Here is a 60,655-nt window from a genome sequence, read left to right on the forward strand (position 1 = left end):
ATCGAAACAGCGGACGGGTCCTGCCAGAGACCAGCCAAGTACCTCAGGGTTTGCTGCTGTGAAGGGCAAGGGGCTGGGCCCAGGCTCTGGAGCCGAGGGCGCTGGGGCACCTGAGCGCAGCCCTCTCCGCATGAGAAGTTTTTCCACTCTCCGCCCGTGACACAGGAAAACGAGACTTCCCTGTTCCCCTGGCCGCCGTGGACGGAGATGGCAAACGACTTCCAGGACACAGCACGTGACAGCCCGTGCAAGAAACCCCCGCACCGTCCTCCCCGCCATCAGGACCAGGGGTGGACGGTGGGGTTCCAGCGGCCCTGTTCTGGACTGAGCAGAGCCCTGCTACCGCGTGATGGACGTGTGGGTGCCTGGGCAGCGTCCTTGTGGTCTTGCACTCGTGGGAATTTCGAGTGGTGTGTTACTGCAGCACGGCCTGACTCATCCCGTCTGATCCTCCTCCCTTGGGCGCGGCTGAGGCTCAGGGAGCCCAGGCACTCCCGGCAGTTGGCCCGCCTCCAGAGGTGATCAGGGAAGGGGAGGAGGGGGGAAGGCCGTGACTTCAGGTATTCTCCCCACCCCAAAACTGGGACCCTCTGCCTCCCCTAGACCCTGACTGCTGACCGTGAGGGGGAGCTGAAAAAAAGTCCTCCTTCAGGTTGGAGGAAGACACCAAGCTGAAGGAAGTGATCAGAGAGATGAGAGGCCCGGCCCTCTCCACGGCAGGGACGTCTGGCTGCAGGGCTGGAGAAAGAGGGACACACCCATGGGGTCCTGGCTGGGTGCTGGGGTGCCCTACTGGAGGACGGCAGGCACACCCAGTGTCGCTGAGAAGACCTGGCCAAGTAGCTGGCCACCAGGGGGGGTATTCGGGGTGTGCAGGAACTTGTACATAATAGCCGTGGTACCCTAAGTTTGAAAAGGAGAGTTCTTTAGCATTAGTAAAACTGACTCACCATATTGGGAAAATTACCGGATCCTTACCTCATGCCTTACACAACGATAAACTCCAGAGAGATCGGGAGTTCTCAGCGGGGGGTCATTTTGTCCCCCAGATCATGCCTGGCAAAGTCTGGAGACATTTTTGCTGTCACAATTTGTGGGGTGCCACCTGACATCCTGCAAGGCACACAACAGCTGTCCACTGCAAAGAGTGACACAGCCCCAAATGTCCGCAGTGCAAGACTGAGGACACCTGAGACAGGAGTCACTGATGTGTAGAAGAGAAGAATAAAATACTATAGGAAAAAAAAGATCAGAGGTTTGTTTAAGACCTTGGTCTGCTGCAGACTCTGGCACACAGGGTCCGTGTGTTGTGGCTGCGATGAACATATTCACACAGAGTCCTGTGGAGAAAAGGGACCGCACGGCCACTGTCTCAGTGAGAGAGAGGGCCCCAGCCTCCGCCTGGACAGGCTTTTGTTGCTCTTCTGGGCACATTACATCGAGGATGGTCCTCATTTACTAGTCACAGGTTCACTTTAGGTCGTTATCTTTTACAGATAACAAAGGAAAGAATGTTGGCAACTACTTCAAAGAGAAGGATGTTGCAGATCAAGGGGAAAGGTGGTTGAACTAGTTACGCTCCATACTTGGGAGGTTTAGCATAGATTTTAAGAAGTTACTTTAAAGATATGCAGTAAACATTTTCTGCCTCAATCCAGGGTGAGGGAGTTTTAGCAAAAGCAAGTCTCACAGAGGCCTAGGGCACAGTGCAGGCCTGGTTCCCCACGGGAGAACCAATCCGTGGGTTTGGCTCCCATGTGCCACTCGTGCCTGTCAGTTTTCCGACAGGGCTGGGCTGCATTCTCCTTGCCATGTGGATCGGTTCCTTATATCGGTCTGGATATAAAGTTCTTCAACGAGGTCCCCAAATGGATAAATGTGTCTGCACACCCAAACTACGGATCTCTCTCGTACAGTGATGGGTATTGCTTTTCAGACGATCAGACACATGGTAAATGCAAAGGAAATCTTTGCAGCCGCCTGCGGTTTATGACGTTGGCGCCGGCACCCCCACTGACCTTTCAGAACCCTCCCGACAGACACCGCAGGGCCTGCGACACCCACCCCATCTCTTGTGATCATAGGGGACACCTGCAGCGGCTGCGGTCACGGGCTTCGATGCACCGGACAGCCCCACATTTGTAAGGCAAAAGCTAATGGGAAGACAAGGGTTGGGGCGGCTGGAGATAACGGATTTCAAACTCTGCAACAGGAAACGAGAAGGCGCCGTCTTTTCGATGGCTCTTGGGACATTTCCTATAATTACCATCTATTATGCTTCAGAGACAGTCTTAGAACATTCCAGAGAGAGGGAGAAATAGTCCAGACAACAATCTCTCATTATAAGAATCTGAAACAGCCCTGGCTGATGTAGCTCAGTGGATTGAGTGCTGGCCTGTGAACCGAAGGGTCGCCAGTTCAATTCCCAGTCAGGGCACATGCCTGGGTCAGGGGCCAGGTCCCCAGTGGGGGGTGCGTGAGAGACAAGCACACACTGATGTTTCTCTCCCCCTCTTTCTCTTTTTCTCCCTTACTCTCTAAAAATAAATAAATAAAACCTAAAAAAAATCTAAAACAATAAAAAATAAAAGCAGGAAATGTAGCATCCACCAATGCGAGCAACAAATGGTCGGAAGCTTTCAAGAGTTTAAGATGGAACTTTATTGGCCAAAGTTTTACCTGCGCAGGGGCGAACTCTCGGGGTGTCCGGAGACACGGTGCCAAGAGGCTGCAAATGAGAGTCTCGCCTGGTGCTTACAGCCTAGGGTTTTTATTGGGGTGAGCAAGCAAGCAAATACAGAAGCAGACGTAGCTGTTAGCAATTGGCTATCTCGAGAGAACACACATGGCTATGCTCTCTGCTTGCAACAATGGATACTTTTCTGCAAAGACAAGGTCATGCACAAGGTGGTTATCTTGTTCAGCACTCTTTGTACTTTCTATCTTCCTTGCTGAGTCAGTCTGCCTCGGGTTCCTCTTGGCTACTTTTATCTAATTCCGGGCCTAACAGAAACAAAAAGACATTAATGTCTATAATTATAAAGTTTTAATACAGGTATATTTATACATCTCTTAAAATAATTCATGTCTGAGAAAAAATCAAAACCAAAACTGCAGAACTTCTAGCAAAGTAAAATAAAGAATCACACCCTGACTGGTGTGGTTCAGTTGCTTGGGTGTCGACCCACAAAGTGGAAGGTTGTAGGTTCGATTCCCAGTCGGGGCACGTGCCTGGGGTGTGGGCTTGGCCCCTGGCTGGGGCGTGTACAAGAGGCAAGCGATCAGTGTTTTTCTCTCACCTTGGTGTTTTGCTCTCTCTCCCTCCCTTCCCCTCTCTCTAAAAGTAAGTTGAGAAATAAATAAAAATAGCAAAGAAGCGCCACACATCGGAAGCACCGGTCTGCTGGTTGTCGTTGCTCCTGTTACCTGACAGGACAGAGTCTGTCCCCCACTTATGCCCCCAAATCGTCTTGGCCATTCTTGGCCCTTTGTTTTTCTAGCCGTGTTTTTGTGTTAGTTTTCCCAGCTTCACGAAACGCCCTGATGGGGTTTGGATTGGAATCCGCAGTGAGTGTACAGATTACTTTGGAGAGACTCGACACCGCTGTGGTACTCAGGAACCCCGCCCGGTGACGCTCCCCGCCAGCAGCCGAGGTGCTGGCTGGAGATGGGGTGGCGGTGCGTGGACGAGGAAGAAAGCCATAAATACTGGCTGTGGCTTCCGACCCGCTGCAGCCAGAGTCCTCTCCGCCGGGGCTTGTGGCTTTGGGCTTCGCGTATGGGGAGGAAACCGTCTTTCTCAGGTTCGAAGTGGCCCCGGGAGGCGGGGCCTGTGACGGATGACAAACGACCTGACCTGTTTGTAATCATAATAAGCACTGAACAGGTTCTTCTCTTTCCTTTTTGCCGATTTTCTCTTTGCAGAAATGCCAAACCCCGAACTCTGGGGGAACGGAGAAGAGGAGTCTCCCACCCCCAGCCCAGGAGGTGTGAGCCTTCCGCGTCTGCCGTCCCTCATGGCCGTCGAGAGCTGCCATTAGGGGCAAGAACAGGCTGAAGTGTGGGTGGAGGTGGGAGAGGGTAGTAGGGGGATAAATGGTGACGGGGTAATGCGGCGCAGGTGCTCTCAGGGAGACCTGGCCAGGGCCGTCGTGGGGGTGCTTCCCCAAAGGCGCACCCCTGGTCTCGTGTGGGCCCCCCCAGCCATGACAGACTGACTTCACTTTCTCAAGTTTAAATTAGCAGGCGGAAGAAAGGGCGGTCTCCAGCAGAATACAACCTGCGTCCTCCCTGTCCTCAAACGCTTCAAAATCAGAGAAGAAAGGACTGTTCACAGTGGAATCTCAGACACACAGAAATGAAAAGGGGGCAGTTCTGTGCGGACTTCAAGTAAGCCTCCCTCTGAAGGGCAGTTTAGGGAGAAACCACAGCCTGGGGGAGAGGCAGGGACGCGGCAGGCTGAACACACAGGGCTTGGGGCCGGGCCACCGTCTGCGCCCAGCTCTGCAGAGCGGCGCCAGCAGCGCCGAGAGGCCAGGCCCCCACCAGCAGCATGAAGCCGCGGGCCAGAAATGCCCTCCCTGCCGTGGCACCGATGGCGCCAACCCAGAAAACCGGAGTGCAGACTTCGGGAGGAAAGGAAGGCCCGAGGGGATCAGCATACCCTTCTCTGGATTCATTTTCAGCAAGAGGACAGACATATTAAAGAGCATTTTCTGGAAAAAAAAAAAAGAAAAAGAAAAAAAAAAGAAATGTGATTTTGACTGTTAGAAACCTACGGAAAACCACTAAAGATAGAAATGAAATGGATCACTCCCAAACCAATTGTGGGGGAGAAGGCAACAGCACAAAGAAAACTCAACAAGTTCAAAAGAAGACCGGCTCGCACAGGAAGAAAGAAGCGAAGAGAAGGAGGGCTACAGGGTAATGTGCTGCGGCAGGCGGCAGTCCCCACGGCAACGCAGGAAATGACAAGGGCTCGCACTCTTTCCCGAAGACAGACGCTGGCTGGATTAAAGCAAAGCCCAATGAAATTTCGTTGGAGATTGTCTTTAATATGTATTCTTTTTAAAAAGATTTTATTCATTTCTATTTACAGGGGAAGGGAAGGAGAGAGGGAGAGAAATATCACTGTATGGTTGCCTCTGGTACGTCCCCCACTGGAACCTGGCCTGCAACCCAGGTATGTGCCCTGACTGGGAATCGAAACTTGATCCTTTGGTTTGCAGGCCTGCGCTCAATCCACTGAGCTACACCAGCCAGGGCTAAGATGTATTCTTAAAACAAGAGGAAGATTGAACATAAAAGACAGAAAAACTACCAGATACAAATAAAAAGAAAGCTTGTGTACTGACCGTGACATCAGAGAAACTGAACCTCAAGGCAAGATGGTTAAAAGAGCACAGAAATACTTCAAATGAGAAAAAAAACCCACCAGTGAAACATTCTTTAAAACATCCATGTTCACCTGGCTGGTGTAGTTCACTGGATTGAGCTCGGGCCTGCGAACCACACGATCGCAGTTTGATTCCCAGTCAGGGCACATGCCTGGATTGCAGGCCAGTTCCCAGCAGGGGATACATGAGAGGCAATCATACATTGATGTTTCTCTCCTTCTCTTTCTCCCTTCCTCTCTAAAAATAAATAAATAGAATCTTTAAAAAAACCCATCAGTGTTCAACGTTAGCTCGAGGAAATAAATAACCATAAAGGAAGTGGAAACAGGGATCAGATCGCCCCTGAGCAGAGGCCCCAGCTCCCGGTGGCCTTGCCCGAGTTCTAGCCGTGCACCGGAAAATGATCGTTTTTTCCCTACAGCAAACTGCTGTGATGTATGGAAAAGGTGGGAAGTGGCCCCCCTCATTCTAACCAAACTGGACGAGATCTCCTGGAGACAATAAAACCATAGGCTGCCCTCACTGTGAGCACTGATGTAAAATCAGTTCAGCAGTACAGTGAGTGACCAAAAGGTCTATTCCAGGAGCAACGAAAAAAGCGAACAGCAAGCATGCAGTACTTCCTTTGCTCCAGGCCATGTACCCCGGGCTGCTTAGAGACTCAAGTGTAGCAACGATGCCCCGAGGCGCAGAGCGGCCGAGGAACTTGCTTGCTGCCGCAGAGCTAGTAAGCGGAAGAGTTCAGTTCTTAGTCCCAACTGGCTTCAGTCTGTTCTAGCTGCCTAATCATTCTGCTGCCTCTTTAGGTCAACCACAGTGCAACAGAGCCTCAGAAAGTTCAATGTACCCAATAAGGAAGAAGAATAACAATGTGATCTTCTTAGATACACAAGCAGCATTCAGTGAAACTGAGCACTCCTTCATGGTAAAAGTATGACTTGGAAGAGTTTCCCCAGTAACCAAAAAGCCTCAGCCAAGCTTGTGTTGAGAGGTTGCAGGACAATAGCCACACATCTGTCTGGTTTTGAGATGAGGATTGAGCCAGAGTCCTTCAGGAGATTTCCCTTCATGCCTGATGGGAGGCGGGGCCCATTTTTGAAATGCCTCTGGGCAACCAGCCAAGCCGCACCCAGATCCGGTTGGCAATTCCAACACACCGCTCAGAACCCCTGCTACACACAGCGCGTGGGGGCAGAGGTTCGGACCCAGGACGCAGCAGGTGTCCTGGCGGACACCTCTGATTGAGCAGGGATGTTGGGTAAAAAAGACGGGGGTAGGACCAGTCTCCAGCGTCATCTACACAGGTGGTAATGTTACAGGAAAATGAAGCAACCAGACACTGAGGGATTCTGGAGTACGAGGTTTATTAATGTGCACGGGCCCAGAGGAGCCAAACCCCAAATTCTGAGCCCCGAACAAAGGGTTCTTGGGGTTTATATAGTCTACGGGGTCTTCCTGTCTACGTAGCAAAGCAGGATACAGAAGCGGAATGCGCAAGTTAGTTCTACTTGTAAGGCTCCCTATACCTACGTGGCAGAAGCAGAGTACAAAGGTTAAATGCGGAAATTAGTTCTAACTGCAGTGGTGCTAGTCCTAGCCCTTGTGAATATCTGCCGTTTGCTTTCCCCAATGGCCCTATGGCTCTTCCTAGGGTGCTTGGGGTTTGGGTAAACAAAGGTTCCTCAAAGCTTCCCATATCAGTAAGGTGTCACTGCTTGGGATTCCCCCTCCTTCCGCACCCACTTCAAGGGCGCTTTTCTCCAGGCACTCTCTTTGTTTTCACGGTCAGGGCCGCTAATTAGGGGGAGACAGACACCCATTCGTAGAAATTCCACTTCTGAGCAGCCAATGAAAAATGGCCCAAGGAAATCTGAAGGTAAACGAAATGAAAAGGAGAAACAAAGATTCTAGCAAGTGGAGTTGGGGGCTCTGATATTAAGGTTTTACACACTTCTGTGAGGTCACAGTCCACACAAGGGCGCACACTACTGCCACCGCTACTCAGCTATATCCTGAAGCTCTCAGCGCCATACGGGAAGAAAAAGAAACGAGACGCCCGATATTAGACAGGGAGATACTCTGCTCTCGTTACTTCTCAACAATGTGAGCGTCAGCATGGAAACGAAAAAGCTTCAGTGGACACACTTTTGTACCAGGCGAGACCAATTCAGTGGAGGCAAACTGATAGCTCTAGATCACAAAACATAGAAAGGCAAAACATCACATAAAGTTCCTATATTTTAAAATGTGCAGCTCTCTGGCTGGTATAGCTCAGTGGATTGAGCACAGGCTGTGAAACAAAGGATCAATTCCCAGTCAGGGCACATGCCTGGGTTGTGCGCCAGGTTCCCAGTAGGGGGCGCACGAGAGGCAACCACACATCGATGTTTTTCTCTCTCTCTCCTTCCCTTCCCCCTCCCTAAAAATAAAATTTTTTTAAATATGCAGATTTTCTTTGAGAAAGAAAACACCTTAAATGTTTAGTGAAGGACCTAAAAGAGCTGAAAAACTGAGTGGGGCCCCCTTCCTGCGTGGGGGGACTCAATCCCTTGTGGGGTGGATGGTCTCTAGGTTCATCGACAGGCCAGTGTGGACGGAGCTCAGCATCCCTGCAAGTTGGCTGTGGCAGGCACCGCCCATGCAGGGCCCGAACAGACGCCCCTTTGGGCCGTGTTACTTGCATTTCCCGTTTGAGGGAATGAAAGATTCGGGCCACGATACCACATAATTAGTGAGTGCTAGAAGCAGGACTTTGACTCCAGGCTCTTAACCTTGAAGCTCTGGTATTACCTGTAAGTAATCTATTTATATCACATGAACTAATCTCAAAAAACATGGCACTGGATTTAAAAAAAAGCAAAGTGAAGAGTTGTGTTAGAGCGAGATACCAGTACCACAAATAAAAAGCACCGAACATGCATAGTTTCCTAAGGGTAAGTAAGCATATGTACAAGAAAAGGTGTTTTTGAAAGAGAATTGGACAATGATCTCGAATTCAACAGCATCTGACCCTGGGGCAGAGGAACGTGTTTTTTTGGTTGAAGTCTAAATGTTTAAGGAACATTCCTGTGCTCCTGTGAAACGTTTTTGAAATCCTCTGGAAGACAGAGTGCAAACAAATCAGCAAAAATAATCACGGGGTGTAGGAGACCATTCTGCGTGGTGTGGACCCAGCTCCCAGTGGAAAGCGAGGTCTGATGCACAGGACCCACGTCCACAGATAGGTTCTCCAGCGGGGAATCAGGCCTGCATTGTACCTAGACAGCTGTGAGACTTGCTTTGGCCAAAACTCCCTCACCCTGAATTGGGGCAGTAAACATTTACTGTAAAGTAACTTCCTAAAATCCATGCTAAACCTTCCAAGGACGAGTATAACCGGTTCAACTACTTTTCCCTTTTCATTTGCAAAGATCCCTCTTCTGTGATGTGATTAGCAGCATCCGCTCTTTTGTTTTCTGCAAAAGGTAACCACCTAAAGCAAACCTGCGCATAGCAAAAGAGGACCGTCATGTACTGTGCCAAGAAACCCAATAAAGGCCTCCCACCCTACGAAGGCCGGTCACAGCTGGGGCTGCGGCTTTTTCTCCCCTTGAGAAAAGCCATGTCGTCCCTTTTCCTCTACAGGACCTGGCAGTCTGTGTGAATTTCTCGTGCCTCATCCACAATGGGGTGGACCCCACGAGCCGGGGTCCGCATCAACGGGAGGAAGCCAGGGTGGTGAAAACATGTCCCTGCTTCGTTTCGTCTTTTCTGTATTTCCTAAATGGTCCACAAAGGGAAAACTTCAATGTTTTTTATTTTCCAAATATAAAATTAGATTGTAATATTGAGTTAGCATGTGCCTCGAGAAGCTCCCGGCTAGGGGTCAGAAGAGAAATCGGGTGGGGCTGTAGCCGCACGGGGCCTGGGGCAGTAGTTGCTCTGGACTGTTGTGTGGAGGAAAGGTGGCTGGGGACGGCTCCTAAGGAAGAGGAGGAAGGGGTGAAGGTGGATCTCTGTGCCTGTGTACGCAGAGATTCCAAAGTGGAGCCAGGGAGGTGGGCACAGGACCTTGAATGCCAGGCCAAGGGGCTAGGGCTTTGTCCTGAGGACTCTGAGGAACCAGGAAGTGTCTCAGGGCAGAAATGAAATGGATCTGAGGTTTACAACAGTTTCAGGGTGCAAAGAAAGGATCGGAGAGATCAAGCTGGGAGGCTGGGTGATATCAATGAGGCTTTGCAAAGTTCCGGGGGAAATCTGAGGGGCCGGGGCCATGGCCATGGCGCAGAGCCTGAAGGCGCAAGAACAGGGAGTGCTCAGAAGACAGAGCCGGCAGGATGCAGTGGATCTGCGGACCTCCCCGATTCCGGCTTGGAGGCTGGTGGGGAAGGCAGATGGGGACAGTGGTGTAGGATGGGGCAGGTGCAGAGGGAGTGGTAAGAGCCAGGGCCTGCAGCACCTCGGAAAAGGGTTTCCTGGGAGGTGTCACTTGGTGGAGCCTGCTGAGCAGGTGCTCTAGGTGGGTGGGGATAGAGTGGGGGACGTAGGGTCAGGAGACCTCAAGCCAAGTTCTGGCAGCTGTGCTGTCCTGAATAGGCCACTCAACGTTGCTGATACTCTATCCTCTTTTGAAAACAGAGGCTCATCATTCCTACACCCAGGCTGCAGGAGGATTAAGGAGATAACACATGGCAAGTGCTTGGAACAGAGCCTGGCATTGGGCGAACAGATGCTGCCCCTCACTCTCCCTTTCCCATCACCCCATGTCCAGCCATCTCCCATCCCCAGGCTGCCTTCTCCCCATGGCCTTGTGTTCCCCTGACCCAGTTAGAGACGGATGATGGAGCCATCCTCTGGCTCCATCCGGACCCCCTTCTCCCTCCCCAGAGGGACGGTTTCACCCACTCAGGTCTGAGCCCCGGCTTAGCTGTGTAATCCCCAGATCTGTCTGGGCGAGCTCTCTCCCCAGCCAGAAGTGGGGGCTGCAGCTGGGAGCCAGGACTGCTGGTCTGAGGGCCTGGGACTGCCCTATCTATCTGGAAGAACTCAGACAAGGTACCAGTGTTTGGGTGCCTCTTTTGGAAATACCGCTGACATCTCACAATAACTGTCACATGTGTGCCAACTGTTTTGTGGTTTTGTGGTGTGGGGGGCATTCTGGGAAGGAAGAAAGGCCTGGGTTTGAGTCCGGCTCTAACACTGGGCAGCTCCCAGTGGGTGCCCACGGACAAGGCTGAAGCTGCCACAGGCCTCAATTCTTTTCATGTATAAAATGGAAATAACACCATCCAGGGCTGCTGTGGAGAGTATACGAAAAAATAAGAGCAAATTTTGTTCATAGCACGTTTCCCGAGAGATGAGAAAGGATGATCACAGGAGTGGAGAACAGAGAAGCTCGGAAGAGACCAGAAAGCACACACTTATGTCGGGACCAGGGCAGGTCTCAGAGCCAAAGGGTTTCAGGGGACTGAAGAACACAAGGGTTAATCGGGCTTCCAAGACTTCACCAAAAGGCACGGGACAGAGGACCCCCTCAGGTCAGGGGAGTACCACGTGGCAGCCACACAAAGGCCCTAAAGCCCCAAGAGGAAGGGGTCCTTGGGGGAGGGGTGTGACATTACCTGGGCCAGATGACTCTGCAGAGAAGAGCGAAGTCCTTAACCGCCAGGCCAGGGCCCCACTGGGAAAGGTAGCAGGAGCCGCTGCGGGATAGTGAGCAGGAGTCGCAAGTGCCCGACTTCCCGGACGCAGGCTGAAAAGGGGACGGTTGGTAGGACCTTAGCAGAGTCACCGCTGCTCATCTCCATCCTCACTCCACCAAGGACTCGAGACACACCTCTGGGAGCGCTTCCGCGGTCCACCCCTGCCCACCTCTGGAGCTGCCCCGGCTCTCTGCTGCTAAGGAGCACATCCTTTCCTGAGCACAGGGGGGCGGGGAGGGGAGAATCACGGTCTAGGAGGGCTTGGACTGGGACAGAACAACGACAATGTAGTCACGAGGTGGGCTGTAGCCGGCCAGATTTCTCCTCCTCCCCACGTCCACTTGTGCATACAGCCGTGCACACTAAATCTTGAACCTGTAGAAAGTGGCAAACACCAGAACCCGGCAGGAGGCGACACGCGAGGTTTGTTACTTGAGGTTTGAAAGTCTGGGTCTGGAAGCGAACTCGAGGAAGCCAAGCGGACGAATAAGGGAGTGGGCAAGTGACCGCCCCAAAAAGTAAGCGCTCGCTAGCCGGGTGGCGAGAGGAAGGCGGGTCTCAGGCCGATTGGGACTACATCTCCCAGCATCCCCAACGCCAGAGAGACCACTTCCGGTTTCTTCGCCCAACCCTGAGGAGGCGGGGCTGAGGGCTGGGTCGGAGAGATGCACAGATGCTTGGGCGCGCCGCCGACGCTGGGGCGCGTGACGTGCTTCCTGTGCGCCGCCTAGCGTCCTAGTCGCGCCGGTCCCTCGGACTCCAGAACCGTGAAGGTGACAGCGGGAGGTGACTGGGCTGGCCCCCGCGATGCTGGCGGCACGGCGGCTGCTGGGCGGGTCGCTCCCCGCGCGGGTGTCCGTGCGTTTCAGCGGCGACACGGTGAGGCCCGGGCTGGCTTCGGCTGGGGATGCTCGCGGGCGGGTCTCGCTGCCGCTTCTGCGCGCGCTGTCCCTTGGGGCTGTAGTGCCTCCTGGAGAATCCTCCTCGTCTCCCCATCCCGGCAGGAAGGTTGCCCCTCTGGCATGGGTGTAGAAGGGGAATGGGTCCCAACAGAAGGCTGACTGCCCTCACTGGCTACCAGAGGGAAGTTCAGCAGGTGGCGAAGCTGCCGCGTCTCATTCCTTCCTTGCCACAACCTTGTAGGGAGTGTATGTGTCATTGCTCCATTTTGCAGATGCAGAAAACAGTTTTGGGGCGGGATGTGCACCGCCCGATTCCCCGTTCAGCGCTCTGCCTCTGTAGTGGTTTTTAGTGAGTGTGGAAGCCAGTTGCCCTTAGCCCTCAGCTGGGGTGCTCACGTCTGGGTTACATACAATTCCAGACCCCACCTCTCCTCATCAGTCTTATCCAAGTGGATCTCCCTCCATCACCCAGCCCTAGTGAGGCGTTTCTTTTCCATCAGTAAACGCATTTTGCCTCCAGCAGAGTTAGCAATATAACTAAGTTTGGGCCCGGTAGGCCAGCCAGACAAGGAAATGGACACACCGGCACACTGGCCTCAGTGAGGTAGTGTGGTGCTGTGGTCCAGGTGTGGGCTTTGGCGACAGATAGACCTGAGTTCAAACTCCATTTGCTGCTTTCGGCTCTATGCCCTTACATAAGTTCATTTTGCTCTGATCCTGGAAAACCATTCCCATCCCAGGGTTTTGAGAATGAATTGGGGTTTTGGATGTAAAATGCATAGCCTACTGCCTGCTGAACAGGAAGTGCTTACTAAGTGGTGGTGGTAGCTATGAAGTTGCGAAGGGTTCTAAGGCTTAGGCCCTACCCTCTCCCCAGTCCCGCCCCCTCTGATAAGCAGGACCCAAGAATCTGTAGCTTCCGTCCTGGCCCCTTATGACCCCAGAGCTCTGCTGGACCTTCCGACCCTCTTTGTCCCCAGGCAGCTCCCAAGAAAACCTCATTTGGCTCGCTGAAGGATGAAGACCGGATCTTCACCAACCTGTATGGCCGCCATGACTGGAGGTGAGATGATACCCTTAGCCTGGTGGGTTGCAGGGCGGGGCCTCCCCTTCACTGCCGTCCCTGCTCTGTCCAGGCTGAAAGGTGCCCAGAGTCGAGGTGACTGGTACAAGACAAAGGAGATCCTGCTGAAGGGGCCTGACTGGATCCTGGGTGAGGTCAAGACGTCAGGCTTGAGGGGCCGTGGAGGTGCTGGCTTCCCCACCGGCCTCAAGTGGAGCTTCATGAATAAGCCCTCAGACGGCAGGTGCGTTTAGGGGGCCAGGTTTGGGGTTGCAGGCAAAGCCTTGCGGGGGGCTGTGGCTTACCCAGGGCTTTGGGTAGTTTCCTGGAGAGAATAAAGTGGGAAAATGTTACCAGAGCTTAAGCAGGTGGGACTCCATTTTCTCTTGTGCTCCTCAGAGGCGACTGGAGGAGCAGGAGGGTCAGCACAGGCTTCTGACCCAGGCAGACCTAACCGATCGGTAACTAGCTCTGCCTCCTAGTCACTTGGCTTTGGGCAGTCTCTTGGCCTTTTTGAACCTCAGCATTCTTCTCTGTAAATGGATGTTCTACTGTATAGGGATTGAAGAGATACCATTTGTATACTTTTTGGCCTGCTTATTAGTTTACACATAAAAAGCAAATGATAACTGTCTGGAAGGCCCTCTGTGACCAAGAACAGAATTTGGGCTCTTGGGAAAGCACAAGGAGAGACATTTGGGCTGAGCGGGACAAAGACCTTTCCTGTGGCTCTAGCCACCAAGGGCAGAATAGGTAGTGAGCTCCCTGTCACTGGTGGTGAGCAGGCAGAGCCCCCGGGGACATGGTGGGCGGGCAGGGAGGGAAGGCTGTCTGAGGGGACATCACTGAGGCTTCCCTGGGTAGTGTGGGGGTAGGAGACCGTCCCCAGGGTCCCTGTAGCCTGACCGACCTGTTGGCCCCCACAGGCCCAAGTATCTGGTGGTGAATGCCGATGAGGGGGAGCCGGGCACCTGCAAGGACCGGGAGATCATGCGCCACGACCCCCACAAGCTCGTGGAAGGCTGCCTCGTGGGGGGCCGGGCCATGGGCGCCCGTGCAGCCTACATCTACATCCGTGGGGAGTTCTACAACGAGGCCTCCAATCTGCAGGTGGGCCGGGGGACGGCGTCCGCGAAGAGGACATGATCAGTGCATCCTCACACACCTGCTTACCTGGCATAGCTGCTCTTAGAGTTTAGCGCCTGATCTGTGTGGGACAAACTGGGAGACTAGCAGTCACCCCTGCATACGTTATGAATGGGACCTGGCCCCCATAGCCTCCTCCTCTGGGCCCTTCCAGGATGCTCCAGAGCCTCCATTTGGGAGGCCTTCTGGGCTCCATGAGTCCCAGGGTGCGGGTGGGCTGGGGAAACTCATACGAGGCCATGTTTCCTGCAGAAGGGTCACGGGGTCATTTCAGTCATTCTTAGCTTAGTGATGCCTGTTGTGACCGGTCCAGGGCCAAGTCACACCTTTCTGTTCAGCTCCTACACAATGACGAGGGACACAGGAATGGCACTGTGAATGGTGCCTGGTACACACTAGCATCGTGTACGAGAATTATTATTATTACATATTTTTAAATAAACCTCCAGGGCCTTCTCCTCTGTTGCAGAGGTGGTACTTATTATGAAGATGGGAAACTGCACACACAAAATAGAAAAACCTCCCACAGATCCACTACCTAGAGATACTGTGTGCTAAATTTTCATTATCCTAAAATCTGTCTTTAAAAATAGATATAGTTGGAGAATCTGTAAGTGTCACCGTTACATTAGCATGCGCTCACAGTAGATGTCCTCACCTCTCCCAGAGCATCCTCCACTCATGTCCAGAGGGGGCTTTTGCCCTGGATTTGGTGAAGGGCTCCCAGGGCTTACGCCCCCTACTCCCACCCCATTCACGCACAGCATTGCCAGGCTCTTAGGGACACTGCCCTCACACCTGTCCCACAGGTGGCCATCCGAGAGGCCTACGAGGCTGGTCTGATCGGCAAGAACGCTTGCGGCTCTGGCTACGATTTCGACGTGTTCGTGGTGCGCGGGGCAGGGGCCTACATCTGCGGGGAGGAGACGGCGCTCATCGAGTCCATCGAGGGCAAGCAGGGCAAGCCCCGCCTGAAGCCACCCTTCCCCGCAGACGTGGGTAAGCCCCTGGGCCTCGTCCTGTGTCCTGTGCAGTCTGGACCCTGGCTTTAAGTCCCTGCTAGTCTTTCTTAGGGAATTTCGGAGCTCCCTCTGCCCTGAGGGGGGGGCCAGACCCAGAGAGTAGGGCGGTAACAATATGGAGGCCCCGCCCGTGCCGCCTGCCTCATCTTGCTTCAGCCCCCATGTGAGAGGCCCAAATCCCCTCCAACCTGCTGGGAGCAGAGAGCCGGTGGTGCAGGAGCTGGTGGAGCTGGGCTCCAGTGGGAATGACAAGGGTGGAGGGGTAGGGGGCGCTCTGCCACGGGAGCAGGACCCTGGGACAGACCCGCTGCCGGGAAACCTGTCCCGATTTGCCCTCACTCCTGGCAGCCACCGGTCTCTTGTCCCATTTCCCCACAGGAGTGTTTGGCTGCCCCACAACTGTGGCCAATGTGGAGACAGTGGCTGTGTCGCCCACCATCTGCCGCCGTGGGGGTGCCTGGTTTGCCAGCTTTGGCCGTGAGCGCAACTCAGGCACCAAACTGTTCAACATCTCTGGCCACGTCAACCACCCATGCACTGTGGAGGAGGAGATGTCTGTGCCGCTGAAGGAGCTGATCGAAAAGCACGCCGGTGAGGCCTGGGGCCACCGGGGAGCGCGGGGGGCGGGGCATCCATGAAGAGAGCCGGGGCTGGAGGGTGTCAGGCTGGGGAGAGCGGGGAGGGGTGGACAGGTCCTGGGCTTAGGACTAGGCAGCTGTGCTGGCCCGGGACCTGACCATCGATTTTTTGGGGACCTGACTGTGACCCTAGGGGGTGTCACTGGTGGCTGGGACAACCTCCTTGCTGTCATCCCTGGTGGCTCATCCACTCCACTGATCCCCAAGTCCGTGTGTGAAACGGTGTTGATGGACTTCGACGCACTGGTGCAGGCGCAGACGGGCCTGGGCACGGCCGCGGTGATCGTCATGGACCGCTCGGTAAGGACGGCCGTGGCCCCCACCCGGCCCCCACCCGTGCCAGCCTGCTTAGCACCCCTCCTGGGCTTCTCTGAGAATTCTTGCCAGCTCCTGGGTCCCAGACCCCACAGCCTGAGCTGCAGGTGGGAGAGGAGGGGAGCAGGACTGCTCGGGGGCAGGAGGCCCCAGGGGGACGGGGGAGCGGCCAGAACGTTTTTGGAACGGGAAAGGGCTGCTTCTAGGGGCTAAGGCTCAGGCTTTGGATGCCCACTCACTGTCCCTTGTCGCTCCAGACAGACATTGTGAAAGCCATCGCCCGCCTCATTGAGTTCTACAAGCACGAGAGCTGTGGCCAGTGCACCCCCTGCCGCGAGGGTGAGCACCCGGGGGGGCAGGGGCTTTCTCGGTGGCTCACCCTGCACCTGGGTGGGCTCTGGGCCCTGAATAAACAGGTGCTGCCTCCCAGCCTGCCGGCTTCTCTGAGTCCCTCGCTGCTGTGGCCGCAGGTGTGGACTGGATGAACAAGGTGATGGCCCGCTTTGTGCGGGGGGACGCCCGGCCAGCCGAGATCGACTCCCTGTGGGAGATCAGCAAGCAGATAGAGGGCCACACCATCTGTGCCCTGGGCGACGGGGCGGCCTGGCCCGTGCAGGTACTCACTGCCCCACTGTGGCTCCGGGGATGGGTTGCTGAAAACCCAGGGTGGCGGAGGATTTATAGACCTCAGTTCACACAGTGCCCTCACCCCCTTCCAGGGTCTAATCCGCCACTTCCGGCCGGAGCTCGAGGACCGGATGCAGCGGTTTGCCCAGCAGCACCAAGCCAGGCAAGCCGCCTCCTGAGCCTGCTGCCCTGGGCTGGCCTCCGTCCAGAAGATGGATGGACAATAAAGCGGGTGCTGCCCACTGTCGTTACGGCTTCTCTGTGGCCTCGCTTTTCCCCCTGCCACCCGAGGCCCGTTACTCATGGAGCCTTGTTTCCCAGGTCAGGGAGGCTAGGGGAGGACAGGTCAGCTCAGGGCCATGTCGTGAACCCAGACCCCGGCCTCCTGTGGGCAATGACTCTGTCTGAAACCACCCTGAACGCCCAGCCCTCCCCACACCTCAGGAAGCAGGGGGGCGGGGGAGGGTGTTCTGGGGGTGGGGGTGAGGACAGCAGGGCTGGTCTGCCCTGTGAGGCGACAGGCAGGGGAAGAACGCGCGTTGCCTAGTCTGGTTCGGAGCAGAGGTTTATTCTTGCTTCCTTGTTTGGTGGGGGACAGATTTGAAAGGCGGAAGACGGGAAACAATTTAACTAGGTGCTGGGCATGGTGAGTGAGGCATCCCCAGGTCCTCCCAACTCGGGGGAGACATCGGTCAGTTTGGGGGAGAAGCGGTGAGCAGGGCCAGGTGCCCCCGCTAGTCGCTGAGCTGGAGGGGCGCCCCGTCCAGCGGGTGCCACAGCTCCAGCCGGCGGTCGCTGCGGCCCAGACACTCCCTCCAGTGCCGCTGGCACTCCCCGCTGGCCTGGCCACTCAGCTGCACCCCACCTGGGTTGGCAGCAGGGGTCAGCAGCTGTGTGGGCACCCACTGGGTGGCCACCCAGCGTCCCTGCTGTCCCACTCACCGATGAAATCGTCAGCTGTGCCCAGGTCGTAGTCCCACACGGACACCAGCAGTGTCTTCTGGGCCAGCTCCTGCCTCGGGCCTTCGTAGAGGAACTCCTGCAGGGACGCAGGGATGGGGAGGAAGGCAGGGCTCGGGCCCTTCACAGCTTCACAAACCCGTTGGAGCTGGGGAGGGACTTGGGTCAGCTGGGACCTGTGTTTTCTGGCCCAAGCAGGTGCTGCCGCCCGCCCCACTGCCCAGAGCAGCCGGAACTGCCTGGGCCCAGCCCTGGCCTACCTCGTTGAACTCGGGGTTCAGGGTCTTCTTCCGAACGCTGGTCTTGTATTTAGATTTCTTTCCCACATTAGGGTGCAGAAAACTGATTGGGGATGATGGGGTCGGGTTAGGTGCGGCTCTGGAGAGGTGAGGTGAGCCCCAGAGGGGCTCTGAGGAACCCGCGCGCCCACCCTGTCTCACACTCACAGGCGGACGAAGGGGTCCGAGTAGCCATTGGCGTCCATGGGGGCGAGGTGGGCGCAGCGCAGCACCCCCACCAGCAGGCCGCCCCTCTGCGAGCTGTAGCACAGCGACAGCAGGATGCGCCCGCGTTCCTCCCCAGCCGCAGCCTCCGCCGCCTCCTGCAGGGTGGCCGGGGTCAGCCCCGTGGGGCCCAAAGCCCACCCACCCTCCAGCATCAGCCAGGATGTTAGAACTCAGACCGGCTGCAGAGGAATCGGGGACCAGTGATCTAAACCCATGATCGGTCTCCAGAAACAGTCACTGACGGGCGGCCTGAGAGGGGAGGGGCTTGCTCAGGCCACGTGACTGGTCAGTTCCATGCTCGTTCATCGTGGGACGCGCCAGGGGCTTCCCAGGTGGCCTCCCCCTAAGTGTTCACTGCTACCCTCCGGCAGGTTGGGCCCCGTGTCACGGAAGCCGCCCTGAGAGGACATACAGGCCTTTTCTGCTACAAACCACCCCCCCTCGCCCTGACGGCTGTGGTTCGCTGGGTCCAACGTGCTCCTGCCAACCCTGAGGTTGCCAGTTCGGTTCCCGGTCAGGCCCCCAGTAGGGGGCGTGTGAGAAGGAACCACACACACATTGATGTTTCCCTCCCCCTCTCTCTAAAAATAAACCTTAAATAAGTAAGTAGATAAAAACCCCACCCTCTTCACCTCTGGCCATGCCGGGGACCTGACGATGAGTGTCTTTTGCCTCCCTTGGCCCCGTCGCATCCAGAGGCACTCAGGGAGGCTGGGAGGGAGAACGGGTTTCCCCCACGCTTAACGGAGGGCAGAGAGCCCAACCACCTCGCTAACACCCAGTTCTCAGCATGGGGGTGTCCCGTGAGCACCCGCCGTGCACCGAGGCACGGCACTGTGTGGGGTCTGGGACTGGTTGCCGGTGCCGCTGGGTGCCCGCCCCCCACCGTGGGACTTGCCTGGCCTGGCAGAGTCGGCAGCTGGAGTAACTTGGGGCTCCACTAGGTGGCAGGTCCGCAGCACCTGGCCCTTCGATCTGAGGGGGACCCGACTGTCCTGCCTCAACCTTGCAGTATCCCAGCCCCTCCCAGGCCAAAGAGGCCCTGGGCTTTCTGGCCTCTGGTGGGCCCTGCACTCACCGTCACTGCCTCCCGACAAGGGCCCACGGGCCTCAGCAGAGGCACCCACACTGTCCCAGGGGTCAACCTGGCAGTCAGCGAACCCCACCCTGTCCGTTTGCTCCTGCCTTCCCAGCTCCTCCGGCCACAGACAAATCCCACCCATTTCAGCCGCTGTGCCCTGAGGGCTTTGCTGTCCCCCCCACCCCACCCCCGCCCTCCTCTGGCCCAGCTGCTCCCCGGGGCTCCCAGCATCCCCAGAGCACATGAGGGAGATGGCCCAGGTCCCTCCAAGCCCACCTCGGCCCCTGCCTGACCCACTCCAGCCTGGGTACCCCAGGCCTGTCCCCGCCACGTCCCTGCTCTGTCCCACTGTCCTGCGTACCTCATACAGAGACATGCCACGGGATGTGTCCAGGCTCTTGGGCCTCTTGTTCTGAAAGAGCAGGGAGCCTGGTCACCATGGCTGGACATTGCCCCAGTCCCCTCCCGGACCCTCCCCTCTCCAGCTCTGCCGTCACAAGGTTGCTGGCCCCTGGAGCCCCACTCGGGTGCCAGCCCACTCACCAGCCTCCGCTTCTCCAGACACACGTCGAAGCTCCTGGCTCGGTTGGGCAGCAGCCGCCTCAGAGGCACCCGCAGCTCCCCCAGGGGAGGCCCTCGCCGCCGGCGCCGCAACCTCGGGTCCTCGCACACACACAGCCTGGGGGTCCCCCGAGTCAGACCTGGACGGGCAAGCCCCCATCCACCCCACTCCCTCATGGCCCAGGCCCGATCCGTACCTCAGGGTCTTGCGCTCCGCATCCCGGCGGGTGAAGCCGTGATAAGTGAGTGTCTCTTCCCAGACAGGTCCCCTTGTGCCCCGAACAGTACGTGTCCGAAGCTGGCTTGCCTGAGGGCCAGGCAGGGTAGGTCGGGGTGTCCTCAGGCTCCAGGGCCCTGCCCCCCCCCACCTCCCCGATAGACTCCTCAGCTGTACATCCAGCAATGAGGAGCTCTGGCGTGAAGCCCAGGCCTCGAGGGGAAGAATCAGGGTGGACAGAGGGGGGCAGCATGGGTCTGGGGCTTGCCCTCACCTTGTCGGCCCCTGGCAGCAGATTGGCTTTGACGTAGGTGTCCACGGAGCCGGAGGCTGGTGGCCTGAGGCCCTGGGCAGAGACAATGGATGTGGGCCAGGCCTGTGGCCCAGGCCCAGGGACCCCAGCCCCACCCTTACCTTGGCACGGTGAGCCGTGCAGTGCAGGGCACTGTTGTCCGCGTCAAAGAGAAGTGTGAACTCCAGGGTGCCCAGGGCAGCTGCGGGCCGGCGGCACGCAAGGTCAGTTCCTACCTGGACGCCCGCTCCTTGGCCCCATGCCTCCTGCCCTGCCCCTCACAGGTCAGATGGCTGGGATGCCTCGGGTCCCACCCTGGGTGGGCTGGGCCCAGGCTGCCCCTCACCCCCTGCCCCACTCACTGCTGTCGTCTGAGTCTCCCTCTGGCTCCGGGTTGGGCTGCAGCTGGGGTGCAGAGCGGATGGCAGGGGCCACCGCAGGGTGCGGGTCTGGGGTGCACAGGGCGGGCTCGGCGAAGGGGTAGAAGTGTGGGAAGTAGTCCGAGATGAGGCGGATGGGCCGGATGGGCCCCGGGTTCACGTCGATGGCCATGTGCTCCTGCATGCTCACCCGCTGTGGCCGCCTCCTGCTCACTGCTGCAGTGCCCGCCATGGGGGCTCAGACATGGGGTGGGGGCTCAGACGAGCCCCCTTGGACTGGATAGGAGGGGCCCACTCCGGGCCAACCAGACACGGTAAAGAGGCATCACTGAAGGTGCTGAGGGGGGTCCTGGGTGGCAGCCGGGAGCTGGGGACAGAGGGCAGAGTTGGGCAGGTGGAAGCGGGGGGCTCCAGCCTGGTGGGGGACCCTGTGTGCTGGGGTACTCACCTCTCTGAGGGCTCCTCCACCTAGCCGGTTCACTGCCCGTGCTGGGCGTGCGCCTGACCAAGCTAACTCATCTCTGTGACCCAGGGCCCCCCATGGAGGGGGGGCAGGGGCGGAGCTAAGCACCACCTTCAGGGCCCAGGAGAGGGCACCTCCCTGCTCTCAACACCAAGGGTCCCTTGCTCAGTGTGGGAGCGGGCGCCTCAGCCTCCCTCCACCCCCCATTCTCCTGCTGCCGGTTATTTTTACCACGGTCATGGGACCTGTTCCGAGGTGAGGAGGCTGGATGCCCAGAGGTGACACAAGGGGTGTGAGGGGCCAGGGGAGGGGCGTGTGGGGACGAAGAGGCAGCTGAGAGGGGAGGTGTGTGGAGGGGGAGGGTGGGGAGCACTTTGGGAGGCGTGGAGGGGGGCTGCCAGGGAAGGAGGGGGCTGCCTCGGGAAGAGGGCGTCTGCAGCCTGGTCCCCTTGCAGTTCAAGCTTTTTTTTTTCTTTTATCTTTTTTAAAATTTTTATTTTGTTGATTATGCCATTACAGTTGTTCTATTCCCCCCCTTCATTCCCCTCCACCCTGCACACCCCTCCCCCACCATTCCCCCCCTTTAGTTCATGAACACATGTCTCAAGTTCTTTAGATTCTATATTTCCCCTACTATTCTTGCCCTCCCCCCTATCTATTTTCTACCTACCGTCTATGCTACTTATTTTCTGTACCTTCTCCCCCCTTCTCCTCCTCCCACTCCCCTGTTGCTAACCCTCCATGTGATCTTCATTTTTATGGTTCGCTCCTGATCTAGCTGTCCTCTTAGTTTGCTTTTGTTTTAGGTGTGGTTGTTAATTACTGTGAGTTTGCTGTCCTTTCACTGTTCATATTTTTTATCTTCTTTTTCTTAGATAAGTCCCTTTAACATTTCATATAATAAGGGCTTGGTGATGATGAACTCCTTGAATTTGATCTTATCTGAGAAGCACTTTATCTGCCCTTTCATTCTAAATGAAAGCTTTGCTGGATAGAGTAATCTTGGTTGTAGGTCTTTGGATTTCATGACTTGGAATACCTCTTTCCAGCCCCTTCTTGCCTGTAAGGTCTCTTTTGAGAAATCAGCTGACAGTCTGATGGGAACTCCTTTGTAGGTGCTGTCCCCTTATCTCTTGCTGCTTCTAGGATTCTCTCCTTCATTTTAATCTTGGGTAATGTAATTATGATGTGCCTTGGTGTGTTCCTTCTTGGGTCCAACTTATTTGGGACTCTCTGAGCTTCCTGGATTTCCTGGAAGTCTATTTCCTTTGCCAGATTGTGTTGAAACCAGAAAAATAGGGAATAAAATAGGGACTGCCTTAAAGAGACTTGGCCTGGAGGAACAAGGAACTTAGAGCAGAAACCACAAGGAAGTTAAGAAAACATAGGGAGTGGAGAAGGCAGAACTACAAAACCAATGGGGCTGAACAAGTAGAGGACCACCTGTTCAAGTGTCTAGGTTAAATTTTTTCCATTACTCAAAACCCAGAAAGCTTAGGTCATGCTCGCGCCACCCGAGTAGCCAGTAGCTAACAGCCACATTTGCTTCTATACAATGCTTGCTTGCTCGCATCTATAAAAAGACTTAGCTGTAAGCGCTTAGGGCGGCTCTCGTTTGCAGCTCTTAGGAGCACCGTGTCTCCGGACACTCTGAGGGTCCACCCCTGCGCAAGTTAAAACTTTGGCCAATAAAATAACATTTCTGAATCCTGAAAGTTTCTGACAATTTGTCTTTCGTGTTGTTGATGGATGCAACAATTGGGGAAGTTCTCCTTTATTATTTGTTCAAATAAGTTTTCCACTGGTGGCTGTTCCTTTCCCCCTCTGGTACCCCTATAATTCGGATGTTGGAGCGTTTAAAGATGTCCTGGAGGTTCCTAAGTCTCTTCTCATATTTTTGAATTCTTGTTTCTTCATTCTTTTCTGTTTGGTCATTCTTTTCTTCCTTCTGGTCCACTTCCTTGATTTGAGTCCCAGTTTCCTTTCCATTACTATTGGTTTCTGGTGTATTTCCATTCATTTAAATTAGTTTAGCCTTCATATGTTCCTCTAATTTGTGACTAAAATCAACCAGTTCTGTGAGCATCCTGATCACCAGTGTTTTGAACTGTGCACCTGAAAGTTTTGTTATTTCTTCGTCACTTAGAGTTATGGGCTCTGGGGCTTTGAGATCTTCTTGAGCCATTTTTGGTCTGTTCGGGCCCGTTAAGTATGAGCAGAGCCTTAGGTGTTCACCAGGGCAGGGCCGCCCAGGTCGCTGGGTTGTGACGCTGTATGTGGGGGCGGGGTCAGAGCCGGGAAATGGCGGCCCCCTCTGCTGCCTCCCGCTGCTGGGGCCTGCTTGGTCCTGTCTCACTGCCCACTCCCTCGCCAGTCTGTCTGCGCGGGAATGCGTGACCAGTCAACCCACCGCCCTGCGCCCTCGCTGGGTCACTCACTGGGTCGCTCACTGGGTCTGCCCCTTGCAACCTCACGCCTGGGATCCATGCGCCTGAGTCCGTCTGACCGAGTTTTCCTGTGCAACCCCGCTCCGCCAGCTGCTGACTTTGCCCCTCTTACCGGTCAGGCTGAAAATTCGTTGTTATCAGACTTCTGAAAAGTTCAATTTTCTGTGTTCTGGCTGTGTTTTCTATTGCTAATATTTTGTTGTCTCTAAACTTGGTTGTGTGAGAAAGCACAGTGTCTCCACCTATGCCTCCATCTTGGCGGAAGTCCTCGCAGTTCAAGCTTTTTAAACATGGATCCGGGCACGTCAACACCTCTCTCCCCTTTTACAGACTCGCACTAAACTCCTAACTGTTGAGATCTGGGAAATTGAGAACATAGCCTGACCAGAGCAAAACAGGAACAAGGAACAGCATGCAAACAAAGGCTGAGCAGACATCCTGCAGTGTGTGAGTGCCCTACTTAGAGCAAGATAGGCAGGTTGTAATCTGTTTAGTTTTTGCCACGTCCACTGCCGCGTCCACTGTTGGATCCCTCTCTCCGTGACAAGGTCCTGAGAGGGGGTGTAAGACTTCAAGGAAGCAGTTTCCAACCTGGTGGACGTGGCATGGAAGGCCCTGCAATACCTATTGTGATTGTGCTTGCTTTGGGGATCATGAGCCTTTTGCTTTAATCATTATGAATACCCTGGCAGTGATTCAGATAGTGTGCCTAGACCTTTCCCGGCTCAATGAACAGAATAATAATATCATACTAGAATGTCAGGGAATATAGGCACAAGGAAACAACCAGAACAATCTGAAAATTCAAGCTTAATCAATAACAGATCACTGGAAAAACACCCAAGATAAGATAGAATACTCTAGGAAATCAGGAGATAATCTCACTACTTTCTTAGAGGGAATCAAAGTACAAAACATGTCTATAAAAGAACTCCTAGAGAAATTTAAAAGAAGTACCCTTAAAAGCCCCCTGCAACATAGGAATAGCCCCTCCTTTACCTTGAATAAGAATATATATCAGCTAGACAGGCAAAGAAATAACAAAAGCTAGTTAGTTATTACAAACTAAACAGTCACTAGGGAGTCAGAATTTATAGTACACAGAAAAACATTTTAAGCAAAAAAAAAAAAGGTAGATAGCTAAGTTAGACATCACAAGGGCCTTATAATAAATCTGTTTTCTCTACTCAATTTAGCGTATCCTTTTGCCCTATACCAAATTCTGAGAAACTTTAATATACAATAAGATATTTCTAATTGTCTGATTAATGGCTCTCCTAGTTAAAATAATCTTTGACTAAATCCATGGGAACTTTTGTACTTTTACTGATTACCTTTGTATTAATTTTTTCTGCTTAAATGATCATGTTATACTGCAAATATTAATCACTACCTGAAATGAAAATATAAAAACCTGCTTGTACTTGCAATAAACGGAACAGAGCTTCACTGTCCTTTAAGGCGTGTTGTCGTCTGTTACCCAGCGCCGACGCCTACCCTCACCTGTGGGACCCCTTGACCCGCTGCGGCTGGACCGCGGCAAGTTTTGAATTTTGAAACCCCACCCTGTTCCCGAGCATGGTCTCTGTCAGCAAACAGCTAACTGCCACGTCTGCTTCTGTTCAACGCTTGCTTGCTCGTCCCTATATAAGGACTTAGCTGTAAGCGTTCGGCGCGGCTCTCATCTGCAGCCCTTTTGGGCACCGTGTCTCAGGACACTCCGAGAGTTCGCCCCTGCGCAGGTTAAGCTTGGCCAATAAAATAAGATCAAAACCCTGAAAGGTCTTCGAAAGTTATTCTCGCATCTGGTGGATATAACACTAACCCTCCCCGAGGCGTGCACCCTCAGCAACTCATGGGGCCCCTCATCTCCACAGTACTCTTTGCAGCTTCCTTGAACACCCCAGGCTTTGTGCACGTACTGCTCCTTCAACCCTGACCCCCCTGCCCTACCCTTTGACCTGGCTTCCTCCTGCTCACCTTAGGTTTCAAAGTCACCCTCTGAAGGAGACCTTGGCTTTTACCTGCTCAGCCTTCCCTCTTCCCAGTGGTCCTTTGGAGGCCGCCCCTTCCCTATTCTCAGTCCAGGAAGTTCACCCTCCTCCCCAGGCTCTTGCACCACTCCCTGCCAACCCATGGCTTCCAAACCCAGCAGGCCACGTGACAGGCTCAGGGGAGGGCTGACCCAAGGCAGGCCAGCACAGAGCAGTTCTGGGTTAGGCTGGCTGAGTCAGAGCTCTGCTTTCTGTTGATGGCACAGTGGTGCCCTCCTAGAGCTGTTGCCCTTGCCTCATCCCTCATCCCTGTGGAGTGGAGGCTGCTCCTGGGAGTGAGGCCAACACAGTGGAAAGCACAGCCAGAGAAAGGGAGCCCCTGGATCTAGCCATACCTGAAACCAGTGTAGCTCTGGAGTTCATGATCACCTCTCCTCTTTGGGCAAAGTCAGCTAATAGGTGGAGTTTTCTATTGCTTGTCCTGGCTAACGCTGCCTAATCCACACATCAAGGTCCAATCATCAACCTCTTCAACTCCTTCACAGCACCCTGATCTATATAATTAGTGTATAATTCCACTAATATTTATATGTGATTGACTAATGTGCAACCACATGATTATCTGTGTTGTGGACCACTCTGCCTGGTTTCAGGAACTGTAAACCATCTCCCACATCTAAGACTGTGAGCAGCCTCTGGAATGTGAGCCACTGAGGAGACAAGGCTTGTCTCTGGCAGCAGATGCTGCCCCCGCGTCCATTGTCTGTGTTGATGATGGCTAAGTCTCCTCACAGCGAGGAGCAACCTAAGATCACTTGGGAGCCATCATGGAAGGACTCAGGGAGGGGGCTGCAATAAAGAGCAGCAATGGACCCTTGCCCCCCGGCTATGTGACATAGCCCGAGTCTCCATGTTCTCTGGGAGAAGCGCTTCCTGGCTCTAATCCACTTAAGCCTGAATACCTGATGGGGAGGGGTGCAGCTCCTTGCCTTGCCAGAGTGGATGTGTGTGTGTGTGTGTGGGGGGGATCTGGCATCACAAAGATTTCCTGAAAAACCTGTGGAATCTGCTCTGCTAAAAGTTCTTTCATTCATATGTTAAGGGTCCGAGCAGGAAACCCTAAAGTTTCTGCAAAACCCCCTTCCTGACAGACTCTGACTCAGACTAAGCCCTCAGATTTCTTTGAAATGTTATCTACTGTTTGATCCTTGCTGCCCTGTATTTCTGTGTATTACAACCCAATAAAAGCCCCTGGAGGAAGGGGCTCGAGGCCCTTCCGCTTTGAGGGATCGGCCACCTTTCCTCCCCAAGCAGATCATGTCTTGGTAGTTACTTTCATCCGTGGTGGATGGGGGGACTTGTGGGCAAAGTCACCCCCACACATCTGTGTGACCTGGTCTTAAGTCTCCTGTAGACTGAGTCTCCAACACCCCAGGGACCGGGACGACTGCCTGGACAGCAGCTGGTGCATGGCAGGTGTTCAGGAGTAGTGTGCAGGGCTCCCCTATGGATTCCTGCAGCCTGGCACGTGGAGGAGGGGACGGCGCAGTGGCTTAGAGCCTGAGCTCTAGTCAGAGAGGGCCTGGTTCGAACCCCAGCGTGGGGTGGCCTTGGGCAAGGTGTCTATCCTCTCTGAGCCCCAGTCTCACCTGCCAGCAACAGTGCTGGCTCCACCTCACAGGGCTGCGGTGAGGGTGCAGCAAGACAAATGATGCCCAGTACCCAGCACATGGTAAGTGCCAACTGCTGTGGGTGACAGTGTGCTCTGGCAGAGGCGCCCCAGCCAGGAGACCGGCTGTCCCGTGGGATCCACCCAAAGTCAGGGTGCTCATGCAGCAGACACTGTTGCCACAAAGTTGGTAACACTCTTTATTCAGTCCTGGGGTGGAGCTGGCCCCACAGGGAGGAGGCGGGGGCCGCTCAGGGCCGCGTCTTTAGCCCCTGGGCTGGCGTCCAGGAGAAATATAGGTGGGACTGGTAGGCACCAGGTGCCAGCAGCTGCAGGGTGAACGCGGTGATGACTGCTGTCATCCCCCAGACACGGTGTGGCCCGTGGAGGAAGACAGGCATTGTGTAGCTGAAGTGGCCACCCCGGCAGAAATGGGTGTAGCCTTGGTTCTGCACCTGCAGCAGGTGGGCCAGGGGCAGTGCAAACACCTCGTCCACCTGTGAGCACGAGGCAGCAGGAGGGTGAGCAGAGCACTGGCTGCTGCACCGGGACAACCAGTCCCCAGGATCCCGGCCCTGACTCACCTCCTCGGGGTTGGGCTTGAGGCTCTGGGGTTCCACGGGGCCCACGCCGGCGAGCACCGGCACCACGGTGTTCTTTGCCTGGGGTTGCAAGGCAGGTGGTCAGGGGAGGCATGGCCTTGGCAGGGCTGTGGGACTGGGGAGGAGAGGCTGGGGAAGGCCCCACCCTTGCCATGCAAGGCCAGGTCCCCGTGGACCCTGACCCAAGGCTCCCTCCCGCCATGTGACTCGGGTTCTCGACTCAGGCCTCTGGGCCTTGGCAGACTGTTCCCTCCACTTGGAACAACCTAGCCTTACTTTTCCTACCCTCAAATCTGCCACTTGTCATTCAGTTCCTTCCTACCCTGTGAGGCCACCCCTCATCCACCAAACCCAGCAGATCTGGCTCACTCCAGAGGCACTCCCAACCCAGGACCTGAGTCTCAGCGCCCCCCCCCCCAAAAGAGGATAGAAATACCACTGGCCCCTCCCGGTCAGGTTGAGTGGGGATGGAAGATGACCACCGGGCAGGTGTCTGCTGCTCTGCTGCTTTCCACATCTGCTAACGTCTATGACCACACTCTTTTCCGCTGGGGTCCCAGCTCCTAGCCCAGGGCAGACAGAGTGGGTGAATGCTGTACGGCTGGTCGTGGCCTCAGGCCTGGTGGACTCACCTGGTCATATACGGGCTGCAGGATGCCCCACACGTGGTCCTCAGGCACAGCCAGGCCCAGCTCCTCGTGGGTCTCCCTCAGGGCTGTGTGCACCACATCCTGGTCAGTGGGGTCACACTTGCCACCTGGGAAACTAAACGGGCACAGGCATCCTGGTCCTTGGGCTATTGGGACCATGGAGGGGTGGGGATGGAAGCTGTGGCAGAGGGCCAGTGGCCCAACTAAGCTTCTGCCCCTAGTTTGCAGTGAGTCCTCCAGCAAGCCACAGACCTCTCCAGGCTCTCAGTTTACCTCCTTGAGCAAGGGGGTAAGGGAGAGAGGCTCTGGAACTCAGAGACGCAAATTCTGTCTATGGTGGCCCCAGTGGCACTGACATTGACCCTAGGGTGTCCCCAATCCCCGTCAAGGGCAGGGCCAGGGCAGAAAGCAGGAAAGCCTCATCCAGAGCGCTTCCAAGGCTCTGGGACCCGAATTTCCCTATAGCCGGCCCGAGGACGCCCTTCGAGGGAGCCCTCCCAGTCTCCGGGAAGAGGGACGCGGGTCGCTGATTCCGCCTCGGCCTGCAGACCCATTCTACAGAGGCGGAAACCGAGGCTCTGAGAGGCTAAGTGCCTTGCCCACGGTCTCGTCGGTCTCCGGGGTTAGGCGGCCTTCTTCTAGAAGAAAGAGGACTTTCCCAGCAGTGTACCTGACGTCCCCCTTGTGCCTCCCGACCAAGCGGCTGGACCGCAACGTGTAGAGCAGCGCCGGGACCCCGCGCACGGAGCACAGTGGCACGAGCACTGCGGCTGCCGCGGGCCGCGCGCGGAGCTGGGCCGTAGCCCTGGTCAGCAGCTGCCGACAGCGCTGCTCGCCCTCCGCGGACAGGCAGTCAGGCAGCATGTCCGGCCGGGCACTGCCGCGACCTAACGGCGCAGGGCTGACGAAGGAAAGGGGCGGGGGAGCGATCCAAGGGCCTGGAACCCGGTCGGGGCCGGGGGAGGAGTCGGCCCCGAACGCCCCGTCCCGCCCCTTCTCTGGGGCTCCGAAGGCCCCCGGTCGGACGGTGCCTTATGGGGAGGAACCTGCACAAGGGGGCGGGATCTCGGTGAAGGGGAGGAGCCCACGACGGGAAAGCGATGGGCCGGACCTAGGGGCGTGGCCACGCAGCAAGCAGCGGGAGGGACCGGAAGGAGCGTAGAAAGATGCCCCTGGTAGCCCGCGAAGAGTGGACCTAGGCCAAGGCGGAAGTTAGGGCCGGTCGTGTGTCCTCCACCCTTCCTGGAGCAGCTCGGGTCGGGGTAACTCGCTGTTGAGGCCCCGCTGGGCTCCCGCCCTGGCACCGTTGTGTGTCCGTTCTTCTCCAAGGACCTCCCAGGAAGTGCTCCAACACGGGCGAGCTCGCCGTTTAGGGGTTTCAAGGGGCGCCCCTAGGAGGCCGAGCGCGTCAGGGGCAGCTGGGTTGTGTCCTCCTGGTTCCGCAAGGTGGCGCGCGCTGCGCTCTCCCGCTCCCAGGGACCCACTCCAGTCTGGCTTTTGCCCAACATTGTCTCGCCCTCCTCCTGTCGCCTCTCCCCAGCACTTTCTACTCCTTTAAGTCTTGGTTTAAATGCCACTCTCTAGAAGCTGTCCTGTCTCGAGTTTTGATCAGACTCTCAAATTTCTCCCCTCAACCAACCGTGGCCCGTGTGGTCATTTCCTATCGTAGTTTTGTAACCCTGGCCCCTCGAGGACCACACGACTCCCACCTCACGCACTGCACCTAAACGTAGAATGGCAGGTACCACCATACTTTGCTTTGACTTTGAGCAAGCACCTCTCTGAGCTGCAGTGTGGATCCACATCTGGGCACACACCCCCAGCCTCCCACCCCGGCCTCCACCACTCAGCTGGTGTCGGTACCCTTGCTGTCACTCTGTGCTCCCAGGGATGCCAATGGCACTGGGAGAATTTGGGGATGTCTGCAGCCCAGAGTCTGGGGTCAGGGCGTTCCTGAGGCCCTCCACCCGGATCCCTGAAGGCGGAAGTGCTCTAACCACCCATGCCAAACAGTTTAATGTTGGGGGTAAGGCAAAGGGAAAGCAGGGTTTGGAAGGGTCACTCGCAAGGCAGAAGGGGATAGGCTGGGGTGTAGGAGGTGTGGTTCCAAGCCTGGCACCATCTCAGCCTTGCTGTGATTCTGGCCAGGTAACCTCCCTCTCTGGGCTTCTATCTTCACTGCTCTCCTTGGGAAGGGACAGCATCTCTGCAGAGGTGAGGCTGGAGGGGGCACGGTCCAGGGTAAGAGGACTCTGTCCACTGGGCACCCACCGTCACTGAGGGTCCTGGCAAGATCCCAGGCACACAGCAGTGGGGGACAGGAGGTCCAGCCCAGCTTGGAGGGGCAGGCCCCCCTGATCCCTGTCAGCCTGGATATTGGGGAGGGGGTATGGTGTTGGTCGGGCCCTTGGGATTCCAAAGGGACTTGAGGCTCCAGGGTACAGGTCCTGACAGGTGAGGGTCCGATAGGTGGCGGGGGCCAGCAGCGCCTCCGGGGTGGCCAGCAGCTGATGGTGGAGCCGGGCAGGGGCGCTGGAGGTGGAAGCTGGAGCTTTGTTGGGGTCAGAGGGAGGAAATGGTCTGAGTGGACCCCAGAGCTCCCCTTGCACCCACACCTGCCCTGTCCCCTTCTCTGCCCCTCCCATCCCAAGTTACCCACCTCTCAACCTTTGCTCTTGCTGTTCCCTCTGCCTGGAATTTCCCACTTTCTCCCTCTATCCAAACCCTTCCCAGTCCTCCAGGGCCCAGCTTGGGAAGCACCTCCTCCAGGAGGCCCACCTGACACTCTCCACCCCTGCTCTCAGCACCTCATTCCAGCCCTGTTCTCTCTGGCCTGGGCCTCCGATGGTCTCAGAAATCTCTGCTTCCTCCTCTCTGTCCACACAAGTGCCCAGTGGGCTTGCTGAGCATGCTGGAGCCCTGTGGCTCTGTCCCCTTGCTGCTCACCCACCAGGTAGGCTCTGGTCCCACTGAGTGGGTCTGGGGACAAACCTTTCTCCTGCTCTGTGGCACCCTTCAGCAGACAGGAGCTGAAGCCACTGCGACTCCGGGCTGTGGCACCAAGCAGAGGCCTTGGAGGTGCCGTCCTGAAAGTGGGGCGAGCAGGAGTTGGGGCAGGGGGTCAAGGTGAAGAACCAAGCCCAAAGGTCTGGTTCAGAGTCAGCCAATGAGACCCCAGGACCAGTCAACGGGTGCGACCCTCGAACAAGAGTCAGGAGCCAAGGCCTTAGGAGGTGCCTGGGGATGGGGGTGAGGGGCTGGGTCGGGGCAGTGGGCCATGACCGGCAGGGCAGACAGTACCAGGAGTCTGCGTCACTCTCTCGAAAGCCCTTGGCAAAAGGGTTGCTGGCAATTTTCAGCTGGGTGATCTGCAGAGGGAAAAGTGAAGTTATGGGTCAGCCCTGATCTGGGCGGAGAGTGTGGGGCCCCAGACTCAGCCATCTGCACCCCCCTGAACCCTCTAGTCAGGAGGTGCTGGGACCCAGAACCACTGTGGGTGTGAAGGGAAGGGAATGGCTGGGCACGTGCTCACTGTGTCCCAGGGAAGGAGAGAAGGGCTGGGGTGCACATGCACATGGGAGCTAAGAGCCTTGAGCCTCAGTTTCCAGCCCTGTGAAATGGGCTGGCAGGTGCCCACAAGCTGCAGCCCAACCCACCCGGTGGTTCTGATACGCCGTCACGGCTGTGAACTGGGTCTCCGTGAAGATGAATGATTTGAAGTTCTCCTGGGCATAGCGCTCGCTGTCCTTGCGCGGGTCCACAAAGACCACGTGGAAACGGGGCTGGTAGCGGTGCATGGAGCTGAGGATGATCTGCGGGGGATGCGGGAGGGGCTGTGCCCGGGCGGCGGACAGCGGCATGCGCTCACCGGGGCTAAAGCCCTCCTCCTGGGCAGAGTGGGTGCCCTGGGCCCGCTGCTCCCCTTTCTTGGGCTGGTGAATTGGCTCTGCATCAAGGCCCCTTGGGTTTGAGCATCCTTGCTGCTTCGCCTGTCCTCACACCCACTTCCCGACTGCCAGCTCTGCCTTCAGAGCTCTCCCATATCTGACTACCTCTCCAACCCCATCGCCTCTCCCTGAAGTGGCCTCCATCGTCTGTCCCCTGGGCTTCCTCAGCTGCCTCCTGGCTGGTCTCTCTGCCGCCACTGGCCCCTCTGTCCATTCTCCACAGAGCACCCCCAGTGAGCCACAGCATGTCACCCCTCCCTCAACACCGCCCTGGGGCCCCCACCCCACACAGAGTGAAAGCCAGAACCTGTCTGCAGGCACTGGCTCTGCACCTGAGCCCGTCTGCCCCGGGACCTCTCCCCGCCCCCTTCCCCTCCTCACTCCAATGCAGCTACGTGGGAGCCTCCTCGTAGTTCCCCTACTCTCCCAACATTTCCCTAGCCTCAGGGCCTTTGCACCTGCTGTTCCCCCCCCCCTCAACAGCTCTCCTTCTAGGTGCACAGTCTCCCTCCACTGTCCCTAATATCTCCTCTGCAGCTGCCTGGGCCCCTGGCAGCTACAGCCACCTCTGTCCCAACCCCCTCCCTGGCTCCTTTTTCCCTTGGCACTTATCACCACCTGAGACACTGCATCCAGTGCCTTCCGGAGTTTTTTCGGTCCTGTGGTTTGGCACCTAAACTGGGCCTGCTTCGTGGTGGGTGGTCTGTAGACATTGTCCGTGAGAATGACAGTGTTTGCTGGAACATTCCCACTCCCCTAACCCCCTTCCTCTGCTGTCCAGCCCCCAGCTGGGTCAGCTCGGCTCCCCAGCTTTCACCACCAGCAGTGGGTGGGGATGCTGGCGGCAAGGCCATTGGCACCAAAGCTCTGCCCTGGCTCCCAGCTCTGTCACAACCAGGCCCCAGCATCCCCTGACCAGACCGGCCCCTCCCCCTGTGCCCGAGGCTCACGTGGCCGTTGTCATCCAGCAGGTTGTTGGTCAGCTTGAGCTTGTCGAAGGACACGATCTGGCGCATCCACTGCGCCCCCTTGGCCGGCGAGTCAGGGTGGAAGTGCACACGGCCCGGCGTGGCCGGGTCCGCCTTGCCTGCCACCAGCCAGGCTGAGCTGTGGAAGGCGTACCTGGGGGGGCAGAGTGGCAGCGGGGGTCCTGGTCTGCTGCCCCTGCCGCCCCTGCTGGCCCTGCCTGGAGCCAAGACTGAAGGGTGAAGGGGCCGTTAGTGTCCCCACCTCGCACACGAGGAACCCGAGGCTCCTCCTGCCGCTCTGGCAGCCCCTCTGCCTGACCAGGCTGCCTCAGGGCCCACTTCAGGCTGTTGGCTGCTTCGGGCTGGGCTCCCTCTACCACCAGGCTCCCCACTGTTGCCCGGTATAGGCCTCCCAGAGGGAGGTGGCTCCGACTGTCCCCTGCCTCCCGGGGGTGCCTCTAGGGGTCGGCTTTCTCATTTCAGCACCTGAGGTTGGAGCTACTTCCCCTGGCGGCCCCAGACCTGTATCTCTTGTCGTCCAGGGGCACAAAGTCCATGAGCAGGGCGTAGTCCGCCAGCGAGTCCATGCCCAGGATCTTCACCTGGAAGGTGGGGAACATCCTCCTGCGGACGGAGGCATCGGCATCCGGAATTTGGCCCCGACCGAGCCCCCGCCCCCGCCACGCACACACCCCCCCACCTGCTGCTCACACCTGCCTGCCTTGGTGACAATCATCTCCGTGCCCAGCTGGTTGAACTCCTCCCACAGAGCCTTCATCTCCAGCTGGACCGTCACACTGGACACATGCGGGTTCTTGGGGCCCTGCCCGGCAGGTTCGCCCACGGCTTGGGTCCCTGCAGAGCCAGGGGTGGGGCCCAATGGGAACGAAGAAACCAGCCTGGACTCCCAGCTGGAGCTAGTCATGGGTAGGGTGCAGGTCTCCGAGGGTACCAGTACCCCAAGGCCGGCCGAGAGGAAGGCTGGGGAGAGAGGACAGAACCGTGGGCCCCTGCTCGCCTCCCGACCCCCACTCCACCCCACCAGCCCTCGTCCTTCAGGCTGCACCCGGGCGCCTTCCTCCCGGAAGTGCTCCCTGAACGCCAGGCCCGTGTTCCCACAGCTAACGTGACTCGGCGTCACCTCCTGCAGTAAATGCTCACTCGAAGCACCTGGGGGCCGGAGACCAGGCCTGTCTGGCTCCCCAGGGAATCCATAAGCGCCACCCCCACCAGGTGGCGCTGGGGCCTTGCGCCTCCCTGAGCCTGAGTTCCTACATCCATCACGAAGGCTGGTGGGAGGAATCAGGAGGACGTGCCCAGGGCCTGGCGCATGGTAGGCCTTGCACACAGTAGGCCTTGCACAAATGACCCGTATTATAGACACAGACATGTGGGATTGTGGTGGTTGAGTGGGGGTCTTTCTCAGCTCTGTGGAGACCCCACTGCCTGGTCCTGCTTAAGGAGAGTTGAGCTGAGAGGAGACCCCCCAGATTTCCATGAATTTCTCTTGTCCTGCTGTGACCTGGAAAACTGGCCCAAGTTCTGCCTCCCAGAGCCAGCTTTCTGCTCAGCTGCCTCAGTTTTTCTCGGGACCCTGCCTTCTGATCTGTAATCTTGAAATAAGCCTTGGCCAAGAGCTTTGCTACCCTCCACCCTTCTTGTTAAAGAAAAGGGAGAAAGTCCCGCCCGGACCAGCGCGGCTCAGTTGGTTGGGCGTGCCCCCCCGCCCCCCCGCCCCCCGCAAAGTGAAGGGTCACGGGTTTGGTCCCCCGCCCCAACCCCTGCTGCTGGGGCACATCCGGAGGCAACCGATGGATGTTTGTTGCTCACATCCATGTTTCTCTCCCTCTCTTTCTCTCTCTCTAGAAATAAATAAGTAGAATCCTTTTTTAAAATTAAACTTAGAATTATCGTATGACCCAACAGCTTTACTTCTAAGAAGAGACCCAAAAGAATTGGGAGCAGCGACCTGAACAGACACCTGCACGTCCACCCGCGGTCGTGGTGGCCACGGGCAGAGGGGGGAGCAGCCCACGTGGCCCCCCATGGACAACTGGATAAACAAAATGCGGTCCACCTGGACACATTATTCCTTCTCGTTCAGCCTCAAAAAGGACATTCTGACGTGGCTGGGCCCAGAGGACAGTGTCCTGGGGGGTAAGCCCGTGGGAGCAGGGAGCTGGGGGCGGGGGTGGCCGTTGAATAGGAACAGAGTTTCGGTTTTGCAGGAACGTACTGGAGGCGGCACCTGCACAATGGTGTGAATGTGCTTAATGATGCTGAGTGAGGCACTTAAAAATGGTTACAGTGGGAATTCTTGTTATGTGTATTTTACACAACTAAAATTTTTTTAATTGGAAAAAATTCCAGAAAAACGCGATTAATTTCAGGCAGCCCCAGGAGGAGCTGAAGGCCTGGGCAGAGGCAGAGCGTCGGTGTGGGATGGACAGATGGACAGATGGACAGGCAGGTGAGTGGAGGGCGCGTCTGGTGGGCCTGGCCGGAGCCTGCACTAAGCAGGAACCGGGGACAGTGTGGGGCCCAGGGCCGCACTGCAGAAGGGGCCCCTCGCTAAAGCCGCTGGCATTTCTGGGCTCTGGGGGGTGGGAAGGGACCCTCTGAGAGAGATGGGGTGCATCAGGTCTGTTCCCCTCCCTGGGGCCAGAAGGATGGACAGGCAGATGTCCTCCTGCGTTGGGGACCTGGCCATCGGGTGGGCAGCTGCAGGCACAACATCCAGCCCCCGGTGTCCATGGTTGTGAGTCCCAAGGGGAGAAGCTCCTGGCATTGCTGCACATGGGGGCTTCACCCGCTGGTCACCGTCACTGGCTCCCAAGTCTGTGACGAGCCCCCTGCCGGTTCCAGTCAACATGCCACCCCTCGGCACCCACAGGAACTCTGGGAAGGAGCTGTCCGCTGCCCAGTTTTTCTAAAAGCCAGCGCCCCTCGGGGCCAGGAGATGACAATCTCCACAAGCCTGGGGTCAGGTCTGGAGGGAATGTGAGAGGCTTCTTGCCCACCCCTCACCCTGATCCTCAGGGGCGAGGTCCAGAGAAGGGAGGGGACAGGCCCCGGGCCGCTCACGTCTGATAAGGTTTTCACCTCCCAGGACAGGCGCTGTCCCCTGCCTGTCAGCACCCCATCGTTGCGCCTGGGTGGCTGTGATCCCACTGCCCCGCCCTGACAGCCTGGGGGCCCCCGCCTCACCCGTGGCCCGGGGCCTGGGTGCAGCGAGGCTTCCTCGCTCCCCACACCCAGCTCCTGCTCTGTCCCATTCTCCCCGGAGCCCGAGCCCACCCAGGGGCCGCCCTGGCTGCCAGCACCGTACCTGACATGGGGACAGCCTGGGTGTTCAGCTCCTGGAGCAGCCCTGCTCAGCCTGGGCCCCACCTGCCGTGGGAGGGGGCGCAGGGCGTGGGTGGCGGTCAGCCGCTCCTGGTCCCTCCGTGTGCTCCGCAGCACAGCTGCCTCCCAGGGGCTCACTCCGCCCCAGTCTCTGGGTAGGACTGTCCTCCTTCCCCGACGGCTCAGGTCTGGGTTGTCCTCCTGGGCTCCTGCAGGAGGGACCCTGGCTCTGGGCTGTACAGGGTCCCCTCTCCAAGCCACCTTCACACTGCACTGTCTGAGGCCACTGCCAGGCTCGTCCTGCTCCTGCTGGGCGGGAGGGGGGCAGGTGGGAAGGCCATGACGTCGCAAAGCCTCCCTCTGCCCCTCCCGGTCCCCCTCGGCTCCCTCCCTTCCCCAGCTAGCAGTCCCCCAGCCATTCCTGATCAATGGGCCTGGCCAAGGGTGGGGGCCCCTTTGAGGACAGGCTGGGTGGTCTGCAGGAGCCCAGGCCTGGTGACTGGAGGGGCTGGGGGCCAGTGGGGCCTCAGGGAGGCTGGGGTGGCCACAGCAGTAGCAGCGGCATGAGGGCAGAAGGGCAGAGGTGGCTCTCACGGGGACCCAGCCCCTGGCCTGGGGCTGCGGGTGCAGAACCCCAGGGGCAGCGGCGGTGGCACAGTGGGTGGAGTCAAAGCCCCCAGATGGCCTGGTCCAAGGAGCTGTGCTGCGCCGGCAGGTCCCTGACAGTCCCTGTGCCTCGGTTTCCCCAACTGAACTAAGTGCATAATCTCTTCTGCCTGGGACGGGCTGGCCCAGCCTGGACGGCAGTAAGCTGGCCCCCTTCTGGTTGAGAAAGCTGCCACAGCTCCCTGAAGAGGAGGTCAGAGGCCGCTGGGGTGGGTGTCTGCTCTGTCCCCCAGTTTGCCTATTCTTTCCAGCCAGACCAGGCAATGTCTCCAGGCTGCCCCCTGCTGGCCCTGTGCTGGGCATTCAGGGCACCTGCAGACCCCTGTTCAGGAAGGCAGGGGGCGTGGGGTCCCCCAAAGCTGGTTTCTCTCATTTGAGAGTTGTTTGGCCATTTGATCCCTTCCGCATGGCCCGGAGAGGGTCAGCTGCCTGGACCTGAGCTGGCCCACTCTGCAGGGAGCCTCCCAGGCTGGCCCCCACAGGAGGCCAGAGCACCTCAGGCTGGGTTGGGTGTGCTTGACCCAGGTCCCAGCTCGACCCCGACGGCCCCCACCTCCACCAGAGTCTGGCACTGGGTATGTGGGTTTGGCAGAGGGGGCCGACCTCAGAGGGGTGCAGAGGGGCCAGCGGTGGGAGTGGATTCCCCTCCCAGAGCCTCACGCCTCCCTCAGCTCAGGCACGCCTATTGCCACAGCGCCTGCCCGTGGAGCCGGGGCTGTGGGCTGTCCCGCTGGGAGAAGGTGGGCCGGCCCGGGCACCCACCATGACCAGCCCTGTGGGGAAGGCTGCACCAGCTCTGGGGTTTGCTGCTGGGCAAGACTGGGGGGGGAGGTTCTCTGTGCTTGTGATGGAGGGTCCCAGCGGCACCCAGGGACCACCCAGTGAGGTATGGACGGGCCACCCTGTCCCAGGATCTGCAGTGGGCGGGTGAGTGGGGGGTGGGAGAGATGATGAAGGGGCCTGATAGCGCCCTCTCAGCCCAGACCTGCCAGGTGGGCCCGCCTGGGGTTCTGTTGGCTCTTGTGTGTGTGTGTGTGTGCGCGATGGAACACCCCCACACGTGCACATGACCACACTGACATGTCAACCCACATGCACACATGTGCCAAACTGCCACCACTCATGTTTGCATGTGCACAGGCTCCATGTGCACAGACACACATGCTCACACACACCCCACGCACACAGCAGGCACACAGACATGCCTCCCTGCCCGGCCCCTCCCGGCTGGCCAGCCCTTCCTGCCGGAGGCACCTGCTGGCCCCCTGCCCCCTCATCCATCTTTCCTGCCAGCCTGTCCCTGGTGTCCCTGTATCTTTCACACCTTTTCATCTCGATGCTCAATAGCAGGAGGCGGCGTGGCAGCTGTGGCCACAGGGAGATGGATGATGGGCCAGGCGGGCTCTGGGGGTCGTGGCTGTCAGCCAGGGACTCCGCCCTGCCGGGCTCGGGTGGCGTGGGGCTGCCCTCGGGCCCCACCCACCCTGCCCACTTCTGCCCTGCTGGGGTCACCTTGCACAGGCTGGACCGAGGGACCCCAGAAGTAGACCCTGGGCCCACTCCTCCCCCAACCGCAACATGGGAAGAACCCCTGCCTCCCTGGTAGGAGCTCCCCCACCCCAAGCCAATGCACCTCCCGCTGTGTCCCTGCACTGGACCTGCTGTCCTGGGTGGAGGGAGCTCTGTCGAGCTGCACCCCTTCCCTGGTGCTGACTCCCCCTGAGCTCCCACGGGCGCGGGGCTCATCGCGCACCCAGAGATGCACATCGGCCTGTGCGCCCAACCACACATAGGCCGCCCCCAGAGGGGGCCGAGGCTCTCGGAAGCACGTGTGCGAGCGCACACCCGGCACCTGGGACAGGCACAGGCAGGGGCACCCACACACGTGCACACAGCGGGCACACACTTCTGCTGTCCCGTCTACTCACAGGCACCAGGAGTGTGGGAGATGGGGCCCTCTCCGGTCATTCATTGTCCCTGGAAGCTGCACCGCTGGCCTGAGGACAGTCTTTCTCAAAGTTTCCCCGCAGCACAGGGTCTTCCCTGGACAAGCCTGGGCACAGAGGCAGCCACCCGGCGCCAGGACACAGGATGTCCAGACTCGCCCCAGAGGCCGTGGCTGCAGAGACAGGCCACACGGGACAGAGGACACCAACCACAGATCCCTGGACATCTTCCACTTTGTAGAATGGGAAACTCAGGCACGGAGGTGGGGGGCTTGGCACGAATCAGGGCATATAGCCAGTGGCAAAGGGGACCCCTGAGCTGGGGGTTGGGCCTCAGGACCCACTGTTCAGAGGGGAGGTGGGCATGGCCTGGGTTAGGGGGCTGGGGCGGGGCCATTGCAGGCAGGGCAGGCGCAGAGAGCGTGAGCTTCTCAGTCCGGAGGGAGGCCATGCCCTTCTCGTGGTAGGCAGCCTCGCTGGTGAACACGGGGTACACGGTGGACTCCCCCTCACAGAGCTGGTCCTCGCCACTGAGCATCTGGAAGATGGGAGCACCGGGCTGCTGCGGCTCGTAGTCTCAGTCCTGGGAGGGGAGCCCAAGGCCTTGGGGGCTGAGGCCGACCTCTGCTCCAGCCCCAGAGGGGAACCCCAGCGGGGGCCGCCCAAGAGATGCCCCTCACTTAGGGCCTCGCCCAATCACTCCTTCACTTCTTCAGTCAACGTGAGAGGGTGTCCACTGAGACGTCGCCTGGCCCTGTGTCTGGAAACCGAGACTCCAGTCCCCTTAGAAAGACATTCGTCATTGGGAAGCAAAGCCTAGTAGTGACGGGCACAGACCGTGAAGGAAGGCTGGGCTCCTACTAGCTGTGTGGCCTGGAGCAGGTCACTCACCCTCTCCATGCCTCAGCTTCCCCATCTGTAAAACGGGGGTTATACTCTCTCCCTCTATCATCCTGAGGTTGAAATTAAATGGCTAATGGTGCTTAAAACAGCACCTGGCAGTTAGTGAATACAATAGAAAAGTTTACTAAATAAGTGTTTAAATTGTGAAAGAAATAACTCAAAATGACTGCAAGGCAGACGGGCGGGAGCGTAAGGCCCTCGGGCCCAAACCCAGAGAAGATGGAGCCCCCCCAGTACTGCTACGAGATAGCACCTCCAAGTACAACACGGTGCTGCAGTCACAGCGAGAGGCCCAAGTTCTGGTTTTTCCTACAGTTGCTACTTCGGTCCTTCAGGGCAGTTCTGAAATGTCACGCTGTTCCTGCCATTCACCCCCTTTCTGTGACCACGTCCACTGTGCCCTCAGCACGTGCCAGGCCCGTTGGCCCAAGGGAGGTGGAGGTCCGCGAGACCAACACCCTCCGTGTCCATGCAGAGGGTCAGAATGACTCGGTAACCTCTGACATCGGGGGGTGGCCCACAAAGACTCATCATGGAAGGGGGTGCTTCTGGCTGGTCACTGGGCTCAGCTGCTGAGCTTTGAGGTGGGGTGAGGAGGGGCTGAGCCAACAGAACAGGTGGCCCCGCTGAAGCTCCTCTCACCTCTGAAGGCCAGATTCCAGGCTTGGGAAAGTTACTAATGAGGCTAAAGCGCCCAACTTGGGCACTGCTGCTAAGGATGGGATGGGGTGGGGTGAGGTGGGGGGCTTGTTTCACAGCGGCCCCATGTGGCAGCAAGCAGAAAGGCAGCTGATTTGCTGCCCATTCTTTCCTACCTCCTTCCTGCCACGATCAGGAGCAGGAGTACCCAGTTTCTGGAACATTCAGGAAGCGGAGGTCTGGAGGGGGAGGTGTCGGACTTCCCGCTAACGTGCATAGGGGTGCTCTAGGAGTTGCTCGGAGTATGGAGGGCTCTGTTTCTGCACCTCCAAGCAGGGCTGTGCCTGCTCCACCCTCCCCCCTGCCCACCCTCTGTCTCCTGCAGCCAGGAAGAGTGTGTCCGGACTGTCGAGACGCCCTCGGGTGCCCTCCGCAGGTGCTGTGAGCATCATGGTGGCCCAGGGTAGGGTTCCAGGTCGCAGTGCAGGGTCCCTACAGAGACAGTGTGGGTGGGCACGGGCGCCCAGGCTGCTGCACCCCTGCTCCTGATTCCGAGGTGCTGGTGTGACTCCATGGGCGGCACGGTGGTCCCTGCCTCTGTGCCTTTTTCCAACACCCCCCAAGGCTGTGGCCTAGGAGTCCACACCCCATCACACACACACACACACACACACACACACACACACACACACCCCTGCAGCTGAGGGTGCACAGTGCCGGCCAGGTCCCTGGCCTCAGTGCGTGGGACACCCACACTGACCACGTTTCTGTGCACCTCCATCTCAAAGGCAGGGAAGGCTGTGCCCAGGCAGGACGCTGGTGCGTGAGCCCTTCCCTCCCATGAGGCCCAGGGTGGAGTGGGCCGCGGGGTCCACATGGGGCTGGTTCCCAGCCGGCCCAAGAGCCTGGCTCCTTGGTCCCTGGGGTGGGCCCTCTCCTCTTTGGTTCTTAGTTTCCAGGCAAATCCTTGGGGGGTCTCACCCTGGTTGAACTGCTCAATGAAGTCAGTTCACCCTGGTGAAAAGGTCAGCCCGTAGCAGCACCCCCTGAGGCTGGGGACCAAGCTCCAGGCCTGGGGACCAGGAGGGAAGGGGTCAGGCAGGTACTCCAGAGAGGAGGGGCTCCAGACCCCAGGCCCCTGACACTGCCCATCATCTGGCCCTGCCCTCCCCGGCCTCTGATGACTTCTCCTGAAGCTGAGGTCTGGCCGGGCCCACCCATTCCGTTCTTGGCCACAGAGTGGACGCTGTAACTCTTCTCCAGGCAACTGGTACAGGAAGACCTGGCAGGACAGCTTCGGGCTCTGCAGCTGCGAGCAGAGGGCTGGGTCAGGGCCTAGGCCTGCCTTTGGCGGGTGGGGAGGAGGACTGGGGGGAGGGATGGGAGCATGGAAGAAGCACAGAACACCACGTGGGGAGGGGTGGGCAGGTCCAGATGGCCTGGAGCACCTGCAGGTGGCAGGTTCCCAGGACTGGAGCCCAGGACACACCCCCCACCAGTCCCCAGCAGAGGTGCCAGCCCCACTGCCCCTCGCCTGCACGAGCACAGGGCATCCTGCAGGTGGCGGCACAGGTGCATGGCAAAGACACTGTGGGCGGCTCCCAGGACGAGGCAGGTGCCCATGTTGGCCGTGGTGTTGTGCAGGTCGAGGATGAAATCAAAGGCCTGGCCTGAGGCCTTGGACCCCAGCAAATGATTCAGCTTTCGGGCTCTTGTCACCTCCTACGGGTCATCTGGGTGAGGCCTGGCACTGCAGGTCAGGGATGAGGGAGGGTCTCAGTCCATCCTCAGAGGTTTACTGGGGGGAATGGAGGGGGCCTCACGGGCTGACAGGGTGAAGCCCGGGACCCTGTGGGAGAGACAGAGCAGCCTCAGGGCCCGTCCCTCACAGCTCTGCAGCACGCCTGCCACACTGGGCGCTCTTGTTGGCTCCCCACCGCCCCCGGAAAGTTCAAACCTTGGCCTGGCCCTGCCTGCCTCATCAGCTCTCACTTCGGCCACACTTCCAAGCACCATGCTGGTCTCACTTCCAGAGCTGCGCACCTGCCAGCCCTTCCCTGGAAACTCCTTGTCACCTCTCTTTGCCTGGTTAACTTCTACTCACCCTTTGGGGCTTGGCTGAGTTACCACCTCCTCCAGGAAGCCTTCCCTGAGTACCCTTGGTCAGGGTTGTGTAGCCCCCACCCTGCATTTAGCGTTGTGGTTGCTGGGTTCCTCCTCTGTCTCCCCTAGTAAGCTGAGACCAACGCCTCAGTTCAACTTCCCGTTCTCTTACCCAAGCTGGCCAGAGCCTGGCTCAGAGATGAGACTCAGCAATACCCGTTAAAGGAAGGCGTGAAACAGTGGTTGGGGCACCAGACGAGTAAATGCTGCTTGTGGGGATGATCTAAAGCAAGGTGCTGGGAGTCCAGAGGAGGCCCTGACCTAGTTTGAGATCAGGAAGGGCTTCCTGGAGGAGGTGACATCAGTGCGGATTTCTTTACATTGAAAAAGGAAGGATGGGCAGTGAAAGCACAGGGATATGCCCTGCTAGTGGCTGGAGGGGGAGTCTGAGGTGAGGACCTCAGTGCCAGTCCAAGGGGCTGGGCCAGCCTGGTGGGCAGGGGTCCCGCAGCGGCAAGGACACTCACGTGAGGAAGGTGCTGGTGAAGGTGCGGTTGAGGTGACAGCCCACATAGCGGCGGCAGGCTGCCGTGGCTGCTGGGCTAGCCAGCACCGGCATGGCAGAGAAGCTGGGCCTCTGCAGCTGCCCCGGGGCCTGCAGCCAGGACCGGGCCAGGTAGATGCCCAACATCTTTTGCTGTGGGTGCCCCTGGCCACTGCCATGCGGCGCAGGGGCTCCTGAGGCACAGACAGTGAGCGCACCCTGGGCTGCGGTGTGGGGCCTGGTTGGCACCCACGTGGGGCCCAGTGCTCTGGGCTGGGATGGCAGCAGTGAGCTCCTTGAGGCCTAATGGGTCTGAGCTGGCAGGTCCGCTGCCTGTCAAAAGATGTGGCTGCGTGGTCACTCAGCTGAGTCCACTGCACCTCCAGCGGTGCAGCTCCAGGGGTGTCCTTCCTGGTGCCTGCAGCCCTTCCCCACCAATACCCCTCCTGGGAGGGGAAGCACCGCCCCCCCCCCCACTTTCTCCCGGGCCAATTTCCTGCTCCCTTGGCGAGGAGTGGCTTTCCCCTGAGTTGAGAAGAGGGGCCCAGACATTGGGGGCGATGGATTCCCGGGGCACACTCCCGACGGCAAGAGGATTGTGCTCCCTCGTCATAAACGGGGAACCCCGGGTGCTGCGTGGGGGCAGGGAGCGTCACCTGCATCAGCCGTGAAGTGTCAGGGTGCCTGGCGACTCCTGCTCCTTCTGCCCCTCCCACGTGCTCCTCTGAGCCCAAGCAGACTGCGGAAACAGGCGCTTCCCTGCTGGTGGGCGTCCCAGCTTCCTGGGCCTAGACTGGCAGGTGTGTATGCACCTGGGGAACCCAGGTGGGAAGCATTCGTGAATGGCTGGCGGAGAGCAGGGGTGGGTGGTGCAGGCTGAGTTCCAGCCAGAGGTCAGGAGCTCAGGATGTCCCCACCCCGTGCAAACCACGTTGCCCTGGTCGCTGCCACTGCCCACTGACTCAGGTCCTGCAGCCCTCTGTCCTCTGGGGCAGCCCCGCCCCCCAGAGCCAGGGTGGGGTCCCAGCTGCGAGCTGCACAAAGTCGTGGAAATTTACGTTCAGGGAGTCTTTGAGACCTGGGATGAAGTGAGCCCCGCCTCCCGAGAGAGCCCCAGAGGGCTGCCAAGTTAGGCCTGTTTACTTCACTAGTGTCCAGTCCAGGGCGGGCAGGCCTGGACTGCTGCCCTCGTTCGAGCCGCTGGCTGAGCCCAGGGCCACCACCAGACCCAACCACTGCAAGTTCCTCACTGAGCCTGTGCCTCGGCGGCCACCCGGATGAGGAAAGCCCAGCTCCCTCGGCCATCTCAGCCACCTGCTTCTGCCCTTGCAGCCCCCAGAGCGACAGGTGTAACTCGACAAGAGTCGGTTGCTGTGAGGGCTCAACGAGAGCACGAGCGTCTGGCCCGAGTCCCCACTCGGGGTGGGGGAGGCGCAGCGGATTTCAGGCTCTTCTATGAGCTGAGCCAGCGTTGGGCACAGGGGTCCTGGCTGCAGGGGGCTCATGGCTGCACACTTCCCACAGCCTCCTGGGGCCCTGTCACAGCCTCGAGGATGGTCCCCAGGTCGCTGAGGAGCAAGGCAGAGCTGGGCAGCCAACCAGCCAGCCCGGTCACCCGGTGCCTGCTGAGCCAGGCATCCCAGGCCTCCCTCACCTCCGGACTCAGTCCGCCCAGGCTGCCCCGCCCTGGCCGGAACCAGGCCCACCAGCCGGGGGATCCAGTGGCCGGGGCTCCAGGCCGTTTCTCTTTGCCGCCGCTGGGTCACACTCAGCTCGTGCTGGGGCCTGGGTCTGCCTCCGCCCTCCTGTCTGCCACCCTGAATCTCGGGATCGTGGCTCCCACCAGGGCAGTGGGGGTGATGACGTGCGGAACTGGGTCACCACGGGTCAAGACACCCTGGTAGCTCGTGGGGTGGCAGACGGGGCCCCTTCCTGGGGTCTGGTGGGCAGCTGATTGGTTCACGATCAAACCTGGACTCCAGGAGGTGGAAGGACCGGCCCGAGGCCGGTGGAGGGGTCAGCGGGCGAGCCTGTGTCTGCCTCTCTCCTAGTCCCTGCTCCCTGCGCACTCTGGGCAGGGGCCTCGGGGGCCTTCGTGGAGTCAGGAACCATGGGAGGAAGGAGGCCACCCAGCTCTGCTGAGGTTCTGCTGACTCGGGGCTGGGCTTCCGGTGGGGGTGGGGGAGGGGAAGGAAGGGCCTGCTTGGCAGACCTATTTGGGGGGTTCCTGGGGGCAGGGTGCTTCCTGTGAGGGGGTGCTGGGCCCCCAACTCTGAGGGGGTCCTGGAAAGTTTCCCTCCCTTGATGGGGGTTTACATTCCGCATTTCAGGAGGTGTTTGTAGAATGGAAGGGAGTCTAGGAGCTGGCGCAGAGCTCCCAGAAACAGCAGCCCCCAAACCAGACCAAGGGCACGTGTGTGCACGTGTGTGTGTGAGCCTGAGGACTGTGTGTTCACCTCTGTGTCCCGGACACCTGTCACAGCAGCGAGGAGGTGTCCCGCTGAGCCCCACCGCTGAGCCCCAGGCAGTGGAGGGGTCACTGGGCCCCCTGGGCTATGACGCCTGTCCCTGGAGGCTGCGTGACTTGGGGAGAGTCAGCTGTCCGGGCCTAGGCCCTGTCCTGGCCCTGGGGCAGCCTCCACGGTGTGAGGAGGGAGGGCGAGAGGGGCAGCCGGAGCCCGGAACCGGGTGCACACGCAGCCGACCCTGGCATGACTGAGGGCAGAGGCATCGCAACGGGTCCAACGTCTTCGCTGCAGTTGGGAAAACTGAGGCCCAGAGAGGGGTCAGAACCTGAGGCAACCCACACATTTGTAAGGCTTGACCCAGGAGAGTCACACAACCTGGGAGCCAGTCCTAAGGACCCCTGCCCCGTGGCTTTGGAGCCCCCACCTGACCGCCCACCACCCTCAGCCAGCTCTAACCCCACTCTGGCCTCTGTGCACCCCCATCCTGCTGTCCTATCACGGGTCCTCATCACAGCCGGTGCCTTCATCCCAGCGCCCCCCCCCCCACACCGCCTTGCCCACTCCTCCAGCTGGTGTCCAGGGGAGGGAGGGCTGGGGGTGGGTGGGAGGAGGGCTCACCCATATCCTAGTTTTCTTTTCTTTTCTTTTTTTAATCCTCACTTGAGGATATTTTCTTTTCCTCATCGCTTCAGAGAGCAAGGGAGAAAGAGATACACCACGTGAGAAGCACGAACCATCGTCTCCCGGGTGCACCGGGACTGGGGATTGGGGCGGACTGGGGGTTGTGTGCATCCAGGTCAGGGGTCGCACGCACCCGAGTCCAGACCAGGGATCAACCCAGGCAAGTGCCCTGACAGAGAACTGAACCCACAACCCTTCGGTTCCAGGACGATGGTCCAACCAGCAGAGCCACCTGGCCGGGGCTGTAGTTTCTCTTACTGGCCCATTCTGGATTATGGTCAGTGACCACAGTGGAGTCAGCACCGATGGCTGAAGCCGACCCCTGAGCCCTAAGAAACCCTGGGATGGCCCCCAAGCCTCGGGCAGGAGAACCCCGTGACTGCCGGTCAAGGAGAGGCCCCTCCTGCACATCTCGAGGCTGTGGCGGGCCCCGGGAGGCTGTAGGAGGTGTGCGGTGGTGCCCCCCCTGCAGCCAGGGCCTCTGTGCCTGATGCTGGCTCAGTGGTCCCCACCGCCTCCCGGAGTGGGGACCCAGGCCAGACACACGTACTCGGGTTGCGCCCTCACAGTGACTGTAAGAGGCAGGTGGGAACCCCATTCTACAAGCTCAAAAAACAGAGGCTCAGAGAAGTAATGGGACTTGCCCAAAGCCACCCAGTCCCAAGTAGCAGTGCAGCACTCTGCACCCACGCTGTCCTCCTGGTGGTGGAGCTGTGGCAAGGAAGCGTGGGGTGCTGTGTGAGCCAGGGCCACGGAGGCCAGTCTGGAATTTGAGCTGGATTCCTGGGAGGGGCGGTGCAGGGAGCGGGAAGAGGCGGGAATGAGGGAGAAGTGGGAGGAGAGGGCAGCTCAGCAAAAGCCTGGAGGGGCTGGAGGCTCTCGAACCCGCGTGCTGGGGCGTGAAAACCAGGACAGGCTTCGTACTGGGACCGGGGCGCACTGTCTCCAGGACTGAGCTGGTCCGCCGGGACTGAAACAAAAGGGCCAGAACTGGCGAGGAGACAGTGAAGGAGGCACTCGTCACATTTGCAGCCTCTCTTGAACAGCCTCCTCTGCAGCCCGGACGCAGTCACAAGACCCTGCTCTGCCAGTCAGGGGCCACCGGGAGTCTGGCACTCTGGGACTGCCCTGCCCACCCCACCTCCAGGGGCCTCTCCCAGGGCCGCATTTCCTTTGCAGACTGTGCCCCATGTGCGCCACAGCAACCGGTGGATGCTGAGAGCAGAGGGAACCATGTCAGGTGTGGTGAGGGCAGCGAAACTGCCAGAGTCTTCCGTGAGCAGTATCTTCTATTCTTTGTTCACTGAACCCACTGCCCAGACTGTGGCCCGGACACCCTGATTCTTCTCAGCCCCTCTGGCACTCTCTCTTTCCAGCCCAGTGGTCATTTTGAGGAAGAACTTCCAGGGCCAGAATGGGATCTCTTAGACCCAGGTCCAGTGATCACTTAGCTTCTACCTGGGCCACCTGCCCACGCATCAGTTCATTCATCCACCTAACCAACTGTCCATCACCTCATTCATCCATTCACTTGTCCTTCCACCCATCCATCCTTCCACCCATCCATCCATCCATCCATCCATCCACCCATCCACCCATCCATCCATCCATCCATCCATCCATCCATCCATCCACCATCCATCCTTCCACCCACCCATCCATCCACCCATCCATCCATCCATCCATCCATCCATCTATCCATCCATCCATCCGCCCATCTATCCTTCCATTCATCCTTCCTTCCATCCATCCATCCATCCATCCATCCTCCCATACATCCATCTCCCTTCCTTAATCATTCTTTTCTTCACTCATCAACGAGCTCATTAGGCACCTCTTTTGAGCCCACCCTGTACCCTTTTGGAGACGACTATCCCCAACAACTCCCGGGGGAGCAGGAGGGTCATACTCCCTCTTATTCCCCCAACTTCAGGCCACTAACCCAGGCTCTGAGGGGTGAGAAGCCCACCAAAGCAAGACTAGAGGGATTGGGCTCCCAGGTTGAGGACTGCGGGGAGAGAGAACTAGGCTGCCGCAACTGACCAGGTAGCTTCTGTTTATTGATCCCACCCCACATTTCTCAAGAAAGCCCACCATCCCTCAGCTCTGCCCTGCCTTCCTCAGTTCAGCCCCATCTTGTCTCTAGCCCTCAGTTTCCCCACATGCCAGACGAAGGGGCCAGATTTAGACTCTGCCTGCTCTGATATTCTAGGAGGTGACAGCAGAGGTGACAGCTGTGACCCCCTGTGGGCACTGCCCCTCCCTGTGCCTATAGCAGACATCACTAATCAACTGTTGCACTCCTTCCTGTTGATTGCATGCACAGCATCAGACATAGTTCTTGGCAATTACATATTTCAGGCATGACCAGATCTGGGCTTAAGATCAAATTACTTCAGGTCAGACAAACCCAGCTCCCCAAATAGGTGTGAGTGAAGCTGTTAGAAATAGCTCCGTATTTTGGGAGCCTAATTATGGATCTGATACAAGGGAGTCCTTTCTAACCGCAGGACTCAGCCTTGGGAGAGGGGTGACTTCTCTGTCCCTAATGCAGAGGGGACTCTGGCCCTGAGAGAGGTAGCCCAGCAGCCCAGAGGTCTGTCCAGCAGGGACACTGTTCAGAAAAATCCCTGAGCGGGAACTTCGCATTCCTAGGCAGGGTCAGTGCCTCCCAGGGACCACTGAGCACATGGGCAGCAGTCAGACAGAGGGTTTTGGGGGTAGGGCCCTCACTGAAGGGTGCAGCTATGGTCGCTCAAGGTCCATGTCATCAGCTTCTTCTTCCGGTCGCTATAGGGGGGGTAGATGATCTGCTTCAGCTTGTCCAGGCCTGGGTAAGAGAGCAGGCAGGCGCGGTGGTGGGAGAAGGTGTCGAAGGAGAACTTGCCGTGGTACCTGCCCATCCCGCTGTTGCCTGTGTGAGCACGGGAGTGCTGGTCTGAGGCTGGGCAGCACCCCCGGCCTCAGCAGCAGTCCTTTGCCCACCACTGACCGGGGCCACAGGGAAAGCCAGGCCATTCATTCTAAGAGCCCTTTTTGCAGATGGGAAAACTGAGGCCTTGAGAGGCCTGGGATCTGGACCAAGGTTGAACAGTGGGTGAAGGCAAAAATGGGCCTTCCTGGGTCTGAAGGACCAATGCAGGCTTCTCAGGGGTGGGGGCTAGAGGGTGGAGGAGGGCGGGACTCACCGACTCCCCCCAGAGGCAAGGACAACAGAGTCATGTAGAGGAAGCCCTCATTGCCCGCGAAGTTGCCACTGCTGGTCTGGTCCAGCACCTGGTTCACCACCTGGGGGCAGGTAGGAGGGCAGGAAACAGGGCGTGGACCCCTCCCATCCCGGGGGCAGCAGAGAAGACGCCCCTGTCTCCATCATCTACTGAGCAGACATTGCCTCTCCAGCACGTTCCCCATGGAAGGGCCGTGGCTGGAAGTCAAGGCTGAAAGGGTAGGGGCTGCCCTGAGCCTGCCTGCCTGTCAGACCCCAGCTTCTTCTCTCTGCCCCACTCCCACGGGGGTCCTGCTCCCCTTCACAGAAGCTCTGCGTGGCTTAGGGGAAGGGGTACCGTCGCCAGGCAGGGACTCTTTGTCTGGGTGGAGGCTGCCCCAGCCAGGGTAGAGAGCTGACCAGCCACACGCGGGGCCAGTGTTGATGCTGAGCCCTCCCCTGCCAGGTGCCCTTGTGCAGGCCACCTGGGTTAGGACAGGCTGTGAGAGGGAGGTCACCATTTCGCCCGGTCAGCTGCTGTGCTGCACAGGCCTGCCCGAGCCCCACCTGTTGGCTGTTGGAGAAGGCATACAGGGCCAGGGGCTTCTCCCGGCGGTTGATGAAGTCAATGGCCTCGGCCAGGCTCCTCACGTTCACAATGGGCAGGATGGGCCCGAAGATCTCCTCCTGCATCACCGGCTCCGTCTCCTGCACGTCCACCAGCACCGTGGGGGCTGCCGGGCACAGGGCTCAGCTCAGCCCCAGACCCGGGGCTCCAGGCTCAGCGAGGTTCTAGGGAAGAGTCTCCCCACGGCCCCCGAGAAGTGACCGGGAACCAGGGCCCAGAGGACCCCCAGCCTTGGTCTTACAGTCACGAGGCTGACTGGACCTCAGACCCCTGGAGCCCAAGGTCCCAGGTCCCAGCCTGTTGGAGTGACAGCGTCACTTTACACAGAGATGTGTGGCCCAGAGGCCTGGAGCTGCTTTGTAACAGCAGCCTGGCAGGTACTAGGGACAGGAATTGTGGGCCCACGGGACCTGGGTCACACCATGGAGCAGTGGACGGCGGGAGGGAAGCTGGGAGTCTGAGCACTGGGGCGCTCTGGGATGCTGGGGCCCAGCTCAGGGAAGCCCGGCCTTGGAGTCATGGGGTCACAGGCTCAGACCACAGTGACCCGTGGCATCAGTGCCGTGGAATTGCGGCACCAGGACCATGGACCCAGCTGGACTCCAGCAGTGGGGCCATGGGAACCTCGGGGCCCATCTGGGCCCAGCTGTGGCCTCCAGTGTGGAAGGGCCTTAGCCAGGGGGTCCCGTGGCCGGGAGAGCGGGACTCACCGATGTAGCGGTCACTTCCGTCACTCTGGCCCCCGATGGCCACACGGCCACAGCCCAGCAGGCCCTGGAGCCTCTGGAAATGCTTGTCACTGACGATGCGGCCCAGGTCCGGGGAGCTCCTGGGGTCCTCGCCATAGAACCGGGTGATGGCGCTCTGCAGGGCGGGCACCAGCCGCTCCTGCATTTCGGGGCTGCAGAGGATGTAGTCGGGGGCCACGCAGGTCTGGCCGGTGTTGTAGTAGCGGAAGAAGGCCACGCGGTTGGCCGCGGCCTGGGGGTCGCAGTCATCATCCACGTAGCAGGGGTTCTTGCCCCCCAGCTCCAGCGTGATGGGCGTCAGGTGCTTGGCGGCCGCAGCCATGACGATCTTGCCCACCCGAGGGCTCCCTGGGGACATGGGGTTGACCCCTCTTCTCAACTGGCCTTGGCCACATGGTTCAGGCACCACCTCGGATCTACCCCTCACTGTGCCGCCCCCAGAATCCTACCCCTCCAAGGCCCAGAGGCCTGGCTGATTTCTACTCCCCACCACAGGGCCACAGCCACCTGCCCACTCGGTCTTTTCGACCATGCCCTTGGATTCCCCAGCTCCCCCAGCACTGGCCGGGCCCCCCCTTGCCTGTGAAGAAGATGTAGTCGAACTTGTGCTCCAGAAGCTGCCCCGTCTCCTCAGGCCCGCCCAGCACCACGGCAAAGCAGCTCTGCATGGAGGGACGGGGGGGGGGGGGGGGCTCAGGGGACACTGCGGGCTCCAGGGACAGCCAAACCTCCCAAGGCTGGCAAGGGCAGGGATGTGGGACACTGGGGCTCATGGGGCAGAGCCACCATTACCTGGTCCAGGTACTGGGGCAGGACCTCAGCCAGGACCTTCTCTGTGCCCTGGCTTATTTCAGATGGCTTCAGCACCACGCAGTTCCCTGCAGTGTCAAATGGGAAACTCTAGGGGGAGCTGGTGCCCCCACACCCACCCAGTGGCCGGCAGCACATCAGAACACAGAGGGGCAGGGAGGGTGTGCGAGGCTAGGGGCAAGACATGATGGAATTTTGAGACACTCCCCCCCGCCCCCGGCCCCTTCCAGGGCTTTTGGGCCAGGAAAGGTGAGGGGTGAGACTCAGGACCTTTCCTCACCTGCAGCGAGGGCGCCCACCAGGGGCACCAGGATCAGGTTCACCGGGTAGTTCCAGGGGGCGATGATGAGCACCAGGCCGTAGGGCTCCTTGCGGATGAAGGCACAGTCCAGCTGTGTGATCTGGGACACAGGGTGGACGGTGAGGCTCAGCCCAGGGCCACCTGAAAGTCCCCTACTTCTGGGGTCCTGTGGGTGCTGCCCCCACCCAGCCAGCAGCACACCAGGTTCTTGGCCACCGGCTCGTCCTTCATCCAGGTCTTCAGGCTGCGGAGGGCCAGGTAGACCTCGTTCTGGCACAGGATGATCTCCGACACCTCTGACTCGATGACCGACTGGGGTGGAGGTGAAATCCAAGGGTCAGGTGGGGGTAGGACAGGGAAGAGATCGGGTGTGGGTGGGGGGGACCCGAAAATCCCTACTGGGGAACTGGAGACAATCTCCAGGGACAGCACAGCTCGTCTCCTGGGCATCACACGGTCCGCCATGAGGGGCTCAGAGCCCGGGCCGGGCGGCCTGGGCTCCGGTTCCAGCTCCGACACTTCCTAGCTGTGGGACCTTGGGCAAGTCACATAACCCCCACGCGCCTCAGTGTCCCCATGGGTAACACGGGGAGCAGGATCGAACCTGCCTCACAGGTTTGCGGAGTGAATGTGGGGAGTGCCCGTGCCCACTGCATACCAGGGAAGGGCCGTTAAATGGACAGGAATGAGCCGGGGACGCAGCCCGCGCCTGCCTCCCGCCACCCCACACCTTGTGCAGGTCCTGCGCCAGCGCCTCCTGCAGAAGCTGCTTGTTCTCCTGCAGGAAGCGGCCCAGGCCCTGGAGCTGGGCCTCCCGGAACTCCGCCGGCCGCGTCCGCCCCGTGCGGAAGGATTCCCGCAGCCGCCGCAGCGTGTCCTCGAAGGGGTCCGTCCTGCCAGGGTGGGGGCAGTGTGGGCCGGGGTTCCCACCATCTCGGGCCCCCACCCCTCATCTGCTGGCACCACGGGGGCTCGCGGACACCCTCACTGGGACTTGCATGTAACCCCAAAGGCCGGGCCTGGCGCTGCGCCCCCACACGGGCACCCTGCACACCGTCAGGCCTGCTCCTCCACCCACACCACCAGGCCACGAGCACGACTGAGGAGCACTGGACAGCGGCCAGGGCCGCCCCGGGCCTAGCCCGGCACTCTGAGGGTTCCTTGCCTCAGAGACCACAGGGCTTTTGCTGTGGTAGATGGGGAAACTGAGGCCAGGGGGTACCCCAGGCACCAGAAACATGAGGAGGGTTCAGGATCTGCTCCGGGGAGGTGGTCCCAGGTCGAAGTCTCAAAGCAAGGTACGGGGGTGGGGAGCATCTGATGGGCGGGGCACCGCGGGCCGGGGGCAAGTGCAAGCTGGGCGGAGGCTGCCTGTGTGCCTCTCTGTCTGTCCGTGTGTCTGCCTGTGTCCATGTCTCTACATTTGTCTGTGCATGTGGACAAGGGCCATTTTCAGCAGTATCTCATGGCCCGAGCCCAGGACCCGCGTCTTGGCCATGGCATGAGACGGCTCAGGCCGGAACTGGGCACCTGGGCACCATTCCCGGGGCCTCGGGCAGGCTGCACCTCCTCTCTGAGCCTCAGTTTCCTTATCGGGAAAGCAGGAACATTTAGGGCTGGCCACCCACCACGAGTGGACATCCTAGGCTACGGTCACTGTTCTGGGGAACACGAAGCAGCTGGTGCTCAGTGGGCTGTCCCTCTGAGGAATGCCGGAGACAGGCCCGAGGCTGAGCGGTCCCCGGCAACACCTGCAAGCAAGCATGCCCTCCCTCCCCACGGCTTCAAGGCCGCCCTTCCTGGCACTGTCCGACCCTCCCGTGGGGACAGGGGCTCCCCACAGCCCACGGTGCATGCTCAGTGAGGACTGTCCAATCTTGTCATGGGCCAGAAGAGGACCCAGGTCCTGCACTCCCACAGCCAGGCCTGAGAGTGGGGGCAGGGGTCCCACCTAGACCACTGCCCCAGAGAGCAGAGGGGCAGTGTGCTGTCTGCCCTAGATCCCATTTCCCCTGGAAGGCTTCCTGGAGGAGCCGGGCTGGAGTGGGGCAGTCCAGGGGCCCACCTCAGCCCTGGAGCTGGCCTGGAGCAGCACCAAGCCTTGGTGCTCCAGGGCTGCCCCCGCCCTCAGCCTCCCGCAGCTCTCCCTGACCGGGGCTCGGGCAGCCTGTGGCTCCACCCAGCACATGCAAGGGCCCCTGGAGGGGTGTCTTGAGAAACAAGGTGCAGCTAGGCAGGTCAAGGCCTGACGGGGCTCCACTAGGCAGCTGGGGTTTACTGCTTGGGCAGTGGATTCCGCATGGGTCCCAAGGAGAAGCCGCACTGGCTTCTGGAGCCAAGTGATGGTGTGTATCATCTTACCTGGGGCTCAAGGTCCTATTATCACCCACCGGGAGGATAAGGAAGCCAAGACTCCGAGAGGTGCCCTGAGCTGCCCTCCGGAAAGCTGGGACACATGGGCCCCGTACCGTCCCACAGCCCGTCCCTCACTAGCACAGGGACCCTGTGCTGGCCAGTTCCTGAGCTTCCTATTGACTTCGGAGCATCTTTCTGCGGCGTCCAGACTGCCTACAATGAGAACTCGATGCTTCCAGAGCCGGAGACCAGCAGGGCGTGTTGCTCTTAAAACCTGAAACCAGACCCAGTTCTGGCCTCTCCCCCCAAGAAGCTCTTCGTTCCTCTCCCCCATTCCCTGGCATGGCCCGGTCCCTCCCTGCCTCTTCCCCCAGCCTGGGAGCGCTCTGTCCCTACCCTGGGGCCCGGCCAGCACTGGGCCAGGACGCAGGGCTCCTCTGAGGCTGCTCCCAGGCACTGCCATGGGGGATAGACAGTAGACCTGACCCGAGGTGCACCCAGAGAAGCGCAGCACCCACCCCATGGCACGGAGCCAGGCCCCAGCCCATGGCCCCTGCCCTGTGGCTCACACCCTAGTCCCGTCATGCTGCTGCCCCCCCCCCAGGGTTCGTTACCCTCTGGCCCCTCTGCCCTCGAGGGGCTCCATGGCCTCACATACACCCCCACGGCCCCACGTACACCAGTGCGGGCTGCGACCTTGAATCCTTCACTGCGCCTTTGCCCTCTTTGCCTGACATTCTGCCTCCAAATGAGCCAACTCTGCCGGTGCCCAGGTCTCCTTTGTGCCTCTGCCACCTGCCAGGCCTCCCAGGAAACAATGGCCACCCCCAGACTCCCTCTCCCCACGCCTAGAAGTACAGAGGTGCCAGCCCCCACCCAGTTCACACACCCACACTTCTCCCAAGTTGGCAGCATCCCTCCCAGCCCGGCTCAGCTGGCTCTGGAACAGGTCTGGCAACTCCAGGCTTTTGGGAAATCACATCATAAACAGAAAGACCCGGGGTGTGGGGGAATTACAGGATGAAAGTATCAGCGGGACCCTAGCAGCAAATGCTGCTTCCTCCAGGAAGCCTTCTGCCAACAGAGCTCTATAGCCCACCCTGGTCCCTGTACCCCGACCCCGCACCACAGGCTCCTTCATCTGCACTCTCCTAAGGTGCCTGGCCAGCATCCTCAGAGGAGAGGAAGCGGCCCCAGCTGCTGCAGAGAGAGCTCGGCCCAGCCCGGGCACCTGTGGCTGCCCCACGACGCATCGTTCCTTTGTTCCTTTATTCTCCTGTTTACTGTGTGACCCTGGGCAAGTTACTGAACCTCTCTGAGTCTCTCTGAGGTACCAATAGTGCTTAATTTTTATGGTACTTTTTAAAAAAGATTTTATTTATTTACTTGTAGAGAGAGGGGAAGGGAGAGAGAGAAACATTAGTGTGTGGTTGACTCTCGTATGTCCCAACAGGGCACCTGGCTCTCAACCCAGGCCTGTGCCCTGACTGGGAATCAAACCAGCCAGCCTTTGGTTTGCAGGCTGGTGCTCAATCCACTGACCCACACCAGCCAGGACAGACTGATGAACTTCTTAATGGCCTTGACCTTGGGCACAGTAAGTGCAGCAAATAGACTGCTGGTGGCCATGCCTTCTTTTCCAGACAACCATTGTTTCCTTTTTCCTTGGTTATCTTGGAAGCAAGGACCCGAGAGCTGGAAAACTTGATAACTGATTGTTACTATGGCAAGACTCCCCAAAGCCACGTACAATACAATACAATTTCTATCACAATTCCAATGTTGTGAAGAAATGGAAAAGCTGACCCTCATATGTAATTGCAAGGGGCCCTAAATGTCCAAAACAATGTTTGAAAGGAAAACAAAGTTGGAGGACTTACAGTTCATGACCTCTAAACTTATTACAAAGCTACAGTAATCAAAACCAGTGTGCGCCTGGCTTACGTGCTGACATAAGTAAGACATTTGTGCCAATGGAATGGGATCGAGAATCCGGAAATGAGCCGAACGACCCAGGCCAATTGCTTTCCAGCAAGGGCGCCAAGGTCACTTAGGAGGGATAAAACAGTCTCTCCAGCAAATGCTGTGCTGGCAATCGGATGACCACATGCAAAAGTCGAATGTCTGCCTCACTCCAGATACAGAAACTAACTCCAAATGGGTCAACAGCCTCATATAGAAGCTGAAATAATAAAACTCTTAGCAGAAAACATAGGGGTAAATCTTCATGACCTTGGATTTGGCAATGGATTCTTAGATGTGACACCAAAGCATGAACAAACAAAAAAGTAGATAAAGCAGGCTTCAACCAAACTGAGAACTTTTTTTTTTTTAAAGATTTTATTTATTTATCTTTAGAGGGGAAGAGGGGAAGGAGAGAGGGAGAGAAACATCAATGTATGGTTGCCTTTTGTGCATCCCCTGCTGGGAACTGGCCTGCAGGGAACCGACCTGCAACCCAGGCATGTGCCCTGACTGGGAATCGAACCGCGATCGTGTGCTTCGCAGGCCCGCACTTAATCCACTGAGCTACACCAGCCAGGGCCAAACTGAGAACTTTTGTGCATCAAAGGACATTAGTTTTTTCTTTATCTCCACTGTTGACTCTGTTACAGATGTCCCCATCCCCGCCCCCCCCACCCCGGCTGGCCAGCCCCCTCCACCCAGCCCCCAGATCCCCTCCCCTCTGGCCTTCCCCAAACTGAGGTCTGTGCCTGTGAGTTATGCAAATATGAATCGAAGGACATTGTTAAGACAGTAAAAAGACAACCTTTGGAATGGGAGGAAACGTGAGGAAATTGTATATCTGGTAAAGGTTATCTATCTGGACCATATAAAGAATACGACTCAGCAAAAAAAGGCAAACAACTCAATTTAAATATGGACAAAGGACTTGAATAAACATTTCTGCAAAGAAGATAAACAAATAGCCAAAAAAAAAACCACATGGAAAGGCGTGCGACCTCACTCCTCATGAAGGACATACAAGTCCAAACCGCAGTAAGACGTCACTTCACACCCCCGAGAACGGCTTTAGTGAGACAACAAAATGCCATAAAGCGGAAGCCGTGAGTGCTGGCAAGGACGTGGAGAAACCGGCATCTCGAAGACTACTGGTGGGAATGTAAAATGGTGCATTGCTTTGGACACGCCTTTGGCTGCTTCTCGAAGCGTGTAGCGTAGGGTTAATGTGTGACCAAGCCGAGGTACAGAGCCCCCACTTCCAAATTAAAACCAGGCGTTCATATAAACACGTGTTCACAGATGTTTGTAGTAGTCCTGTTCACAACAGCCAAAATGTGCAAACAACCCAAGTGTCTATCGATGGACGATGAAGAAGGAAAATACGGCATTTCCACGCAAGGGGATATTGGTCAGCCAGAAAAGGATTCGAATTCTGCTGTGAACCTAAAACCTCTCAAACGAACAAGGTCTTTCTAAAACGAAATGAGAGGCTGACACTGACACACACCAGGACCCGGACGGACCTTGGAGGCGTCCTGCTAAGTGGGAGACCCCAGACAAAAAGGTCCCTTACTGTCGGGCTCTGTTTATGTGAAATGTCTGGAAAAGGCAAATCCGTAGAGACGAAGCCCAGTGGTGGTGGCCGGGGGCGGGGCAGAGGGAGCGACTGCCTCACGGGGGTGGGGCGTTCTCCTGGGGGGATGGAGAAGTTTGGGACCAGGAAGAGGTGGTGGTCGCAAAAGACCCCAGAGGGAGAAAAGGGCCCGGAATTGTCACTTTAAAGTGTTAGCTGCATGTCATTGGAATTTTACCGCCACAACAATAAGAAACAACGATTCCGTGTTCTCCTGCTTTTTCTGGTTCTTCTCGTTTGTGGGCTTGGACGGACGGAGCCAGCTGCCACGCCGAGAGACGGGCGGGGCCGGGTCCTCGGCTCGTGGCCCCGCTGGGCTGTGTCCTCACCTGGACCTCGTTGAATCACCTGCGCTTGCTCAGGGTGTCGGCAGGATTCACTCTCTCCCGGTTGTAGGACCGAGGGCCCTGTTTTCTTTTCTTTTTTAAAGTCCTCACCCAAGGATATGTTTACTGATTTGAGAGCGAGAAACATCAATGTGAGAGAGAAGCACCAATAGGTTGCCTCCCAAACGTGCCCCGACTGGGGACTGAACCCATAACCTAGGTATGTGCCCTCCCCGGGAATTGAACCTGCAATTTTTTAGTGATGGATGGCGCTCCAAACAACTGAGACAGCCAGCCAGTGCTGAGGTCCCTGTTCTCTTTCTTTCTTTCTTCCTTTTCTTTCTTTCTTTCTTTCTTTCTTTCTTTCTTTCTTTCTTTCTTTCTTTCTTTCTTTCTTTCTTTCTTTCTTTCTTTCTTTCTTTCTTTCTTTCTTCTTTCTTTCTTTCTTTCTTTCTTTCTTTCTTTCTTTCTTTCTTTCTTTCTTTCTTTCTTTCTTTCTTTCTTTCTTTCTTTCTTTCTCTCTCTTTCTTTCCTCTCTCTCTCCAGGAGGCTGGAAGAGAGGGAGAAATAGAAAATGTCCCCATATGGCCACCAAAATGTTACAGTCCTTGGTGACACAGGCTCTGAAAGAATTCACAAAGGGAAGAAAGTGCAGAGAGTAAAGTTTTTATTCACACCCCCAAAACGGAGAGGGCGTGGTATGGAGGGGTACACCAGCCCCCAGCCCCCCGCTGTCCTGCTGGTGGTCCGCGGGGGTTCCTTCAGACCAACAGGGCGTGCATGGCCACCTTCTTCTTTTTAAGATTTTATTCTTTATTTTTAGAGAGGGGAAGGGAGGGAGAAAGAGAGAGGGAGAGAAACATCAATGTGTGGTTGCCCCTTGCACACTCCCCACCGGAGGGACCTGGCCTGCAACCCAGGTGTGTGTCCTGACTGGGAATTGAACCAGCAACCCTTCGGTTCGCACGCTGGCGCTCAGTCCACTGAGCCACACCAGCCAGGGTACATGGCCTTATTTTAAAGGACTCCTCTAATTAGCTCAGGCCTGCCCACCATCTGCCTTTCGATAAACTGACTGGGAAGCTGGCCACGGGGGGCCCCTCGCCCCAGTCCTGCCCACACTCACTGGAGGGCAGCAGGGCTCGGAACGGGCTCAGCATCTGCTACCACTCGTGTTCTACTTGTTAGAGGAAAGCCACTAGGTCCACTCCATCACCAAGGGGAAAAGATGACACAGTGGGGTCAGGGGCCAAGGGTCAAAGGTCGGAACTCACTGGAAGCCATGTGAGAAGCTGACCCTAAACGTACCTAATCCTCAAAGCTGGGGGAGGCCAGTGGGGGGTGCCTAAACCTGCCCCTTTGGGGTCTGTTGCCTTTCATTCACGGCGGTTTGTCTCCGGTGTGTTCTGTAGTTTGGGACCATGAGCTCAGCTTTGTTTGGAAGGGCTTTACCTAAGGAATCTTGGGTGGCCGGGCTTCAGGGATCCATCTAGAAAGATTTCCTGTGTGTTTTTGCCAGCAGCTAAGCAGTACCACTAAGCCGTAGTACGACTATGTTTTAATACTAACTTCTTACCTTTGGGCCTCTCCTGTGTGGGAACGCTACCCTTGTGAGAAGCCGACCTGAAATCAGAAGACTCTCCTGGGAAACTCTTTTCCACCCAGGGCCCAAGTTCCTTCCATCTTTGGGTGCCAGTGGGCAGAATTTCTTCTCCCCGTTTGCTTTTCTACGGAGCCGGCTTTCTGCATGGCCTCAGTGGTGAGGTCCCCTCGTGAGGCCCCAGCCGCCAGCCTGCAGCCCCGACCATCAGCACTCAGGTCCTGGGTCCCAGGGGCCGGCCCATTCTCCACCCCCCGCCCC

The 60,655-nt window shown here is 58.2% G+C and overlaps 6 protein-coding genes and 1 long non-coding RNA gene across 8 annotated transcripts; 1 reads left to right on the forward strand and 6 right to left on the reverse strand.

Moving 5' to 3' along the window:
- Window positions 1-2,664: 2,664 nt before the first annotated feature.
- Window positions 2,665-11,705, reverse strand: LOC128627029 (uncharacterized). The gene is made up of 3 exons (XR_008391114.1): window positions 10,997-11,705; window positions 4,664-4,715; window positions 2,665-3,003 (listed from the first exon to the last, which is right to left on the reverse strand). It is a non-coding gene; the product is annotated as an uncharacterized LOC128627029 (long non-coding RNA).
- Window positions 11,706-11,794: 89 nt separating this feature from the next.
- On the forward strand, window positions 11,795-17,037 carry NDUFV1 (NADH:ubiquinone oxidoreductase core subunit V1). Its single transcript, XM_037135339.2, has 10 exons — window positions 11,795-11,956; window positions 12,960-13,042; window positions 13,116-13,286; window positions 13,969-14,152; window positions 14,998-15,187; window positions 15,589-15,801; window positions 15,982-16,148; window positions 16,421-16,502; window positions 16,634-16,779; window positions 16,883-17,037. The coding sequence occupies exons 1-10, from the start codon at window positions 11,885-11,887 to the stop codon at window positions 16,967-16,969; spliced, it is 1,395 nt and encodes a 464-aa protein (XP_036991234.1). The 5' UTR covers window positions 11,795-11,884; the 3' UTR covers window positions 16,970-17,037.
- Window positions 17,038-17,337: 300 nt separating this feature from the next.
- Window positions 17,338-21,457, reverse strand: LOC119041817 (double C2-like domain-containing protein gamma). 2 transcript variants are annotated; one of them, XM_053662927.1, is made up of 11 exons: window positions 21,236-21,457; window positions 20,770-21,154; window positions 20,530-20,609; window positions 20,390-20,461; window positions 20,096-20,205; window positions 19,881-20,016; window positions 19,699-19,749; window positions 18,197-18,351; window positions 18,011-18,092; window positions 17,733-17,829; window positions 17,338-17,655 (listed from the first exon to the last, which is right to left on the reverse strand). In XM_053662927.1, exons 2-11 carry the CDS (start codon window positions 21,017-21,019, stop codon window positions 17,525-17,527), a joined length of 1,164 nt encoding a protein of 387 aa, XP_053518902.1. In that variant the 5' UTR covers window positions 21,020-21,154; window positions 21,236-21,457; the 3' UTR covers window positions 17,338-17,524. The 2 variants fall into 2 exon arrangements, with proteins under 2 accessions (XP_053518902.1, XP_053518903.1); XM_053662928.1 differs by having other exon boundaries at window positions 20,096-20,117; window positions 20,389-20,461.
- A 6,089-nt stretch (window positions 21,458-27,546) lies between these two features.
- NUDT8 (nudix hydrolase 8) lies at window positions 27,547-29,655 on the reverse strand. Its single transcript, XM_037135446.2, has 4 exons — window positions 29,283-29,655; window positions 28,595-28,727; window positions 27,945-28,022; window positions 27,547-27,857 (listed from the first exon to the last, which is right to left on the reverse strand). Exons 1-4 carry the CDS (start codon window positions 29,474-29,476, stop codon window positions 27,612-27,614), a joined length of 651 nt encoding a protein of 216 aa, XP_036991341.1. The 5' UTR covers window positions 29,477-29,655; the 3' UTR covers window positions 27,547-27,611.
- A 1,230-nt stretch (window positions 29,656-30,885) lies between these two features.
- Window positions 30,886-36,883, reverse strand: TBX10 (T-box transcription factor 10). The gene is made up of 8 exons (XM_053662930.1): window positions 36,856-36,883; window positions 34,241-34,508; window positions 34,050-34,151; window positions 33,510-33,681; window positions 32,269-32,424; window positions 31,913-31,980; window positions 31,600-31,698; window positions 30,886-31,192 (listed from the first exon to the last, which is right to left on the reverse strand). Exons 1-8 carry the CDS (start codon window positions 36,860-36,862, stop codon window positions 30,886-30,888), a joined length of 1,179 nt encoding a protein of 392 aa, XP_053518905.1. The 5' UTR covers window positions 36,863-36,883.
- A 1,995-nt stretch (window positions 36,884-38,878) lies between these two features.
- Window positions 38,879-45,178, reverse strand: ACY3 (aminoacylase 3). The gene is given in 11 exon segments (XM_053662907.1): window positions 38,879-38,903; window positions 39,829-40,067; window positions 41,715-41,842; window positions 42,008-42,033; window positions 42,035-42,098; window positions 42,244-42,278; window positions 42,280-42,327; window positions 42,573-42,776; window positions 43,657-43,828; window positions 43,831-43,946; window positions 44,988-45,178. Coding segments are annotated over 11 exon segments (1,248 nt in total).
- A 4,373-nt stretch (window positions 45,179-49,551) lies between these two features.
- LOC119041819 (aldehyde dehydrogenase family 3 member B1-like) lies at window positions 49,552-55,607 on the reverse strand. The gene is made up of 10 exons (XM_053662908.1): window positions 55,549-55,607; window positions 53,246-53,408; window positions 52,717-52,827; window positions 52,495-52,615; window positions 52,197-52,282; window positions 51,985-52,066; window positions 51,366-51,752; window positions 50,595-50,761; window positions 50,011-50,110; window positions 49,552-49,736 (listed from the first exon to the last, which is right to left on the reverse strand). The coding sequence occupies exons 1-10, from the start codon at window positions 55,605-55,607 to the stop codon at window positions 49,552-49,554; spliced, it is 1,461 nt and encodes a 486-aa protein (XP_053518883.1).
- Window positions 55,608-60,655: the final 5,048 nt, after the last annotated feature.

Source organism: Artibeus jamaicensis, unplaced genomic scaffold (genome assembly GCF_021234435.1).
Source record: "Artibeus jamaicensis isolate MK-2021 breed Jamaican fruit bat unplaced genomic scaffold, CSHL_Jam_final contig_3109, whole genome shotgun sequence".
In the NCBI taxonomy this organism is placed as follows: Eukaryota; Metazoa; Chordata; class Mammalia; order Chiroptera; family Phyllostomidae; genus Artibeus; species Artibeus jamaicensis.

Coding starts and splice junctions, on each gene's coding strand:
- TBX10 (XM_053662930.1), bottom strand. Junction 34,152..34,240: donor ATTGTCACCAAGGCAGGCAG/GTGTGAGCAGCA, acceptor CTCCGTCCGCAG/GAGGATGTTCCCCACCTTCC. Junction 31,981..32,268: donor CGGCGTATCAGAACCACCGG/GTGGGTTGGGCT, acceptor TTCCCTCTGCAG/ATCACCCAGCTGAAAATTGC.
- NDUFV1 (XM_037135339.2), top strand. CDS start 11,885: ATGCTGGCGGCACGGCGGCTGCTGGGCGGGTCGCTCCCCGCGCGGGTG. Junction 11,957..12,959: donor TGCGTTTCAGCGGCGACACG/GTGAGGCCCGGG, acceptor CTTTGTCCCCAG/GCAGCTCCCAAGAAAACCTC. Junction 15,188..15,588: donor ACCCTTCCCCGCAGACGTGG/GTAAGCCCCTGG, acceptor ATTTCCCCACAG/GAGTGTTTGGCTGCCCCACA.
- LOC119041819 (XM_053662908.1), bottom strand. CDS start 55,607: ATGTCAGGCAAAGAGGGCAAAGGCGCAGTGAAGGATTCAAGGTCGCAG. Junction 53,409..55,548: donor AGGTCGCAGCCCGCACTGGT/GTACGTGGGGCC, acceptor CCACCCTGGCAG/GACGGACCCCTTCGAGGACA. Junction 52,616..52,716: donor AGCCGGTGGCCAAGAACCTG/GTGTGCTGCTGG, acceptor CCTGTGTCCCAG/ATCACACAGCTGGACTGTGC.
- NUDT8 (XM_037135446.2), bottom strand. CDS start 29,476: ATGCTGCCTGACTGCCTGTCCGCGGAGGGCGAGCAGCGCTGTCGGCAG. Junction 28,728..29,282: donor AGGCACAAGGGGGACGTCAG/GTACACTGCTGG, acceptor GTGCCCGTTTAG/TTTCCCAGGTGGCAAGTGTG. Junction 27,858..27,944: donor TCAAGCCCAACCCCGAGGAG/GTGAGTCAGGGC, acceptor TCGTGCTCACAG/GTGGACGAGGTGTTTGCACT.
- LOC119041817 (XM_053662927.1), bottom strand. CDS start 21,019: ATGGCGGGCACTGCAGCAGTGAGCAGGAGGCGGCCACAGCGGGTGAGC. Junction 20,206..20,389: donor TGCTGCCAGGGGCCGACAAG/GTGAGGGCAAGC, acceptor CCTGGCCCTCAG/GCAAGCCAGCTTCGGACACG. Junction 17,656..17,732: donor CACAGCTGACGATTTCATCG/GTGAGTGGGACA, acceptor CTGCCAACCCAG/GTGGGGTGCAGCTGAGTGGC.